General features: G+C 43.1%; 3 protein-coding genes across 3 annotated transcripts; 1 reads left to right on the forward strand and 2 right to left on the reverse strand.

Annotated features, from left to right (window-relative positions):
* Nucleotides 1-31,601: 31,601 nt before the first annotated feature.
* Nucleotides 31,602-38,711, reverse strand: BATF3 (basic leucine zipper ATF-like transcription factor 3). The gene is made up of 4 exons (XM_054397153.1): nucleotides 38,703-38,711; nucleotides 35,529-35,585; nucleotides 34,139-34,243; nucleotides 31,602-31,787 (listed from the first exon to the last, which is right to left on the reverse strand). The coding sequence occupies exons 1-4, from the start codon at nucleotides 38,709-38,711 to the stop codon at nucleotides 31,602-31,604; spliced, it is 357 nt and encodes a 118-aa protein (XP_054253128.1).
* Nucleotides 38,712-39,249: 538 nt separating this feature from the next.
* NSL1 (NSL1 component of MIS12 kinetochore complex) lies at nucleotides 39,250-51,794 on the reverse strand. Its single transcript, XM_054397164.1, has 6 exons — nucleotides 51,489-51,794; nucleotides 51,183-51,267; nucleotides 48,259-48,389; nucleotides 44,715-44,769; nucleotides 41,318-41,385; nucleotides 39,250-40,708 (listed from the first exon to the last, which is right to left on the reverse strand). Exons 1-6 carry the CDS (start codon nucleotides 51,792-51,794, stop codon nucleotides 40,433-40,435), a joined length of 921 nt encoding a protein of 306 aa, XP_054253139.1. The 3' UTR covers nucleotides 39,250-40,432.
* Nucleotides 51,793-56,767, forward strand: TATDN3 (TatD DNase domain containing 3). The gene is made up of 10 exons (XM_054397174.1): nucleotides 51,793-51,855; nucleotides 51,927-51,959; nucleotides 52,051-52,124; nucleotides 52,272-52,356; nucleotides 52,990-53,052; nucleotides 54,095-54,204; nucleotides 54,601-54,656; nucleotides 54,872-54,984; nucleotides 56,161-56,241; nucleotides 56,596-56,767. Exons 1-10 carry the CDS (start codon nucleotides 51,793-51,795, stop codon nucleotides 56,737-56,739), a joined length of 822 nt encoding a protein of 273 aa, XP_054253149.1. The 3' UTR covers nucleotides 56,740-56,767.
* The last annotated feature ends 14,579 nt before the right edge of the window (nucleotides 56,768-71,346 follow it).

The following is a 71,346-nucleotide window of genomic DNA, read 5'->3' on the forward strand; positions in this document are numbered from 1 at the left end:
TCAGCTAAGACAGAGTTAACTATCTTCCTAGTATCCAGTATAGTGTTGTGGTTTGGATGTGGTATGAGAATAATATTGATAACAAAATGATGTTTTCAGTTGTTTACCAAGTAGCTTTTATACTAAGTCAAGAACTTTTCAGCTTCTCATGCCCTTCCAGCAAGAAGGCTGGAGGAGCACAAGAAGCTGGGAGGAGTCACAGCCAGGACAGCTGACCCAAACTGGCCAAAGGTGTATTCCATACCACAGGATGTCAGGACCAGGGACTGCTGCTTGGTAACTGACTGGGCATCAGTCAGCAAGTGGTGGGCAATTGCATTGTACATCACTTGTTTTGGATATTCTAATTATTTTGATATTATTATTGCCATGTTATTAGTAGCATCATCATTTCCCCCTTCCTTTTCTCTCATATTAAACTGTCTTTATCTCAATCCATGAGTATTTGCATTTGGGTGTGGGGGGGGTTGTCTGTGGGGTTTGTTGTTGTTATTGTTATTGATGGTGGTGCTTTTGTTTCTTTGGGTTTGTTGGGTTGGGTTTGGTTTGGTTTTTTAGATTCTCTCCCCCTGGGTGGAAGGAGTGTATGAATGGCTGTGTGGTGCTTAGTTGCCAGATGAGGTTAACCCATGACAGTGTCATTAAGGAGTTGTAACATGGCTACACATCTAACTGCCAGGGTTTAATCCCTGCCATGCCATGTGACTTAAACACAGAAACCACCTAATGCCTGAATTTCTGTCAATTTCTCCTGAAAGTCCAGAGTACCAACTGATAACTGCCTTCCTAAGCATTTTGTCATGAAAGGAAAAGTATCATAATTTTTTCTCAGTCATAAAGTACAGTATTAAAATTATCCAGTGTGGGAACTCACGGATTAGCTAATGGGATGTTTAGATGGTCATCATGTCTATGTGGGAGCCTGGACTGTGACAAGAGATGTTGTATCCCGAACCGTGTGAGAAAGGATGGGAGTAAAGATAAGAAAATGCTGGATCTTTGAAGTGGATGGGAAAAGCAACTGGGGAGAAAGGCACCTGTGAAAATAAGATCAAACAGTGGGCTTAATGGGGGTAGGCTGTGGGAAAGTGGAATTGTACCATGCACAAACTCCTCAATAAATAAGCCACAGGCTCGGCAGATTGCTGCCATTTGGCCCACCCTGCGGCCATGGTCATCTCCTCACAGACTGTTCTGTCAGTTTGTATTTCAGCTCACCGTGGTGGGACTGGCTGGATAGGGACCACTATATTTTTTTGCAGTTCTCATGGAAACATCACAATTCAACATAGCCTTTTCTTGAGAGCTTATCTCAATTAAAAGTCACAACAGTGCCGTTCTTTTGTCCCAAGAAAAATAAAGTCCCATACTTTTGAAGACTGGGTCTTCGTGGATCTTTGCAAGACTTGTTCAAAACTGTGCAGTCACTAAAAAGCTACTGAACAGACAGGTATATTTTATCACCATGTGATTAACCACTTACACTCAAGTAAAATCATTCAAAACATCTGTAACTAACAGCTCTCTGCTCAAACCTAGAAATATCTTTACATTGGGGGTTTGTTGACTTTTGTTCTGTTGGTTTTTTTGTTTGTTGTTTTGGTGGCTTGTTTGTTCATTTCATTTGGGTTTTTTTGGTGTTTTTGTTTTGTTGGAGGGGGTTGTTTGTTTTACACTTTTTTTGCTTTTAACATCGATAGTGGCACCATGGGTGTCAATGATTCCAGAGTCAAATATACATTAAAAGGTAAAACATCCTCTGAAGGAAACCAAAGACAAGTTAACTTACAGTAGAGTTACAGGCTATTTTGGAATGTAAGAGTAAAAGGGCATCTGGCAAATTTACCTAACTCCAAAGAATTTATTTTATATGCATAACTACCCACATGTAGAACTAGAATAGCTCAGTTGGAGTTTTCCTGGATACCCCGAAGACACTTTCCTGTGACAAAGAAACGTGTGCATTGGATGCCTTTACCTACACTGCTACTGCAGTCAAAATTCTCAGTTCATTGACAATTGCTTAGTTAAGAGTTGACATCAGAATGAGATAAATTAGTTGAAAAAAACTGAGTATACAATAGTCAACAAAAGAAATGCAGCTACAATGAGTTGACTAAACCAAGGATCCTTTCTTGCCCAGCTTGGATAGGCATAGACCTTTGATGCTGGCATGACAAGACCTTCCTCACTTGCTTTAATCTACTACAACCATCAAAACTGAATCACACAGGGCTTGTAATTTCTGCATTTGTAGCTAATCCCTGTGGTTTTATGACGTATTCTTGAAGTTCGAGATCTAAAATACACACAATGGAGTAAGACTCTCATCATGACTGTAGAGAAAGCTTTACAGAATCACAGAGTCACAGAAACGTTCATGTTGGAAAAGACCCTTGGGATTATTAAATCCAACCGAGAACCCTACTATATGAAGTTCACCTCTAAACCATATGCCCAAGCACTACATCCAAACGACCTTTAAACACATCCAGGGTTGGTGACTCGACTGCTTCCCTGGGCAGGCCATTCCAGTGTTTGACCACTCTTCCTGTGAAAATTATTTCCTAATGTCCAGTCTAAACCTACCCTGTTGCAGCTTGAGACCATTCTCTCTTGTTCTTTTGCTAATTACCTGTGAAAAGAGACTGGCACCAAACTCTCCACAATGTCCTTTCAGGTAGTTGTAGAGAGTGATGAGGTCTCTCCTCAGCCTTCTCTTTTTCAAACTAAACTGCCCCAGTTCCTTCAGTTGCTCTTCATAAGATTTATTCTCCTTAGAAATATTATTTGTGAATTCTGAGTTCAGAAACCAAGAGAAAATAAATGTAATGCATTAGGCTGTTAACATTTCATGTTTAGAAACAAATGTTCTGGTTTGTTTGTACGTGGGGGGTCTTCTTTTACACAGGATTTTTGAATGTCTGGGTTTGGCCGTACCACATTCCCCTGCTGACAGCAAAACCATCCATGGACAGAGGAAATGGTGGGTAGGGAAACTAGATATCAGTGCTAATTCTGAAGGATTACCACTATTAGGTTCAAATAATAAAATTCTTAAATAGCAAAAGAAGAGAGAGATTAATTAAAAAATAAGTATATCTTAATTACCTGCCTTTCAAGTAATACTATGCCCCACTGTATCTAATGAAAAGCACTGAAGCCCTCTGTTTTACATTTTCCTGTTGTCACTTTTATCTCAGTTTCTTGAAAATGTTTTCAACTCTCCTACCCTCTGTGCACTGACCCTTCCCATCATTCTAGAAGTCATTATTCAAATGAACAGAATGTTACAAAGCTGGTTTATAGCACAGAGCATAATAGGTCTCTTAAAGAGAAGGGAAACTATTCCACAGGAAGCTAAAGCAAATATTAAGTTGCAGAAATATGTATTCAAAAGCAGGAAATGCCATTGTTGAGAGTGCAAGCAGAAGTTCAACTCTGCTATCGTACCCATGAATGATGAAATATCTTCTAATTGTGTGACTAAGTGTTTCCAAATAAGATGATAAATCACATTTGTTCTCTACAGTTGCAGTAACTTGCATGGTTCTGTATGTAATGCAAACAGAGTCTTTTAAGAAAGTATCTACACACAATGCAGAACAAACAGACTTGGGATTCTTATTCTCATGCACTTAAGTTCAGAGACAGTCTCATTTAGGAGCTACTTACTGATGAAAACCACTGTTGCAAACTGAAATGAATGAGTATGCACGCACCTAGGGTTCTAAAAGATTTGCAATAAGCCTGGAGGTCTGTGCAGCACAAACTGCTAATTATAAATAAATGTCTAAATTACAAAAGGTGTCGTGAATGCCTTTGGGAAAATGAATGCTTTGGCTGGTTAATGATTTCAGTCAATGTGAGGGCTAATGTTTTGTTTTGTATTGTGGGTTGTTTTTTTTTTTGTTGTTGTTGTTATTTTGTTTCTGCAAGATATATTCCAGTCCTCTTCAGCACAGGCAGGAATTCTGTACAAATGTTTGAGAGGGGATGTAATAATCCTGCCTAGGCCAGAATAGGTCAGTGGCAAAAAACACAGATGAGAAAAAGGTGACAATACACTAAACAAAGAACTGCATGTTTTTTCAAAAGAAGCAGTTCTAGCTCCTCAGGTCCTCCTGGACACTGATCACAGCAGCAAAAGCAGTTAGCACAAGTTAAGATGATGACTATTTCTGGCAGCATCTCTAAAATAAGAAAGAAAACTACTTCTGATCAATGTCAGCTCTTAACTTCAAGTATGTCTGTACAAGAGACTTTCATGTGTAGTCAGTCAGCCAATGACCCTTCCATCTTGAGGTAGGAACAGCAGATTTTTTTTTACTGTACTGAATTTGGGGTTCTGTGAGATGCAGGCACCTATTGCCAGGGTGCATGTGGAAACCAAAGGTGTTAACTTCATACAGATGAGTATCAAGCCCCAAAAAGCCCACTTGGAGGAAGAACTGATTCAAGAGACAAGTGTTTTCCAAGGCAGAGGAACAGAGGAGAGAGCATGTACAATGCTACATTTGCCTGAGGCATTGGTATACCCAGTGCCATGCCTGAGTGGCAGAAGTATCTATGCAGTGGAGACAGCATAGAGGTGATCAGCGTGATTGTAAAGGAAATGGTAAGGGGCTCATCAGGGGGATAGGTCTGAATCAATTTCTTGATTGATTTCTCCTTTTTCTGTCCTCTAGAAACTTTGGCCTAATGACTATGGCACATATGCCACATTTTTAAAAAGGGAAGCAAAGAAACCCAGGGAACTACAGACCAGTCAGCCTTACCTCTATGCCAGGAAAAATCATGGAACAGATCCCTCTGTGAGCTGCACTAAGGCACATGAAAAATAATGAGGTGATTTGTGACAACCAACATGGCTTCACTGAGGGCAAATTGTGCCTGACTAATTTAGTGGCTTTCTGTGACAGAGCTGCAGCACTGGCTGACATGGGAAAAGCAACTGACATCATTTACATGGACTTGTGAAAGGCATTTGACACTGTCCCACATGATGTCCTTGTCTCTAAGATGGAGAGATACAGTGAATAAGCAACTGGCTAGAAGGTGGCACTCAAAGGGTTGTGGTTAACAGCTCAATGTCCATGCGGACATCAGTGACAAGTGAAGTTCTTCAGGGGTCTGTTCTGGGTCCAGTGCCATTCAACATCTTTGTCAGTGATATAGACAATGGCATCAAATGCTCCCTTAGCAAGTTTGCTGACGACACCAAGCTGTGTGGTGTGGTAGACTCATTTGAGGGATGGGATGCCATCCAAAGGGACCTTGACGGGCTTGAGAAGTGGGCCAGTGCAAGCTGCATGAGGTTCAACAAGTCAAAGTGCAAGGTGCTACATCCAGATCAGGCCAATCCCAGGCACAAATATAAACTGGCTACAGAGTGGGTTGAGAGTAGCCCTGAAGAGAAGGATTTGGAGGGTGTTGATAGATGAGAAGCTCAACATGGTCTAGTTGAGAGACATCCCTGCCCATGGCAGGGAGGTTAGATTAGATGATCTCTAAGGTCTCTTCCAGCCTAAGCCATTTCGTGATTCCATGTTTTAAATTCCAGATTAACAGCAATATTTTCCATAGATAGTGATAAGAGCACCAGAGAAGGACATAGAACATGGTCAGGAGGTAATTTTCTATCTCTTCCCAAAAATATAGTGCCACCATGTAAAGGCATTTGTAGTGGGTTCCTTTTCTGTGGTTTTTTTGTTTGTTTGTTTTCTGGGGTTTGTTTTGGGTTTGTTTGGTTTTTGTGTGCGTTTTTGGGTGGGTTTTTTTCATGTCTGTTTTTTTTTTCCCAGACACTTTAAGATGCATTTAGCTGTCTCATGATCCACTTTTCTTGCACAGTGCCCTATCAGCATTCATAACTGTTGGAACAATTGTTTAGTGACAATTTTCTAAAGCAGAGGGAAGCTCATTCTTGACACTATTAGCTCAGAAACAGCAATATAATTATATTCTGTAAACTCAACTCCCTTTAAAAGATGACCTGTCACAAGCTCAAGCAGAAAAAATTAAATTCCTTCATAATCAGCCCCTTCACTCTGAATATTCATAGACACCGAATGCATTACAGGGTCCTATTCTCTTTGACAAGGGTCACGGTCCACTCAGTGGACTCATGGTGGTTCACTTGCTGTGATCTCAAAGTGCAAAAACTAAGGCAACCACTCCAGGTGGGTTTGCTTCAATCAACAGCAAAACTTTATTGTTTGCCTGTAAAAGCAGCCTGTGATAGGTAGAAAAGTGAGAGGAGAAAGGAAAAAAGTAAAGTGGAGTAAAGTAAAGAGAGAGAAAAGACAAAAAGGCTTATAGCTACCACCAATGCGAGGGTCCAAAGACATCTCTGTGGTCCCAGGTCCAGGCCTGCTGGTCCTTCCAGTCCTTTCTTGATTCTGGTTGGGAAAGCTTTTTGAAATCTCATTGCTAGGGAGACCTCTTTTATACTCAATCACACACGGCCAATCTACCTCTATCCACCTCTCTCTCTGCCTCTCTCCACCCCTCACGTGTAAGGCTTCCATGCATGCCCAGGGAGGGCTGTCTGAGATGTGGTCTGCCTTGGAGACGGGCAGCTTTCGACCAGATGTGTTTTTTATTATAATGACACTATAATGAGCAAAGTTCGCTTGTGGTTCATGATTTCCTCATCAACACCAAGTCATCAATCCTTTTTTGACATCTGTTATGATTTTTGTTCCAAGAGAATGAGCTGGGACAGTGGGACAATTTGTCACCGTGACACTCACTATGCAACAGAAGGGTTTGGTACTCTTGGTACCAAGCGGCTCCCTTCCATGGAGCTTGCACCTGTATATCCACAGAAACTGCATTCCATTGTACAGGCTCAGCAACTTAATCAGTAACTTATTACTGAAGCAGGCCACTGCAAACTGTTAAGATGTTAGCAAGAATATTACTTCAGGTTTCAGGGGTCCTGATCACTGGTGACAGTGCTGAGGCAGATAACGTTCTTCAGACTGATTCTTACAACAAGTCATTAGTCCTGCTTGTCACAAACATATAATGAGTATCCTGGGTACTGAGAGGCTATCCAGGTATGCCTCTCGTTTCAGACTGCTCCTTAAGTATTAAAATATGAGCATACTATGATATTACTCCTGTACATACAAATGAAAGAAGGATGTGGATGTTGCAGGAACCAAATACTCTGCTAGCACTGATAAAGAACCTCATGGTTTTAAAGAGATTTCAACATGCACAGCCCAGCCTCTGCCATGTGCCACCTATATAGTCGTGGTGAAAAAAAGTAATTTGAGTGTGGATTCCTTAAGCAAGTGTTCTAAACACAGACATAGTTCCCACGGCATAGATCTGTACCCCTCCCTGGAAGTGTTCAAGGCCAGGTTAGATGGGGCTTTGAGCAACTTGGGTTAGTAGATGGGGTCCCTGCTCATGGTAGAGAGGTTGGAACTATATATTCCTTACGGTCGCTTCCAACCTAGGCGATTTCATGATTCTATGAATGTGTGTGTGCTCGGAATTAATGTCACACTAGATCCTGATGGTCAGTCAGGCAAATTCCCACTTGAACCATATTGCTGTGGCTATGGGTCTGTGCAGATGATGAATCCTGATGTTTGTACATGTTCAGCTGAACAGAAATTTAGGGTTAGGCAGCAGAGAGCACTGGAATTATGGTGACCTTAATGGTGCTTAAATCCTTCAGGGGGATTAATTGAGAGAACCATTAATGTACTTTAGTTCTTGAGCTAAAATTCAAGCACTAAAGAGTATTTCTAAGTATGGATAAGCATATGCATTAGTAAGGGAACAGAAGGTAATGCCCAGTTTCCTTTAAAATCAATTCTGTGTAAAACACTCAGTTAATGTTTTTAGGTCACCCTAGCAACATGACCAACATCACCATAGTAGCATCATATATGGAAAGACAGATCACTCCAAACTCATGAAAAGGTAATTCTGCTTCTCTGACTCATGGCAATAAATCTACACTCTTGGAGTGAAATGGACAGTCACCAACCATCCTGAGCTCCCAGTTGTGTCAGGTTGGTTGTCTATTCAGTATGTGTAAATTAAAGAAAGAAAGGGGAAAAAAACACACCAGAGTAAATGTCATACTTAAATTTATAATCATCCAAAGTTCAGCATGTTCTGAGCAATTAGCACAAAATTACTGCCAGAGCTGTGATATATTATAATAAATAACACTTTAAAAAGATACAGATGTGAAATATGTGTCTGTGCCTTTGAGAGTCATGTTAAGCATTTAAAAATAACCTCCGTGATTACTGGTCTGTTTAGATTTTATAAAATCTAGAACTGGCAGAGCACTCTGTGGTTCTTGTTCTGCACTGTACCCCACATGTGATCTGGATTAAATTTCAGAAGGAGGTCTCTTTTTGACCCTTTCAGACTTTTGCTTAGAAAGAGTGTAGCAAGCTGAATTTGGAAGTAGGGTAGGCACATATATCTCCAAAAATTTTTTGGGTCAAATTTAACTGTAGCTAAATAGTGGCACACACTGTCATCCTGCTATCTAAGAGAAGCAAATTATTGGCATCAGTGGTTATTCTTCAGAGCATGTAAGATGAGAATCAACTTACAGTTTATATAAACTGTTCACAGATAGGTGCTGGGTGGAGTGAGCTGCACAAATTTAACATCTGCTGGCTTGTAAAATGAATATAGTATTATCTGCCTTAATGGCAGAAGGCAACAACATAGATGGCAGTGACAGCCTCAGTAGCAAGAATGTGATGGTGGGTCATAAGTTTTTCTCTCCAGGCTCTCAATCATATGTATCTACCCTCCTCAGAAAATAGGCTATGAATATAAACTGAAAAACAAATGCTCTGTCATCCCAACAGTGTCACAAAAACTCTTCCGGCAGAGAAAGCTGGAGGATAAGAGGGAAATAAAGTATTTCTCTTGCATTCTGTCTTTCTGCATGAATAGAACTTGGAAATGTTAAAGTGTGAGAGAAGTCACAAAACTACAGTGTTCCCTCTCTAGCTCTTTTTAAGTCCTAGCCTGATTCCAGCCTCCCTTCCTACTCTGGGCCTTCACTTCCCTATTCCAAACACAAACCACCAGTACATCCACCAACAATTCTCTTTCCTGCAGCTCCCAAGACTCCCAGCTCAATCCAGCACATAACCAGTTCCTTTAAACTCAGACACGCTTCCCAGTGCTGCTGCACTGAGTGTGCTCTTCATAACTTCTACAGAGAGGTCAAGTGCATCACGTAATGCCCAGCCTGCACTGACATGAATAACTAACAGGAGAGTTTAAGATTAAACAGTTCTCCCCAAAAATATATGTTATTTTTCCACACTTTCTCCTCTTAAGCATCTCCATTACACTTGTTTTGCATGCTGCTGAATTAGCTCAAGTAACTGCATTTTATCACACATGCCTCTCCTAGGAATAATTTACATACAATGAGAAACTTACACCATAATTTAAGTTATTGTTAAACTTTTCCCAGTATGCATTGTAATAAACACTGCTTAGAAACCACACATGAATTTGTGGCTTTCTTATGCCACCAAACAAGAGACAAATACAAAATAACAGACTATTCTTTGAAGTGCTAAAATCCTGCCTAGAAAAAGACAGGCAGGGTACAAAGAATTGTTTCAATTCCCAGTTTATGAGTGGGGACTTGGGAGGTTTGATCTCAAAGAGGTTTTCTTATTTTAAATAGATGGGAGACCCAGCCTATGAAACTTGCTGGGAGATCTATAGCATTCCAGGCATTCTCATTAAGTGGAACTTTTCATTACTAAGAGTGAAAATTGTTTTATTTTTAAATAGAAAAATAAAATCCCTTAATAATAAACAAAAAGAAGTCATGAACAAAAGAGTCTGTTTCCAACTTCTGGCACTAAAAAACTATTGCCATTGTTTTACAATACCAGTTTTAATTTTCAGTATATTCTAACCACTACAGAACTGTTCCCACCAGACACAGGCAAACAAATCTCTGTAATGTAAGGTTTTGCAAGAAGCAAGCAGCATACCGAGTTGAAAGTCAGCTTCTTAAGCCTTGGAACAGATAGAAAGCTTCCTATCATTGATTGAAAGTAAACATTCAGTTCATAAAATCTTGATTTATTTTCCATAAAAAGCTGACAGGTAGACTTTTCTTCATAAAGAGAAGTAAGGGGATTCTCTTGGCTCTGCCCTTGTGAATCTCCATTTACTTAATAGAGTAAAATGCAGAACATCAATTTACCAGAGTGAAAAGTAAGGCAAATGATGGCAAGCATCCCCTGCAAGGATGTGACAGCAATATTTACTGGATGGAATGATAAACGAAACCAAAGTTTGGGGCTGAGGTTTATATTCTATAGTCCTGATCTGGTAAAGATGAGAAATTGTGCCATAAAACTGTGAGACTATTTAAGGCAAAGGAACAGAGATAAAGAGCTACATAATGTGCAGACAAAATCAAATAGAAAAATATAAAAATAAATTGAGGATCCCCCAGAAATTAACATTCTTATGTTAAATTCTGAAAGCTGGTTTCCTTGAAATCCCTTAATTTCTGATAAATCATATATTAGCAGCCTGTGGAAGAAAACAGTTTCTTACATCTTTCTTGTCTTCTCTAAGGAAAATAGTCACCTTCCACAGGAACAAAGATAATGAAAAGGAATATGAGGGATCACGGACAACTAGGGGTGAAGAACATAATCTGGAATTGATTCTTTTCATAGGCAGTATGAATGATGAAATTTTCTTCCCTTAGTAACACAGACCTCAGTATTCATGGAAATGATGGCTGATTCCAATAGATACAATAAAAGGCAAAATTCAGTGCTTGCAGTCTAGCCTTTTTACTGGCCCTCTAGTGAGTGGCCTGGTTCTTGTACATAATTTGATCATTCAAACCTAGAAATGCCTAGCTCATGCAGAGAGCTTTTAATTCACGTAGATGCACAGCACTTCCACTGCTGCAACATGAACTGTGAGCATGCTATGAGTAGCACAACACCAAATCAGAAAGCTGTGGGGGATTTTCATTTCTAGTATGGATAGCAAGAAATAAGATAGGACCCAAACGTGGGGTTTCTATTCACCATCTCCTTCTATGAAATGTGGTATTTCCAGTACTTGTTTCTCAATCAAACCGTCCACAGATCAGCTCCTGTGAACAGCTCGAAGACAGTAACCAGATACTTGCTGGCTGGATTGTAGGCAACACTAAGCAGAAGTGAAACAAGCTTTCAAATGCACTTTACTCACAGCAGCTCCATTCTTTTTCCCCCACTGACTAAAGATACGACAGTGCATTAACACTTACTATCCACATGTAACTAACCTTTAAGTTTCCTCTCCCATCCTCCAAACAAGCATAATTTTTTGAAATGCTACGTGTTTTGCTTCTTAGATTAACTGCACTGTGTCAGCAAATTACAAGCACCGGTGCCAAAAAGATGCAGTTAGTATGCACAGCTTATGCAAGACCTTTATGTATTTCTTTCATTAAACTATGAATCTCTCTGGCAACATCTTGATGTGATTCCCATGCATTAGTTAATTTGAAACAGCATTGCATGTGTTAAATGGTACAAAGTTTGGCTCTTTAATGGTAAGCCAACATTAAGCAGATACTCAGGCTGGTCACACTAAGGCTGCTGGAATTTCTGTTGCAACGATGATTATTCTCTTATAACAGTGCTGGTTTTGGCCGCTTTCCGCAGGCTTGGCAGCATTGTCAGAGGCAGATCGTTAAAGCTCAACACGTTCCCAAAAGCCATAAACTCAATGGGGTAGGCTGGAAAGAGGTTTCTATTTTTATCTGATAATAAAAACTTATTTACTTTGGGCCAAATTCTGCACCAGATTGCCTTAGGACATGTCCAGAATGTGCCGAGCCCCCTGACCCTTAGGGGAACCCTCCGCAGCCAGGTCCGGGCAGACAGGCGTGCAGGGCTGGGGCTCAGGGCCCGGGCTCCGTCTGTGCTCTCCGCCGGGGCTTCACCAGAAAGAGGCGCTTGGGCCAGTATTGGTTCATCCATCGTCATTCCGAAACTCTAGAGTTTTACTGACAGGCTTTCACTTTCTGCTGCCCACCGGCACGGGGCGGACCAGTTGCCACCAGGGGACACTGTGGCAGCGGCTACCGCGGCTCCGTCCGAGGGCCCTCTGCGGCTGCGGCACCGAGGGAAGTGGGTAGGCGGGGTGTGCCCGTTAGGCTGCCGAGCAGCGTAGTCCGGTCCTACCGTAAGGCAGGGAGCGCGCTGTTCCTCGCCTCCGGGCCGTGATCTGTGTGGGCGAGCGCGCAGCTGCCGCCCAGCACGAAGGAGGTGTTACAAGCGTCGGGTACCGCGCCGTGCGGCTGCGGGGCAGTGTCCCCCTCAGCAGACTTCGGCCGGCCCACACACCCTTTCCCATGGAAGACGGCGGGGGTCAGGACACCTCTCTTGAAGAGATCGACCGGCCGCAGCTAAGGGGAAGGGTACTGCCCCAGACCGGGTGACAGCGCCCTCCCGCCGCGCATGGGAGAGCCGGCCCGACCCGGCAGGCCGGAGAAGCGCCTGAGGGGACCACCATGTTCGCGGGGCGGTACTGCCGGCTTGCTCCCTTCTCGGCCGTCGGGGCAGCCTCTGACTCTGCCCTTCCGAAGTCGGGCTTGGGGTTGGTACCCAAATCCTGCCCGGATGGGTCTCGTGTGAGTGGGTGGGTGTCAGTGTGGACGCGGCGAGCGTACACGACTTGCACGTCTCGGCGTGTCACTTCCAGGCATGTAGAACCCGCGCAGCCTTACGAGACGTGTGGGGACTTCCCCTCACTGCAGCGAGCCCGGATCCTGTAAATGAAAATTCTGACCCTGCAGGTTGTTTAGATGGAGAGTCCCTGAAGACAATCTATAGACGGTAGTTAATGATTAACAAAGTAAAGCCGTTGGGATTTTCTGATGGCTTCCAAGTATAGTCCATTGAGCTACCTTTATGAGAACAGAACATAAAGATGAAAGTGGTGACAAGCAGAGAAAACATATATGTCCACTGAGCCTGTTCTGCTGCACAGATAAGATACCAAAGCCATTTGTGTGATAACTAAGCATTTCAAACCATGGCTGCACAGCTATCACTGTATGCAAACACTGGACAAAAGCAGTGGACCACAGAGTTACAGACAATTATAGAATAATTTTGGTTGGAAGGGACCTTTGAGATCAGTGAGTCCAACCGTCGACCTAACACCACTATGGCCATTAAACCATGTCTGGAAGTGCCATGTCTACATGGGGTTTTTTAACACTTCCAGGGATGGTGACTCCACCACCTCCCTGAGCAGCCTTTTCCACTGTTTGACTGCTCTTTTAAGCAAAGAAATGCTTCCAATTTAAACCTCCCCTGGTGCAACTTGAGGCCATTTGCTCTCGTCCTTTTGCTAGTTACCTGGGAGAAGAGACCAACCCCCACTTCACTATATCCTCCTTTCAGGTAGTTGTAGAGAGCATTAAGGTCTCTCCTCAGCCTCCTCTTCTCCAGACAAACAAATCCCAGCTCTCTCAGCTGTTTCTCGTAAGAGTTTTCTCCAGACCCTTCCCCAGCTTTGTTGCCCTTCTCTGGACATGCTTCAGCCATTCAATGTTCTTCTTGTAGTGAGAGGCACAAAACTGAACACAGTATTCAAGGTGCAGGCTCACCAGTGCTGAGTACAGGGGCACGATCACTTCCTTACTGTTGTCAGAGAACCCTGAGACAACATCTTTAACATATGATGTCAAAACAAGCAGTTGTGGTGGTTTAAAAACTAGGCAGCCCAGAACAGAGTGTGTATAACGGATCAGGTAAGCTCTCTGCAGCTACTTCAGTACAAAGGTTTGGAGGCAGCTCAAGGAATAGTTAGGTCATCGATTGTAGACATGTAGGAATAATATGCTCTGCTGACTCTGCTATAGAACTGGTAACTACTGACAAGAAAGTGGTCACAAAGTCATCTTGACAGTATTGGCCCAACAAGCAACATTGTCTTTGAAATTATGAGCAAAGGTGTAACATCTTTTGTAAAGCAGACATAAAAAATTACGAAGGCAAGGGTTAAGCATTTCTAAAAAAACAAACAAAAAAAAAAAAAACAAAACCCAAAACCCAACAAACCCACCTCAAATCATTCTCTTTAAACTGGGAGCAGAGCATATCTTATATCAGGTGCAATTTATCTTTTAAACAGTTTAAATCTTTTAAAGTCTTTTACAGCTACTTGTCCAATCTGTAGCCTTCAGTTAACACCCCTAGAGAAGTACATCAATCCTGGACTGTACTGACCATGACTACTCAGGAAGAATAATATGCTGACCACCAGAGTCTTGTTCCCCAAGGTAGTGAGTTTGGTGTAAAGTTAGGAAGGGTTCCCTGGACGTTGCTTTTTATATGATTGTTCTAAACCCTGAATCAGTATTATGAAGAAAAGTCTTAAAAGGAATTGATGCTACCCAATTGGTTTGGGGGTTTGTTTTTGTTTGGGTTTTTTTTACATGATTGTCACTGGAAAAATCAGGAAAAACTGAAATATGGGGTATGTAAGGGAAAAATACACACAATTCAGTGAGAACACTTAATATTCTGAGTGGCCTTTTTTGGGAGCTAAACCTACCTGAGAAAGCTGTTAATGTTGTGCAGCTTCCAAGGGAGTCCTGGGGAGCACATTCCCATGTATCATAGACTCACATCTTACCTGGGAGTCCTGCCTCATTCTTTGGGAATCACTGTTCTGTACATCAGATGCTGTGTAAAACACAAATTTTCCACTACTGTACATTATGCAACTCCTGTAATAAAAACTGTATGAGGAAACTACAAGAAGCACTTAGTTCCAAATTACCTCATTCCACTTTATTGGTGATAGCAAACCTTTCTCCAGAGTGAATTAATGTATATACGAACTGCAAAACCTGCTTGATTCATGGGACTCAAATGTCTTGTGCATATTTTGCCCTCTACTACAAAGGCTAGTTTAGGATTTTGAAATGCTAAAAGCAATCATGAAGAGTGATCTCTTACTATCAAAACAGTACTGCAAGACAAAGATGAAAATGATTTAGCACTTAGTGCCTTCTCTTGAAGGAATAAATTTCTTTAAAGAAACAACCTAGAAGCAGTCCTGGCTAAGCACAGAGGTCCCAGCTAACTAGAGACTGGCAAATGTGATACCCATCTACAAGAAAGGCTGGGAGGAGAACCTAGGGAACTACAGATTTTTCAGTCTGACTACAGTACCAGAGAAGGTCATGAATCAGATCATCTTGAGTGCTGTTACACAGCATGTGCAGGGCAATCAGGCCCAGCATGGGTTCATGAGGGGCAGGTCCTGTTTGATGAACGTGATCTCCTCCTACAACAAGGTAACCTACTTAGTGGGTGAGGAAAAGGCTGTGGATAGACTTTAGTAAAGCATTTGGCATTGTTCTCCACAGCATTTTCCTGGAGAAACAGGCTCCTCATGGCTTGGATGCTTTACTGGATAAAAACTGACCGGATTGCCAGGCCCAAAGAATGTTGGTGAATAGGTTTAAATCCAGTTGGCAGCCAATCACTAGTAGTATTCCCCAGGGCTCAGTACTGAGGCCAGTTCTCTTTAATATCTTTATTAATCTTTAATATCTGGACAAGGAGATTGAGTGCACCATCATTAAATTTACAGATGGCACTAAACTGGGAGGAAGTGTTGATCTTCTTGAGGGTAGGGAGACTCTACAGAGGGACCTGGCAGGCTGGATCAATGAGCCAAGGTCAGTTGTATGAGGTGTAGCGAGGTCAAGTGCCAGGTCCTTCACTTGAGTCACAATAATCCCATGCAATGCTACAGGCTTGGGGAAGAGTGGCTGGGAAGTTGCTCAGCAGAGAAGGACCTGGGGGTGTTGATTGACAGCTGAGTGAATATTCCTGGGTATCCAAGAAGGTCATCCTGGTCTGTATCAGTAGTGTGACAGCATGAGCAGGGAAGTGATTCTTTCCCTGTACTCAGCACTGGTGAGGCCACACCTTGAGTATTGTGTTCAGTTTTGGGGCCCTCACTACAAGAAAGACATAGTTGCTGGAGCTTGTCCAGAGAAGGACGATGAAACTGATGAGGGGCCTTGAGGACAGGTCTTATGAAGAGCAGCTGAGGGAACTGGGCTTGTTTAGTTTGGAGAAAAGGAGGCTGAGGGGAGACCTCTCTGCACCTACCTGAAAGGAGGTTCTAGTGGGGCAGGGATTGGTTTCTTCTCCCTAGTGATAGAACAAGAGGAGACAGGCTCAAGTTGCTTCAGGGGACATTTAGATTGGGCATTATAAGAAACTTCTTTGTGAAGGGGTTATCAAACTCTGGAATAATCTCCCCAGATAGGTGTTCCTGGAGGTGTTTAAAAGACGTCATCCTAAGGGATGTGATTTAGCACCAGAATTGGTAGAGTTAGATAATGATTGGATTTTATGATCGTAAAGGTCTTTTCCAGCTAAAACAATTCTGTAATTCTATTCTAAAGATAGGTGTGCCATCCAAAGGTTCACACAACAGCTAAGATCACACTACCAGAAAGAATGTCTCCATACATGAAATAAAAAACTCATCATTCTAATCATGGAAAAACTTCAAAGTCAGTCGTGAATTCTTCCAATGATTTCTCTACCTTGTTTATTCCCAAAGGAAAGTGGAGAAAGAAAGGAATCTTTTCATATTATTACATCTGAATCAGTAAAGCTCCAAAGAAATTATGACCATTAAGAACATAGCCCTGAATAACCAGCTTATCCTCTTTATCTGCATGGTCAGTTCAGGGAATGAGTGATAGCATCACAACCATATATTAATGTCCAAGAGTTCAGCTATTACTAAAGCATGTTAACAAGCCAGCTGAGATAGGCATGCAGCTATCAAATGACAGATAATCTGTCCTGTTTATGTAGATAAATGTTGTATGCCAAATGAGGGTGAGGGGGTTCATGACACAAAGTGTTCAGTAGCAAGCATGACCTACCAGTTGAAGGCATTCCCCTGACTTTACTTCTGTCTTGGCAAGCTCCCTTCTTTCAGCTATGCCATTCCTGGTGTTTGTCAAGCCATTCTTTGAAGAGGATCAGCCAAATAACACTCAGAGAAAGGCTTCTTTTTTCACACAAGATTACTTTCCAACCAGCTGCATTTCACTGGCTGGGTTTGTTATTCATTGTGCTTGGCACCATGGCACAGGCAGCATTATGGAAGAAGGAGCCGCTGGGAGTGAGCAAATAAGACCTGCATTAGATGCTGTTGACACTCAAAAAACTATATGCACCTACTCTCTCAAAATATGGCATGAAATTCTAGCCCAGATGGATTTCAGAGACAATTGAAAGTCTCTTTTTCAACTGGATATCTGAAGTCTCTGCCCTTCCTCGCCCCTCACTCTGAGCAGGAGGTGAACACCTTGGTTGAAATCCTGGCAGAAAGGCAGTTTCTGATGCCAAACCCCACAAGTTTCATTCCAACAGTTCTCACAAGTTTAAACTCTAAACTTTTCACTCTGACTTCATCAGTAATAAACTACAAATAAGCAATACTGCAGTGTACCTTAAAGCATCGGTGGCCTTTCAAAGGAACCAAGGCATTTGAGTGAGAACTGAAGTAGGTTAAGCAGGGGTATGTCCCTTTCTGCCAGTTCTGGTAATCAGCAGCAGAGGAGCAGAGCAACATCCACACAGTAAAAACTGCAGCTGCTAAATTTACCATAGCCAGTTTACCAATGTTCTTACTCAGCTGGAAGGTATTCAACAAGAACATCCCCACTGAAATCAGCTTGGAAATTACATGAATGTTATCCACTCCCATTTTGAAATTCCTTTGTGTTGCCAAGATGGCATAAAGGGGGATATAAGGAAAGAAACTGCTGTGATGTTTCATTGTATTAGTTAAGTTGTTGGAACTGTGATTTTGAAACCACTAAGGCAAATGATCCAAGTGCTTGGCAACGTGTGCAGCTGTGTAAAATTTCACCATATGATTTTGAGAAAATCTAGACTGCAACGTGCAACTTCAGAACCTGAATATGGATCCATGTGCATGAGGGTCTTGTGCTTTCACTGGGAGTATCAACACACAATAAAATGAAAATATTTAATTTTACTAACCACAGCTCTGAGGCAGTAATGCAAGTCTTGGTCTGCAGTCTAAGAAGGTTTGCTTTTATGCCCAATACACATGAATTAAATTCACCTCATACAATTCCCTGAGAAGACTGAATATTGAAAAGAAATCTGCACCATTACACTTCAGAGAACAACCTCAGAGAACTAATGCTTGGTTGTTAATTGAATGACATCAGAAAGCAGCTATCAGCCATATTCTGCCAATTTCCTACACACTGGAGAGTTTTGGTAAGAGTTGCATTAAATGATCTGTCATTAACTGAACATTAATCTCCCAGTATTTTATTACTCAATCTTGAACAAGGCCTTCTGAAGGGCATGTCAATGGGAGGCAGTGATTACAAAGTGAGGTGTAGTGTAGGAAAGATGACAACTGATTTTAAACAGTGTCTGGGGACTGTTTAATATTGTGCTGGCAAACATGGCATGCCGTAAAACCATTTTAGAGAGAACAGATATAACACAAGAATCTAGATGCTAAACAACAAAAGGGAACGTTGAAGCAGAAGATTGACATTCTTTATTTCTCACATTAAAGCATAAACTTCCAGGCTACACTCCTCAAATGAAGCAGTAGATTCTGCCAATACAGACCACTGTGAGGATGTGCCAAGGTTCTTGAATGTGCTGAAGAACTTGACACTTTTTTTTTTTTTAACATGTAGCAACCACTGTGCCTGAGGTACTTGTTCCATGGTCTCTCTTTTGGATGCCATGTGGCTGATGACCATCAGTGCTGAAGGGGCTCCAAGGAAGAGCAGAATTAAGATGAGAAAATATGCACTCTACGTGTGTGTAATGCTGACATAATTCTGTTGTAGATAAGAAAATATTTCAGTAAAGTTAAACCAAAAATCACAATGAGTGGTTGCAGTTGAAATATCCCAACCTGAGCCAAGTGTGCACATCTTCTGAAGGAACAGTGAGAAAAACTAAAAGCAAAGTGTACTGGGGATAAGATGTACAGGGCAGAGCATGTATATGGCTGATTCAAAGGATAAGTGACTTTGGAAAGCATCATTGAGTTATTAGGAAGTCTCAGGCCATGAATCACAAAACCAACTATTTCAGGCCACATGATACAGCCTCATGTTCCCACAGTCATCATTACTGCATTAGAAAGCATGAGCAACAGCTGACAACTTTTGTCAATCATATCAGTGCATGGAAAGACCAGGAAAGTACTGCAGCATTTCCCTAAAATGTCTACTCAGTGCAACAAATCCTGTGCCTTGAAGAACTTCTAATCTCAGTAGATAAAATGGGCAAATGGTGCTGAAAAGAGAAACATTTTATGTGGTAAATGACCCACAGTGATGTACCTTGCCTAAATGAAGAGCAGGTGTTCATTAAACAGTGTTTTGAAAATTTATTGCATAATACAAAAAAAAAGGAATAAATCATTATTATTGTTATTATTAAGAAAGGTACAAATCAAGTAGGCAGATTATGTAATGGGAATGTTATTAAGAAAATTAACAATTTAACACCTCTCTGTTGTTCTTTGTAATAGTGTATTATTCCACTTTTTGACAGCAAATCAAGACAACAACAACTAAGAGTCTCTCCATATATATCTGTTGTCATGTATTGGAATAAAAGTAAAACTGAAAATACATCATCCTTTTTTTCTTTTGAATGTCTATAACAAGTATTTTAAAAGTAAAATAATTCCATTTCCCCCTACCATTATGAAAGCTGTATCTTGAGTTCAAAGTAATTTTCTACAATTGTATGCTGTTTCCTTAATCTGCAGTTGGAATTACAGGAACACAGATCACAGGCTCACAGGATGTTAGGGGTTGGAAGGGACCTCCGAAGATCATCAAGTCCAATCCCCCTTGCCAGAGCAGGACCATAGAATCTAGCACAGGTCACACAGGAATGCATCCAGATGGGTCTTGAAAGTCTCCAGAGAAGGAGACTCCACAATCTCCCTGGGCAGCCTGTTCCAGTGCTCCGTGACCCTCACAGTGAAGAAGTTCCTCTTCATGTTGAGGTGGAATCTCCTGTGTTGTAGTTTCTATCCATTACCCCTTGTCCTATCACAGGGTGCTACTGAGAAGAGCCTGTCTGCTCCCTCTTGACACCCAACCCTCAGATATTTATAAACATTTATCAAATCCCCCCTCAGTTTTCTCTTCTCCAGACTAAACAGCCCCAGGTCTCTCAGCCTCTCCTCACAGGGCAATGCTCCAGTCCCTTAATCATCCTGGTAGCTCTCCCTTGGACTTTCTCCAATAGATCCCTGTCCCTCTTGAACTGGATGCAATATTCCAGGTGAGGTCTCACCAGGGCAGAGTAGGGGGAGAGGAGAACCTCCCTTGATCTGCTGGACACCCTCCTCTTAATGCACCCCAGAATCCCATTGGCCTTCTTCGCCACAAGGGCACATTGCTGTCCCATGGATAACTTGTTATCCACCAGGACTCCCAGGTCCCTCTCCGTGGGGCTGCTCTCCAGCAGATCACCTCCTAACCTGTACTGGTGCAGTTTATTATTTCTTCCCAGGTGCAGGACTCTGCACTTGTGCTTGTTGAACCTCATTAGGTTCCTCTTTGCCCAGCTCCCCAGTCTGTCCAGGTCTCACTGAATGGCCCCACAGCCTCCCAGTTTGGTATCGTCACCAAAGTTGCTGAGCAGACTCTCTGTCCCCTCATCAATGTCATTGATGAAGATAGAATTCATAATCTCATAGAATTGTTAGGATTGGAAGGGACCCCAAGGATTATCCAGTTCCAGCCCCCCCTGCCATGGGCAGGGATACCTCACACTAGATCAGGTTGCTCACAGCCACATCCAGCCTGGCCTTAAAAACCTCCAGGGATGGAGTTTCTACCACCTCCCTGGGCAACCTGTTCCAGTGTCTCACCACCCTCATGGTGAAGAATTTCTTCCTAACATCCAATCTGAGTCTACCCATTTCTATTTTTGCTCCATTCCCCCCAGTCCTATCACTACCTGACACCCTAAAAAGTCCCTCCCCAGCTTTCTTGTAGGCCCCCTTCAGATACTGGAAGGCCACAATAAGGTCACCTCAGAGCCTTCTCTTGTCCAGACTGAAAAGCCCCAACTTGTGGCCCTTCTCTGGACATGTTCAAGCACCTCCAGATCCTTCTTGTAATAGGGGCTGCAGAACTGGATGCAGTACTCCAGGTGAGGTCTCACCAGAGTGGAGCAGAGGGGGAGAATCACCTCCCTCGACCTGCTGGCCACACTTCTCTTGATGCAGCCCAGGATCTGGTTGGCTTTCCAGGCTGCAAGTGCACACTGCTGGCTCCTGTTGAGCTTCTCATCCACCAGCACCCCAAGTCATTTTCCTCAGGGCTGCTCTCAAGCCAGTCCCTGCCCAGCCTATATCAGTGCTTGGGATTACCCTCACCCAGATGCAGGACCTTGCATTTGGTCTTGTTGAACCTGAGGAGGTTGGCTTGTGCCCACCTCTCCAGCCTGTCAAGGTCCCTCTGGATGGCATCCCTTCCCTGCCGTGTGTCTGCTGCACCACACAGCTTGGTGTCATCAGCAAACTTGCTGAGGGTGCACTCAATGCCACTGTCCATGTCACCAACAAAGATGTTGAACAAGACTGGACCCAGGACTGATCCCTGAGGGACTCCACTTGTCACTGGCCTCCACTGGGACATGGAGCCATTGACAGCTACTCTTTGAGTGCAGTCATCAAGCCAGTTCTTTATCCACTGAATGGTCCATCCATCAAACCCAGACTGCACCAGCTTGGAGACCAGGATGTGGTGTGGGATGGTGTTGAAGGCTTTGCTCAAGTCCAGGTAAATGATGTCAGTTGCTCGACCTTCACTTATTAATGTTGTGACCTTGTCATAGAAGGCCACCAGGTTTGTCAGGCAGGAATTGCCCTTGGTGAAGCCATGCTGATTGTACCCAATCACCTCTTTGTTATGCTTCTGACTCAGCAGTGCCTCCAGGAGGATCTGCTCCATGATCTTACCAGGCACAGAGGTGAGACTGACTGGTCTGTACTTCCCTGGGTCATCCTTCTTTCCCTGTTTGAAAATGGGAGTTATGTTTCCCCTTTTCCAGTCAGTGGGGACCTCCCCAGACTGCCATGACTTTTGGAATATACTAGAGAGTGGTTTAGCTACCTCATCTGCCAGTTCCCTCAGCACCTGTGGGTGTATCTCACCAGGTCCCATGGACTTGAACACTTTCAGATGGTCACAAATCTGTCCTTCACTCACAATGGGCAGTTCCTTCTTCCAGTTCCTGCCATTATCTTCTGTTACTTTGGGAGTGCAGCTGGAGCCCTTGGCAGTGAAGACTGAGGTGAAGAAGTCATTGAGAACCTCAGCCTTCTCCATGTCTCTTGTCACCAGCTCCCCTGTTTCCTTTCTGAAGGGGCCCACACCTTCCCTAGTCTTCTTTTTACCATTAATATACCTATAGACATTTTTACTGTTCCCCTGGATCTCCCTGGCTAGATTTAATTCTAACTGAGCTTTAGCTTTCCTAACTTGGGCAGCTTCCTTATATGCCCCCATTCTAGCTGTCCTTTCTTCCACTCCTTGTAGAGGTTTTTTTTTTTTTGTGTGACATTGTGTCCAGGAGCTCCTTGCTCATCCAGGCAGGTCTCCTAACATTCTTTCCTGCTTTCCTCTTTGTGGTTATACTTTGCTCCTGGGCATGGAGAAGGTGATCCTTGAATATTGACCAGCTGTCCTGGGCCCCTCTTCCTTCTAGGGCTTTGTCCCATGGTTCTTTGGCCAGCAGATCCCTGAAATGATCAAAGTCTGCATGCCTGAAGTCCAGGGTTGTAAGCTTGGGGTACATCCTCCTAGGTGCCCTGAGAATCTCAAATTCTATTGCTTCATGGTCACTGCAGCCAAGGTTATCCCTGAGCCTCACATTGGTTACCAGCCCTTCTCTATTGGTGAGAATAAGGTCCAGCATAGCACCTTTTCTCGTTAGTTCCTCTACCATTTGGAGGAGGAAGTTGTCATATATGCATTCCAGGAACATCCTGGAATGCTGGTACCTAGCTGTGTTGTCCCCCCAGCAGATGTCAGGGTGGTTGAAATCCCCCACAAGGACCAGGGCTTGTGAACATGAAGCCACATCTGTTTGCCTGTGGAGGGCAATTTTGCCAATTTTATTTCCAAGAGGGCTTTGACCTTCCTTGTTGCCTTCCTACGTGCCCTGACAACTACTCTGTAGTTCTCCCAAGTGATAAGTCCCATCTTCCACGAACTGTAAGTATCTTTCTTCCATGAGATTTCCTTCAGAAGCTCCTTCCTCATCCATGCAGGTCTCCTGCATGTCTACCCGATTTTTGACTCAAGGGAACACACCTATCTTGGGCTTGGAGGAAGTAGCATTTAAAAATTATCCAACTTTCTCGGGCTCCTTTATCCTCCAGAGTCTTAGCCCATGGGATTCCTGCAAGTGTATCTCTAAGGAAGTACTTGTAAAGACTTGTAAAAAAAAAAAAAAAAAAGTAGAAACAATGTAAAACCAATTACTGAAAACTGTATAAATGGTGTTTCATATGAATTAAGTGTAATATTTTGAATTTGTAAAATATCAGTCGAATTTCTATAAAAAGCTGATAGTCTAATGGTTTATGGGGTAAATGTTTTGATCACATAGTTTCTTCACTCACATAGTTCCTTAACATGATGGTAAAGATGCAGATGTGTTCACATGTGATCGTCATTTATAGATGATCATAAAACCCCTGAGTACTCATGTAACTTTATATTACTGGTCTCAGTCCCCTGTATCCATGTTTGTACTCTTCTGCTTGAATTGTATCCACAATTAGATCCAGTCCCTGCTGCAAGCTGCTCTGCATGGGCTGCCCTCACTGACTGTTCAAGACTCCCTGAGTTATCTCAAACTCTAGACAGAAGAAGTGTGGAACTACCAGCAGGACAAAGGTTCAAACCAAGGCAGGCTCCCTCAGCAATTTATTCACCTGCAATAAAAGGACTTCTGTTCTATGAACAATACATAAGTTGTTGCTATTAATTTCCTCATCTATATGATCAAAAAGTCTCTTTCAAATTTGATAGCTCTTGGCCATTAATCAAGTCCTTAAACACAGCTGATGGATCACCTACCCCTAGAAAGGCATGAGTGAGGGTGCATAACCTCTCACTGCACTGATAGAATAGGTCCTGAGTCCAGACTGGAACTTTGCAATCAAATAGGATGACCAGAATGTACAAGGGAAATTTCTAGCCTATGTGCTATTGTAATTTACAGTAAGAAAGAAGAAAAAATATTCATCTCTAGAGATTATTTACCCTTGCAACCCAGCAGTGCACTTGGAAATTACTGTACCCTAAAACAGCTCTGATAAGCAAAGATGAAACTCAAGTAGCTAAAAGGGAACTAGCAGATTTCTTGCTTAGTATCAAATCCTGTTTTAAAACCTTCTGGCCTTAAAGACATCCTGTTTATATATTTAATCAATCAATTGGATGTCAGAGAAACAAAAATTGCCTGGAATCCTCTGTAAAATGATATTTGCAAAGTTGGAGTAACTCAGCTTTTAAAGTAAACAGCTAAACAGTTTGGGAAATTCCCCAAAATCCTGCTAGATTTTGTTTCTGTTTCTCTGCAAATAGTTTTCTGATTTTTCTGGGAACATATCATGGTTCAATGGTAGGTGTTTAGAAAAAAAAAGAAAGAAAGAAAAAAGTCAAAAAATAATTTTCTTTTCTGCTCTTTCCTTACCTGGATGCTGTAAAAGATTTCAATTTTAGAAGAAACTCTGCCTGTGACAAAAGCTTATGCCTCTGTCAGCCCTCAGAAGCAAAAGAGCTTCTGGATAATGATCTGAGATTCAGGGACCTCAGGGGATTGCTTTGCTTTGTTTTGTGTGTGCTAAGATCTTCTTGCTTTTAAAGATTAATTGCAAGTCTTCTGCAAAGAGAATAAGGGTGTGGGACAGGAGGAAATATTTCGATCATCAGTATACTGAAGCAGTCTCACATCAAATAATTGAGCTTCATCCTGAATCTGAGCAGGTTGCATGCATGCCTGCCTGCCTACAAAACTGCTCATTACACCATTTCTATTGGAAGGCTATTCCTGAACGTCTTTCTTCTGACAGATAGAAACTTCTTCATATATGTAGATCAAAAATATGTACAAATTATTCCTATTTATTCTTCTACTAACTTTACATCTTATCTATAATAGCCTTTTCCATTACATGGTCTTTACTCCACTGCAATTGCATAGGCTGTGATCCTACAGGTTCGCAGACTTTATTCATCTCAAAAAGTAGATTCCTAATTCCCTTAAGCACAGAATCACAGAATCTGGCTGGTTGGAAGAGACCTGAAAGATAGTCCAGTCCCACCCTTCCTAGCAGGGTCTTCCTAGTAGTCCTTCCATGTATCTGTACTAGTTTTGGTTCACCTTTCTTTATCATGATTGAGCAGAAATATATGCTGAGTTCTACACAAGGTTTTGCCAGGCCCTTGCATAATTAGATTGATATTTATCTTTAAGAACAGAAATACACAACTAAAGAAGTCACTCAGTGTTATGCATCTCAGTTCCTATATAACTTCCTTTATGCCCCACTGCATTGATGTCTCAGCACCAGTTACTGACTAATACACCTTTGCTTGTTCATATCTTTGTCATTTCCAGTTGATGAGTCTCCTCTTTGTGACAGAAATTCTTGTTAATAGTTCTTCAAGTTTGTGACTGTATACTTTGCATCATGGCAGGCTGCTAGAAAATCTCATCCAAAAGGTTGGACCAGATGATCTTTTGAGGTCCCTTCCAACCTGGGCTGTTCTATGATTCTATAAATAATTTTCATAGCATTTCTATTCTCTTCTGCAAGGTCATGCAACTTCTTTTCAGTCTCCTTTGTATTAATGGTTCCTTTGTATCTGAAGTCCTTACCAAAGATACTAAAGAAGAGTGGTCTGCTATCAGTCCTTGAGAACCTCCACTTAAGAACCATTCTTTAGCCTGGTAGCTCCCTTTTCAAAACAAACTCTTGCCATATTCCTTCAGCTAGTTCTTTGGTCATTTTTCCTTTCTTGTGCTATTTCACATCATGGTCACCTGAAGTAATTGCATCTTCATCACATCAAATATCTGAGTCTTGTTTCTTATTCTTTATCCCCAATTACTTTACCTAAGACAGATAAAAAAATTAGTATTCTCAAAATTTACTTTACTGTGGGAAGACAAACCTTAATAGTTTGTGTATCCCACGAGAGCTTACTTATGACCCTTGCTTAGAATCTCAAGAGTTTTGAGATGTTAATAATTTAGAACAATGAAAATATGATAACAAGTTCATTATGAGACAGTTAAAGGAGAAAGTTTTTCCAGATAATGGGAGATTTCTATCCAGAACTCAGTTCTGAAAGGAATGGTCTGTGGTAGACTTAATTGGACAGTACCTAGAGAAGTGCATCAATCTATACTAACAGTCTATAAAACTTACTAAACACATACAATAAAACCTCTTCTATTACAGATTTAAAACAAACACTGTTTTCTATTTGGCCACACAAAGAAGATGCTTCAGGATGAGATAAACTGTGAAAATGAGGCACAGTAGTCATTCAGTACTAACTTCTCAAATGAATGTTTTTGTTCTATACCAAGACAGCCCTTTGTGGTTTAGCTTATCCACTTCTAAAGAGAACTATAATGACTCCCTTACAGCAGAGAGATTCCCTTACATAGCTACTAGAGAGCAGATTATTTGCAAAAGCTATTCCAGATGTTTTGACAGTTGACTAGTCAAGCCTTTGCACTTGATATGGTGGTTTAAAAATTCTACACCTGAAGAAAAAAATCTTACTCTGTTCTTATGGATTTTTTTCCATTGGAACTATGTAGGGAAAAAAAACCCAAAACCCTAATGAGTACCAGAAAAGGAGCATGCAAGACTAGGGATTATTGTTGCTATGGTTTCCTTATTAAGAATTATCCACTTCAAGTTAGCCCGTAGCTATTCTTGACTTAAATATTACCCAAGTTACTAAGCACAGTGCCATATGTCCTCTGAGGCAGCTGTAGGACTGCTTCTACTTCCAGTGAAATCAATGGAAACCCTTTGATTATGTAAAGAATCCATCCCAATTCTTTCACTCTGTTATCAGTGCATGCCCACACCACCTGCTGTATGTACATGTAGAAATGGTTCTCCAGTGGCCACAGTAACCTGTCATTTACAAACAGAAAACTCCTACCTTCCTTTAAAAAGCATAACACTACTCTTTATGACAGTAAATAACCCCACCACTTCTCCTGCTTATCAGACATGTTTCCTTCCTGTGACAGGAATTATATCACTGCACTGATGGGAAGAAGAGAAAAGGGATATTTTTTTAATAGTTGTTTTATCTGTGACTTTCACAGAGGCAGAAATTCTAGACTGATTCACAGATGGAAACCCCAAATGCCATGCAGCAAAGTATTCATCTATGGACAGGAAACTTATAGGGTTTTATAGACTACAGTAAAGGTTATGTCATGTTTAATTACATTTTAAAAGGCTTCACAGACACCTTCCTTAATATTCAACTGACAAAACTAGCCACAGATAAAAGCTTTTAATCATATACAGGGTGTACCAATGAAGTTCAATTTCTGTCATTTCCTACAGACTAGCCTTGCTCCTCTAATACTGACATTAGGTGATGTTGTCACCAAACTACACAGGAACAGAAGAAAATAGGAAGAAGGGGGAAATGTGGCATATGAAATACAATTATGAGAGAATACAGAGGCAGATGGGATCAGCAGGTGTTACAGATGGAACAGCGGACGACAGTAAGAGCTACCAGGGAAAAGAACAGAAAGTCTGTAGAATAGGCTGCTTTAAGTCTTTTTTTTTTTTTTTTTAAGTGTATTTTTCAGCAAGTTTCTGCATAAGTACATGAAGATGCTTGTAAATGTCCACCAACATCAGTGGGAAGATTCAGGACTTTCTAACCAGCTGTATTGAGGTATAATACTTGATCTCTGATCACAGTAGCAGTTTTGGGAAGCTCGACTTTATCTTTTGATTTTTCATTTACCTTTGGAGGCAAAAAATATGTTTTCAAAATATGATCAATTTAATTTTGACTCAATAACATCCACAACTGAAAGAAATGAATAAACAAATAGCTGAATTGGATCCAGTCTGCTCCAGGACTCATCTGTGAGTAAGTTTGCACTGTGCATTTTGCTTCTTCATCAGAGTCACAGAAAATACAAAAAGGAAATCTGTGCTAACCAAAGCTAGACAAACTGTAACCTTCACTGTGAACTTCAGAGGCAAAATCCAGCTTTCTTGGCAACCCTCATCTACATTACACATTCACAAACAAGACTGCAATTCACAGTACTCCTCACGTGAACCACCATCTGAACATAGAAAAGATCTTCTCCATATGCCTGCAACTGAAAATTATGTGGATATAATACAGACAGTGCTTGTAGGGAATAAGTCAAATCAACTGGAAGTTTTCTGAAGCCAGAATATGTCAAGCAGTATTTTAGCCCTATACAGGCATGAATTTTTGTTGGTTTTTTTTTCTGAGGGTTTAACTGCTGCAAAAGGAGAGGTTTGGGTTTGAAAAAGAACTTTCTGTTGCTTCCTTAACAAATAAGCCTTTTCTTTTCTGTTCTCCTTTCTGGTTCCCTATTCATGTAACAATTATCCCAAGCTCCAGAACATACTTTTAGTTTTGAAACCCTCTGTAAATCGATATTGTTATGAACAGCTACTCCAAAGAGTGCAATCAAGTCTGTATGTGTATCATTTGCTTAGGGATACATAAGCCTGTGCTTTAACAGTTCATTTTCCCTTTCGATCCATGCTTCAGCTACAACATTAGTTCTACAAATATATCAGAATCTTGTATTTATTTGGCCTGGGATACTCCTTTTGCTTACTTCCTTTACTTGAGGTCCCCAGCTGTCTTTGAACATTACTCACACAATATACTGTTTGTGAGAGATGGCTTGATTAATCTGTTAAACAGAAAAATGATGCACAAGGATCTATGGGAAGAGTGCTGGGGAAAACAGTGATGCAATAGGTGCAGGAGGAAGAAGCAGCTCAGTACCCAGAGAGTTGAAACCCTGCTTTTACTAACAGACATGATGACAGGCTGAACCTACACTCTGCAGTTATGGGAAGGAACTGGTGGTAGTGAGTGCCTCTTCCAAGGAATGGCAGCATAACCCTGGACTTGGGTTGTGCCAGTAGTCAACATTGCTGTGAATTCAGCTATCTTCCCCTGAACACTCTGCACAGATATTATACAGTTAATAAACCAACACATTCCAATGCAGAAACAGTGGTCTAAAGCTTGCATTGCAGAATGAGCAGAGTGCTTACTGATGAAAAGTGTACCATAGATCTTGGACTACTGCATGATAAGCTGAAGCCTATTTCTAGACAGGTGTCTAGATGAACAAATGTGTAAGAAGGAGGATTTTACACAGAGAACTAAACCACTTCTTTCAGAAGAAAGTACCTGTAGGAGGATTCTGCTGGGATGAAGTCTCTTGGACAAGGTGGTTGATCTTTCCTTCTAGTTCTGAGGGTCTGCAGGGCTCCGTAGGAGTGACTATGCTTTCACACCAGCCTCGACCTCAATTAGTTACTTTCCATTCCCAGCCTCAGTTCAGCTGCACATACTTAGTTAAGAGATGTGAGACATCCTCTCTCACATTCCCTCCCTCCTAAGTTATAATGGGTTTTCCTAGAGTGAATTTCCACAAAGCTGCTACTTGTCCATTACACTTCTACTCAGTCCAAATTACACAGTGGCATCCAGAGACTGGAGGAATGTGGGTGGCTGGGTGAAGCTGCTTAAGACATCTTCCTTTCTTAATTGTGACACAGAGTATCATCTCAAGGATGGCATCCAAAAAGCATAATGTCAGGTGTCTTGAAACTTTCATTTTCCTTGGCAGGGACTGAACCAGTTTTTCTTTGCAGAATGACTCAGTTCTTGCAGATCTGTAAGAAACTTTGAAGACTGTGTTTAGGCTGTAAATAGCTTCTGCAAGTGCTGAAAACTCTCTTGTGGACAACCTAATGAAAAAGGTAAATGAAGCCATTCAAGATAACACCTGTTCTCTTGAGTTTTTAGCCTAAGATAATGCCCCAAGAGAGCCCTTTAGAAGGCAGTATTGACTATATGGTTTCCCCAAATCTACCTTTGCAGTGATCAGCAATGTATTATTCTACAAAATAGAACTTTTTCTTTTCTAAAAAAGAAAGAAAAAAACTTGTAAATCTTTCCGATTATATTCTGCTGATAAATACTATGAACCTAGTGAGGGGAGAAATTAATCCTATGAACTGAAATGAAAAAAATCCAAATACTGAGGGGAGAGAGTTGGCAAAGGGGTGGAGCTTTTAATTATCCAAAGGTGACCTCTGAGTGTGAAAAACATGCTTGGCTGGATCCCAGGCTACCACATTCACATTTCTAGAGCTCAACACTACCAATAATCTTCAGAAAAAAGTAAACATACTTTCTGTGTATTTTTAAATAACATTGTAATAATTCTTCCTTTTGTTAAAAAAAAAAAAAAGAGTTAAAGAAAACATGTTTTTCTTGAAGCAGTTATCAAACAGTGTGGACATAGAACAAAACACTTAGCTAAACTTGATTTGTTCTCACCACAGACATAATTTACCAGAAGCAATATGCAAGTTGAAGGAAAATACATTTGTCCAGTTCCAGTGGATGCTTTTTAAAATAAAGAGTAGAACCAGCAGACTCTGTCTTGCTTTTCTTCCACACAGAACAGACAATCATCATTAGAAACTGGAAAAGCCACATTTTAGGATATAAAATACTTCAAGAACTAAGGTCAGCATGGCTGAGAATTTGGGCTATTAAAGAAATAAAGACTGGGTAGACTCATTTGTTACACACACTTCAAAAGAAGATCCAATGAGGAGATGACAAGCACGTAATAAAAGAACTGACAGGAAGACTAGCATTAGACATTGGATTTGACCAGTCGAGAAAAAGTAGAGCTGTATAAAGGCATTATTGAAGACTCTGAAGAACTTCACAAAAATGGGACATCACTTTTATTAACCAAAACTGCTTAGAAAAAAAAAACAACACAGCAGCCAGAGCATGGTATATATGGATGACAACTGACAGAGGATGTATGGAAGAAAGTAATCCCAGCCCAAGGTCGGTTTTTTTCCCCGTCTACATTCCATTGTGCAGTGGTGGGCTGTGATGCACTCTGACATTTCTGAATGCAAAACCATGGCTCAAATATTCTACCAAGCACAAAGTTGCAGTTTGAGTTGTCTTTTTTTCCATACTGGTGTTTTCCTGAGATTTAGAAGACTGTAACACTTCAACATGGAGAACATGGTCAAGTGTCAAGTCCAACACTCTTTGATGGAAGACCTGCACCATAAGTGGGCAGTTCTTCAAATCTTCCCTGCTAATGGCACTTGCACGCATCACATTTAAAGGCAATAGAGGAGAGGTCTCATCTTGGCAGGCAGCTGGTGAGTGCATCAGGTCTTGGTATGGTCACAAAGTTCATGGTGCAGTGCAATAGTGGACAGATCTTTTCATGATCCTTTAACACTTCACTCAAGTGCTTCATTTCATCTGTTAGCTTTCCAATTTCCCTTTTCAGGGAGGTATTTTCTTGCTCAAGACACTCATATTCCTGGAAGAAGGAAAAAACCAAACATTCGTTTCAGTGCTTCCACCTTTAGTATATTCATGCAACTGTAGAAAAGCTGTGTGGTTTCTTACTACAGCGTGCAAAATGATAAGGAAAGACAAATATAGCCTGAGTGCTGGAACAGGGCAAGTGATTTACAACCTGTGCCCTGACCACACCGTAATTCCTTTCATGACTCTGAAGACCAGGAGGTGCTGTTGGTCCTCAAGGGTCCTCAGCAGCCTAGGGCTGCAGGTATGGATGGCTGAGTCCCTGTGGTGGCCTCTTCCAGTCCTATGCTGCCTCTGCTGGGAACAGCAGGGCAGCTCTGCAATGTCAGAGCAGAGAAAATGAAAGCACCAACTGCAGAGAGGTGCTGGGAAAACCTAGTGTCTGGCATTGCCGGGAAGGAAAGGGCAGTCCCTGCCCCAGGCCACTGGAGAGAGGCCACTTAGCCTGGTGCTGGCTGAGATGCACACTTAGCACAATGCATCCAGTGCCAGCCACTCTACTCCAAGCTGGCTGGGCCTTGGAGCAACCTGCTCAGATGTTTGGACGGGGGAGAAGGAGGGGAACATTATGCCAGCTTGTTCCCAGCCCCACTTTGCCACCTGAAGGTTTGCCTTGGTTATCCCTGACCTGGGCTGCTTTTGAGCTAAGGCTTCTCTGGCAATGAATAAGCTGCTATTAATTGCAGGGGGAAATTGAGATGCTCTGCAGCATATATCTGTGATGGATGTGAGACTTGCATGTCACATTTTTTAACTTCATGCCTCCGGTATCCCTGCTGTCAAACCTTCTCATCCCAAAGAGACTAGCCCTAGAGGTTCAGAGCAAGCCCATGGAAAACCTGCAGGTGTCTGCACCTTGCTGCTGGCCTGTGCCTCAACATTCACCCACTCAATCTCACCTCCTTGGAAAAGCTTTAGAGCAAACTTGAAAGCTTGCATATACCTTAAAAGGCCTGCTTACCAGACAGAAGGGAGAACCTCTCATGCAATGCTCCTCTGGGCAGCCTGGCACTGCCTCTCTGCCCTTTATGTAGATATTTGCATCCCTTTGGCCTCTTTCTTCTGTCACCCACCACCTCTCACATACAGAGTAAAACAGGTATGGTCCTCCTAACACATTATAGTAGCTAAATCCAGAAAAGCTGTCCATCCCTGATGCTGGTTTTGCTTACCTCTGTTGCCCCAAACCCTATGATGCTGAGTTTAAGAGTAAGTTGATAATCCATTTTCAGGGATGAAACTACCAAATTGTTCTTCCTAAGAATTAATTCCTATCCAACCAGATGCGCTTGAACTTGGAAAAATTTGTGTGCCCAGTATGAAGATTCTCATCATGAGGAAGTTCAGGAGGAGCATCAGAGGATCTACAGGATGGCACAGGGCCCAGAAATGATTTCACAAAAGCCAGAGGTTACCCTTTTCCAGAAGGACCCTGCACCTGGCTTTCTCAGGCCCTGACTCAGAGGAGATGGAAAATCCAAGACCAAAACTCCCCATGCTGTCCCTCTTGGCCTCTGCTGACTGTTAGCAGATCCTTCCACACTGAGAAAGATAAGAGCCTGTCCTGAACCTCCAGAGCTGAACAACTGACTCAGCCACAATTGCAGCAGCAGAACTAACACAGCTGGGACTACAATAAAACCAATCTGTGTGAGGTAACATCCAAAATCAGAGAAAGGGGAATCCTGTCCTCCAGTGTTTGCACTGGGAACACGAGAAAACTACACCACATTGCGATATTGAGAAGTATTCAGAGTTACTGGAAGAATCAGTTACTTTTGTGGGTTTTTTGAAACACCCACTGTTATTTATCAGAGCAGACAAGTATACCAAGATCTCACGCTTTGAAGTTTTGAAGTTCCTAAGAAGCCTTTTCAACTGGGCATTTCTGTCTCACACCAGTTTTAGAATTGACTCAAGCCAGCACTGGCACAAAGCAGCATGCTCCCTTCCTCCTCCGTAAGTCTGTAAAGACTCATCCACCTCCATAGCAAAAGTGACAAGCTCAACACTAATCCAGAATAAAATGGGCTTGTTTTAACCCAGAGGAACCCTGTGGTCCAGTTTACTGGATGATCAGGGAGGGTGAGGCATGGACAGGACCATGTCTTTGTCTCCCTGGCAGTGTCACCTACAGCAGAGCTGCACTGTCCAACATGAGCATCAGTGTTCTGAAGTTCCCAACCACACACCTCACAGCATGCTTGTCTGCCACATACCCGTGGCTCTCTGAGCTGAATTAGTGTGAAGACAGGCCCATGTCTGCCTAAGAAGTCCCAGTTATTGTAAAGTCCCATGCTCAGTACCCAAGCTGTGTCTGGAAAACATCAAGTAACCATTCACCTCGTGAAGTTTATCTGCTTTCTGAGTTTGCTTCTTCCGGCTCCTCTGGGCAGCAACTCGATTTTTTTCTCTTCTTCTTACCTTCCTGTCATCTTCTTCTTGACTCTGGAAGACATAAGCCAGAAGCACTTTGCTAGACTTGAAGGTGCACAGGGAGACAGCCAAAGTCAAGTGTGTAACTGTTTTGAGAACGAGCACGCACTCCCAATGCCACAGCACCTACCCTCAGGCCACCCACCGACCGCACAGTGACTGCAAACGGCAGCGCATCCTCCGGCCCCGCCGCACAAATGGGACCCGAGGCAAAGGGCTGGAAGTTGGCCAGAATGCCCGAAGGATGCTGCAGAGCCCTGCAGACACCTGCTCCGCTGCTAACGGGGGAACCTGGGCACCCCGGCTGCATTTGACACCTGCCTGGCCCAGCGCGGACGAGAAGGCGGAGGTGCAGGCAGCTGGTAGAGCATCCCTGCTCCGCTCCCGCCGCTTCTCGGGGCTGCCTGAAGGGTGGGAAAAGCCGCTGACCGCCCCATATGCCGACAGCAGGGAACTTTCCCCTCACCGCCGACGGTTCATCTGCTCTCCCGAGAACGGAAGGGCCGATGCCCGGCGGGGGTGGGCGGACATCCTGGACACGGCGCTGCCCGGCGTGACTCAGTCCCATGTGCCCGCCCGCCTACAGCCCCGAGCCCCTCCTAACCTACCCCTACCTGCTGGCTGCCCTCTGCCGCCGCTGTCCCAGGCAGCGCGTTGTCCCCCGCCGCCGCCACCGGGACGGCGACGGACATTCCGCCGGCGGCGGAGCCACGCTCGGCGCTGCTGAGCTCCCCCAGCCCGCCGGGGGTGGCAGGGAGGTCAGGGGAGGGCGGGTACGGGTGAGGCGAGGAAGCTGGACGCACCGCCCCGGGCCGCCCCGGCACCTGGCGTCCCCTGGGCCGGGGGCGGAGTCGCCGCGTGAGCCGCACCGCCCCGCTCCGCTCCGGGACACTTCGCCGTCCGCATGGCTGTCACATGGCACCCGGCTGCATCCGCACCCGGGGAACCGGGAGCCCCGGGACCGTCTGGAATTCCCCATCTCGGCCGTCCAGGCCCTGAGCACACCGCCCGCAGGCAAGCGTGCCTGTCCCCCGGGACCGCGGGGTCTGCTCAGCTCCAGGAGCGGGAGGAACGGCCGCGTCCTCGGGACTTGGCGCTGCCGGACTGGAGCTTTCTGAAAATCCCCGGAGAGCCCCAGTCGCGGAGGCTAGCTGGGCCCTCTGTGTTTTCGCTTCCAGAAATATCCGCGCCGCCGTTTCTCTTCGCAATTCCCCCACTGTGGCATGACGGGGGAGGCCGGGCTGTCCTCGGGAACCGGCACTACCCTCCTTCCGCGGAGCCCCCCGCTACTGCTTACCCCAGGCCGCTCCTTCCCGCCCTGCGGCTGTGGCATCGGCTCTCGGGAGCGGCGTGACTTTCAGCGTAGTGACAGCAGAGACTCACGGGCTGAGGACGCGCTGGGATAAACCAGTTTTCACTTTCGCTACTCGCCCTGTTCCTTTAAATAACAAGGAAATGCCACCGGCTTCTTGTAAAGCAGACACCAGACAAGGGCTGCTGGGGACAGCTGCTGCAGACACAATACCCTCTGTGGGACCGTTCCATTAAGAGAATTCTCTTCTGACTGAACAGCTTTTCTTCACCCCTCCAAATACTTTCCTTACACTTTGGATGAACCATTCTCCTGGCCCCCTGCTCTTAAGGAAGGAGAGGTGTTTAGCACGGACAAGTACTTCAACAACACCGTTGTTCTGCATATGGATGGATTTGTTTATGGTACCTGATGTGCACTCCTGGCAAAGCTCAACTCACGGGGGCAAGCACGTGGCCATGTGAAGAGTATTAATTGCACACCAGCTGCAGGACAGTCACTCATAAAGCCCTCTGCATCTTTATAAATTGGATACTTCCCTATTTTTCTGGTTTCCACCAGAAGCTTGAGTCATCCAGCTTGGATGAAGATGAGGTTACAAAGTTTGCAAACTGAGTCAATATAGACTATCCTTTCAGGAAGATCTGGCCTGCAGTTCACGCTGCAAGAGAGAGAACTGTATGGCCCAGGAGTCCAAAAGTCAAACCAAAGTGTGTGCTCTGCCACAGGTTTCTGGGTAGGCTCTGGGACCATCAGCATTACTGAAAAACCTCAAAGCAGCTTGTGTCTCCATCTTCCAGGGTATTCACATCTTTGCTTTTGCATTTTCTCAGGGCTCCTCCGACCTGAGAAATGAGTACCTGAGTCTTCCCCACCTTAATGGCCACAGGGACCCACGACTCAGATAGGCATTCTCACCAAAGTGCTCTGACCTCACTTGCATCCCTAGATTGTGCTAGGTTTCCCAACCATCTTACAGGATGTTGCTAGCTCCTTGATTTCTTTAAAGGTAGTCTTACTTCTCCCTTCCTCTGCCATCCAATCTGCCAACATCAGGATGCCAAACCAAGGGGGTGCTCATGGTAGTGGCTGAAGGTTTGTGTTCATAGTATAACAGAATGATCTGGGTTGGAAAGGACCTCCAAAGGTCTAACCTCTAGTCCAACACCCTCTGCAGTAAGCAGGGGTATCCCCAACAAGATCAGGTTGCCCAGAGCCCAGTTCAGTGCTGTTCTCCAGCTGAGGGGATTCAAACCACTCTGTCCTGGAAGCAGCCCTAGCTGCCAGGCAGTGAGCAATGAGAGGGTGAATTGCTTTCAACTGCTCCTTTGAAACAGTCCAACCTGTCCAATTAACTGCACATCATGCAGTCAAAAAGAGCAAAAATATGGGCAGGAGCAGAGACTGAGTTGGAACAGTTGCTTAAGAAGAGAGCACTGAGCTCTGCTGCCTCTGTAGCTTTGACACAGTTGAAATAACATGGTTAGAAACTGGCATTTCCATAAGCTCAGGGAACAGGAATATTGTCTTGCAATAAAATCTATGAACTATCCAGACAAAATACCTTGAGTGACCTGCAGGGAAAAAAAGCCCCCTTTTACTGAAGGACTTTGAACTGACTCCACATGAAGCTCTTGTGCTATTCCAGGAGCAACTCTACCCTTAATAGCAACTCCACAAGCAGGCCATCCAACAGCAGTGAGTCCTGAGCAGCCTACCAAGAATGAATCAGTACTGAATAAGCATCTGCTTCATCCAGTAACTCTCAACAGCTGCAGAGTAAGGCTTCCAGGATCCTGCAAGGATGGGACAAGTCACAGTACAGTCCCCTTGACCTGAATACAGTCTTCTCTTGTTCAAAGTAGCAAGGGAAATCAAAAGTCAAAATTTGCTTATGGGAACAGTTTCTGCTTAGTATTAAAGCTATCTCTGGTACATCTGTAGAGATGCCTACACAGTAATTCCAGGTAATGCAGCAGTCAAGGCAGAGCGTTTCTATGGAGGAGAAATCAAGCCCACAAAGCAGCCCGGGGCACTGAGTTTACATTTTACAGCTGCAGGTTATCAGCCATTTTTGTCTGCATGAAGCAGCCTGCACACACATGAAGAATAATTACTGAATGTAGCTTAGCACAGTGAGGCTCTTCTGAAGAACAGCACAGATCAGAATGGGGTTTCAGAGCACCAATGTGCAAACAGACACTGCTATCTGAAGATTTCTGGAAGAGGAGCTTCTCTGCATGACATTTGTAATTCTCCCTGTTCAGAAACTACACACAACAAAAGCGTGCGTAGATACTGCTCCAAGTTGCAAGCTTTTCTTGGGCAGAGATGGCCCACCCTTATGAGCAATAACCACATTACTGACAGTACATGCTAAAAACCAGCAAGATGTTCCACCTCACCCCAAAGACAAGAAATTAAAACCTCAAGCATCCACCACCATTGAGCTGTCTTACAAAATTCAGAGGCTATATAAAGAAAAACTACCAGACATTTCTTGATGCAATACTGATCGCCCCAAGTTAAAAATAGCAAGTTTGGATGTTGAGACATTTCAGAAGCCTGATTAGACACTTGTCTTACACAACACTGCTGATTTCTATGAAAAGTTAACTGAAGGACAGAAAGCTACTAGAATGAGAAAAAAAAGTGAAGTATTTTATATATTTCTGCCAGGGGGAAGAACAGACCCCAGATATGGTTGACTGCAGGTATCACTTGCTGCATAAATTTTTGATAATAATTTGAAAAACAGCTGAGCATTCCAGTATTGAGTTTAGCTCATCACAGAACTTGCACTTAAAGGGAGGTCTTCTGACACCTGCCCTTGCCACTTGGCCAAAAGTAGCCATCAGAGGCTTGCGAATTCATGGTTTATATGCTGCATTTGGAATCTTGATTGTTTTCTTTATCCTTCTTTACAGCATCTGGCCAGCAATTCCAGATGTTTCTTTTTCCACCCAGCTGTGGTTGAAACAAGGTCCACAGAACAAGGTCCAGCTGCCCTAGGGCATCTGTCCTCACTTCCTTCAACTCCTGAGCAGACCAACCATCCCACAATCTCTTAACACTGACTCACACTGTAGGGTGAGTTAATTCACTTAAGTCTTAATCCACAATGCTCTTCCTGTTTCTTAAGGCATTTGTCCTACCTACCATGGCCATTTTTGATGGAACCTCTTCAAAGAGATGTGCCTATTCCTAGCTGTTTTCTGTGCTTGCCTATAATCATTCACAGAAAATAGCAGGGAACCTTCCTGTTAAGGTAGGTAATGTTGAAACACCATGATGGTAGTAATACAAAATCTTGCTAGGCTCATTTTAATCTTGGAGCACTCAGAGTTAAGAGTATCTGTGGATTTTGGTGAAGACAGACATGGTGGGGATTTACAGCACAGAGCACATATGCTCCAAGTAGCTAGAACAGCAAGATGCTGTGTGAAAAACTGCCCCAGCCACATGTTCCACAGCTTCCAGCTCCTCTCACATCCTGTCTTCTAAGACATCTTGTAGCCCTGACACAATAGTTGTGAGTTCAAAGGCAGTAAAGGGAACTCTTTTGGTTACTCCAGCCAAAATTTAAACACGTGTATCTTCCAAAGTACACTCAGGTCACCATCTCTTCCAGGATTAGAACTGGCAACAGTATCTGCAGCTTTGATATTTTAAAATTTATTTAATTTACTTTGTATAAAACCCAGTATTTGCATATACAAGAGCAACAGGAAGTAAATATTTACATATGCTTAAATATATAGATTCTTAGTAGAGATGTTCACCTTTATAAAATAGTGCTAAAAATCTATCACACATTTTCTTGGAAGTTTTAAGTCTCTCACACATTATGTTGGACCAACAGGTCCAATTTCTTACCACGGGAATTTCATTAATAAACCTTCTAAAGCTCCATTTACTGTGTGAGAAATATACTACTTATTAGACACGAGTATTTACTGCAAGTACACGCAATCCTAAACCAAAAAAAGTTATGAATGGTTAAGGCACAATGCTCAACTTAGTCCTACTCTGCAATGGTGTAAGTGCTAATGTGTAAAAAAACCCCAAAAGTATGCTATCTCAACTTAATACCATTTACTGATGGCCTATTCTGATTTTTAAAATTTAGTCAAACACCACAAATGCGTATGTGACCCAGGTCAATATCCTGTAACGTGTAGAAATACTGTCCATGAACGCTTCAGACTGCAGAATTGGATTCTATCCAGTTTCTCAATATCAGATGGTAAAGTGTAGAGGGTCAAACGCTTGCTCAGAAGAGCATGTTGCAAAATAAATACATACGATTACTAAAAATCCAAGTTCAAACAAACATGACTATAAACAAACACAACTGACCTAACTTCAGGAAAGGTGGAAGAGCAGGGACTGACGTCACATCTGTGTGTGGATTTTCTAAACACTGTAACATATCCCCACCTGGTGTTCTCAATATGCTCCAATGTAACTTTCTTTTAAAACTGATTTATTAAAAAAATGGCCACCCTACTGAGTACTAGGAGAACCAGACATTCTCCAGTCTCTTCAGACATGTAAATAAGCACTTAGTGGTTTTACTAAAAAACTGCTCACACACATCACGGGTGTGCACTGAGAAGCATGAGGACTCAAGCTAAATGCTGTAATAAAAGACCATAAAATGAGTTAATTGGCAAATATACTTGCTGGGTATCAGATGCTACTGGTATGCATATTGCTTTCATACATCAGTACGACATAAAACCCACAAATATTTAGAAGGATCAATGACTAAATAATTAAAGAAGCTCCCATGTGTAGCACGGTATTAGAGAGGAGACACAGTTTTAAGAAGAAACACTGAGCACAGTGGAAGCGAGATTCCAATCGGAAAATGCTACATGAGAAATTCATGTCATGAGAGCAATCTTCCCCCCCAGTGGATAGCGTCTCCGTTGTGGTGAACTTGCTGTCTTTTTTGTTTTTAGCAATACATAACGATTTTTCCTGATAGCAGCATCTGTTGCTGTGACTTCTCCTGGTGATATATCATTTTGGACATTATTTTCCTGCTTTGCCTTGCAAACAGAAAAGACTTCTTGCCGCAGCCTGCAGAGTTCCAAGGTTGGTTGCCAAGTTAACACTTGGGAAAAACCTTCTGCTCTTTCTATTAGTGCTGGGAGAGACTGCAAAAACAAACCCAAGAATCCCAAGTTACATGAGAAAAGTAATAGCTGCAATGACTGAAATGTATTAATTGGATTCTGACAAGCACAAAAACTTCTGTGTCTGCAGAGATGAACCTTAGGATGGCATGTGAAGGTTGAGGACGTAGATTTACTAGCCTAACAGTGACTAGGGTTGGCAGGCCATGCAAAGAGTATGCCGAGTTTAAATGCTCCTTCATTACATCTCTGTGCTGGGTAAGTACCACAGGAACATCACAGTTCATGTCTCAGCTGGCACCAAGGTAATAAATGCCATGTGTTATATGAAGTTGTACATGTCTTCAAGAGATGTTGCGTTTTTTGGAAGTTGCAGGTTCTAAAAATCTGTTAAAAATACTTCCTGTAGACACAGGGCTAAATCTTCCTCGGTGCTGTGTTGGGGGTGGGGGCAATGCTTTACACACAAAACTTCAACAGTCCAAACCTAAAGATGCACTTCCCTCAAAACAACACACACAGACTTTTCTGAATAAATGACCCAGAGGAGCTAGAACTCCTGTTTTGTGACTTGTTATCATATCAAGAAAATAAAAATTACTTCCTTCTTGGAGAACACAGGGACCTCACCTTCATTGCTCCACCGATCTCTTTGAATACCATTTCTGCCATCTGCTTCAAATCTGCGATGTAAGCATCTACAGGATAAAGCCCAGATAAATTTCTGAAACATAATTCACTCCTCTCAATACTTGCTATTTTCTTCTTAGAAAACAGACAGAAAAGCAGTAGAGCCCTCCTATAAAACTTAAACCTTCAACACTTGCATTATAGCATTGGGGCTGACAGCTTTTGTATTTTATCTTACTATTTTATTCTTTATCACTCAAAAAGTAGCAGTGCCTAGCAGTTTCAACTATAGCAAGCCATGAAGTTCTTCACTAGAAAACCTACAGCTTATAGAAAACATGAAGCAGAAAGACTGTATTTGACATACAGAGAATTCTAAAGGGAAAAAAATGTAATTAAAATCTTACAGCTCCAACAATTCAACTTTTACACTAAAGGTCACATTTTTTTGCTGGCTTAATTTACTAAGCATTAACACCAAGAATAAAAGAAACCTAGTGTAAGCAACCTGAACTTCATTCATTCTGCTGGGTTCATGAGAAAGAAAAAGACGCTTTCAGTAACACTGATGCAGCCAACAGGTGCAGGATACTAGGGAAAATGGCATATTTTTGATTGCAGTAGGATTATAAGATCACTAACACAATACATGGCTTTGGTGATTAATTTACAAGCAATATGCTTTATTCAGCAGTTAAAACTTTTTAAGTTACGGTAAAACTGTTTTGCATGTTCTCTGCCATTAATACGTCTGCAATACTATGTCATTAACAAAATCTTAAAAATCAGCAGATAAGCAAGCAAGCTCCTGAGAACCAAAGTCTCACCTCCTCTCCTATTATTTTTCTGCAGGGTTTCACCATTGCCTGCAGTAGGATACAATGTCAGATGGTGCACACACCCCTACATTTCTGTCAGGGTTTAACACAGCATTCTGATTTGCAGTCAATCTCATTAGTGCTACTGAAGATAATTTGAGTCAATCGCTGTCTTCTAGTGCAGGCTGATAGTGATCCCTTGCTGAAAGCTAGCAAGCAGCAGTACACAGGGTTTTGTTACACTGTCTGTCCTCAGGCCCAATGTGACAATCAGGCATGGTTTGGGAACACAAAATTCATGTGTAAACGTGGATGTGGAAAAGCACCATCTTTCAGAATTTTGAAGGGAAACAAGTCCAACAGCAGCCACTTTAAACACCCCACAGATGCCTATGTATGGACATTCTCTAAAAGAAGTATATGTCTATAATGAAGCAGAGCACTGAGAAAAGTAAAACCAATTACTTGGATTTTTCCAGTTAAACAGAAAGACTGACACACAGTTAAATGAAATTTGCTTGCAGTTCAGCTTGACGTGGACAGCATTACATTCTTCAGTGTTAAAGGCTTTCCAAAACATAGGGAAATGAAAAAAGGAAATGAAAGGTATTGAGTAATCTAAACATTTTTTTGTTTCTGGCCACTGTACTTGCTAAACTGAGATACATAAACTTCCCAAAGACTACATAATACTACAATTCAGCACAAATTCTGGGCTATAGTAGCTAAGACTTTGCTACTACCAAACCTAAAAAAAACAGTAACAAAGCGTCAACTGTTACTAACTTACAAGCAGTAGTTAATTCACATGAGACTAAAGATCTGGACACTGAAAACTGAAAGAAACCCAGACATGAAGCAATGCTCTTTACTGCCCGTTAGCTGCTTTACTGCACAGGCTGGCATTTCTGGAAGCAATGGCTCCTGTTTACAAAGAGGAAATGATGCCCAGAGTAAAGGCATGTCAGCAGGATAAGAACTGGAAGGTAAAGTTCAAGTTCTCAAACTTTAACACCAATGCTTCATAGAATGGCTTAGGTTGGAAGGCACCTTAGATATCACCTACTCCAACCTCCCTGCCATGGGCAGGGATGCCTCTCAACTAGACTTGACTGCTCAAAGCCTCATCCAACCTGGCCTTGAACACCCCCAGGGAGGAGGCATCCACAACCTCCCTGCGCAACCTATTCGAGAGTCTCACCATCCTTGTACTGAAGAACCTCTTCCTAAGATCCAGTCTAACCCTGCTCTCCCGCAGCTTAAAACCATTCCCCCTTGTCCTATTGCCAGACACCCGTATGAAAAGTCCCTCTCCAGCCTCCTTTAGGATCCTTTCAGGTGTTGAAAGACAGCTGTAAGGTCCCCCTGGAGTCTTCTCTAGGCTAAACAACCCCAGCTCCTTCAGCCTATCCTTACAGTAGAGGTGTTCCAGCCCTTGCATCATGTTCGTGGCCCTTTGGACTTGCTCCAAGAGCTCTTCTTATGATGGGGACACCAGAACTGGACACAGTATTCAAAGTGGAGTCACACAAGAGCAGAGTAAAGGGGAAGAATCACCTCTCTTGCCCTACTGGCCACACTCCTCTTGATACAGCCTAGTATCTGATTTGCCTTCTGGACTGCAAGAATGCACTGCCAGCTCATGGTAAGCCTCTCATCAATCAATACACCCAAGTCTCTTTCTTCACAGCTACTCTGAAGCCACTCTGTACCCAGTTAGTATTTGTGCCTGGGATTGGCCTGACACAGATGCAGGACCTTGCACTTTGACTTGTTGAACCTCATGCTTATTGCACCACCTTTACATCATGTACAGTAATCCATGGTGAGGGTTCTGTGACCATGTCTTTCAACTCAGAACAGCACTGGTAAATTCTGTCGTTTTCAGTCATTCTGCCATTAAGAAAAGGGAAGGTAAAACTTCGAATTTTTTAAAGTCAGCCTCAAAACAGCACATCTAATCACCTACTGCACCCTATTCTGAGGAGGTTGCATAAGAAATCTTTCAAAAGCATGTAGCAAATTTATGAGGTTATTAGCAGTTTTGTTCCTTATCAATCCTTACAAATGACAGGATAAATGCTAAGATAAAATGTGGTGCCTGCTTAGCAAATTAGGAGAGCCAGTGCTGCCATCAGTGAGTACTACACAACTGCTTTCAATTCCCTGAAGAAACTGACTGGTAGGAAGAGAGATTGAAGCATTTCTAGTATTCATGTAAAAGGAAGACAAGTGTGGTCTAGTTCCCCATCCAGCTCTACCAATGGTAAAGGAAAGAAGAAAACCTCCAAACCTCCTGAGGGTAGTAGGTCTGTGACAATTTCTACCTGACACCCACACAGCAGCCAGCTTTTACTTCTAAGTACAATGCCTAACAGAAGCCAGGACTTGGAAAAGAAATGGGTACAGCAACTCATGCAGGCATACATTCAGTTATTACAAACTTCTAGCTATTTAAATTATTTAAACAATGAGTAATTTAAAACAAATTTAAATAAAACTTCTTAAACATGTACAGGTAGCCAGAAAGGTAAACAAGTGTTTCCTCAGTACAGCTGCCCTCCCCATGAAATCTTTACCTTGAGAAAGCTGTGATCTTATCTCTTCTGGTGCTACAAAAGGCTGGTAGAGCTTCTGCATATTCAAAGAAAAGGAGAAAAATTATTCTTGGTTTAATAGACATTTAATACACACATTGCAGTCAGAACAATGGAAAAGGGCATTAACAAGGAAATGGTGGTGGAGTTATGTAAAAAAACTGTAGCAGATACTCAGTTACTGGAAACAGCATTCTCATGAACACAGTTAAGCTCATTGCAACCATGTGTCCAAAATCTGGTTTAGTTTACAGAATTCTCATTATTAAAACATGAGAATGAAACTGAAATCCAAACATTCTGGAAGAAGCATTGCCACCTACTGCACAACTGAGGAAAAAGATGCTTTGACTTCTAAGGAGCCATTCACTAAACCAGCATCCTTTCACAGAGCAGCAAACTTGAACAAAGGGTACAGTAAAACAAAAAGGAAACTATTTAAATGACTACATTCTAGCCCTGCATTTATGCATGAATAAGAACACCCTCCTTTACAGACCAGGCTCTCTGGGTCTTTGGTCTTATTGTGAGTCTTGTGACTTGACATCAGTTAACTGTGACAGGAAGTTTACTAATGAATACAACTAATGGTTATATTAAAGGTGGAATTGAAAGTGACCACCAGGGAAGAAGGAAACAAGATAAAGACATGGGAACATGAGTTACAACATCAGTAAGTCAGTACTCTTCTCTGCTTCAGGAGCTGTCCCTCAACCTTCTTCAACCAAAAACAAGTAAGGAGAAAGTTAGTTATTCCTCCTTGTGGTTTTACCAGAGCAAATTTTTCACAGTTCACACATCATCTTAGCAAGATTACAGCAACAACTCCAAGCAGAAGAACAAACATTGCTTGCATTCTCCTCAAACAATGTATTGACTGCAAGCCTACAAGATCATTTCTTGCTTTGGCAATTACAGGGAGATGACAATACTTCTCTCTAGATGAATTGCAGTTAATTACTGCATCTTCATAGCTCCTCTTTATGTCCTAAAAAACACAGATCACAGGATTTGCTAGGGTCAAAAAAGAACATAAAAATTTCTCAACCAGAAGCAGAGAAACCACTAGTACCTTCACAGAATTAGCTGAGAAGAAAAAGGCACTTCATTTACAGAGATAAATTAAAAACTTCCTATAGTCTGCAGATGCTTTAAAATAAAACAATCATCTTGTGGAGGTGTAAAATCTGAAGAAATTAGCAACAGAAAAAAGGTAGTGTGAGAGGTATTCTAAATAAAATCTGAAGAAATTAGCAACAGAAAAAAGGTAGTGTGAGAGGTATTCTAAATAACTAATACGCTTTGGGACTCAGGTAGAACCTATGTTTTCCTTTTGCAGAAATATTGAAAGGTCTTGCTAAATCTTGGCGTTATGCAGTAGCATATTTTACTGTAGTTGATTTTGTGTGCTTGTTTTGCACACTTGATATATTGACAAAACAGACAAGAGGCAATATACATTAGGAAAATATCTCAGATTCAAGACACATACATATCCATGCCCTTGCGCTTACTGTAAGTAAGCCTGCTAACCTAAACAGTTACTGTCTTGTCAATTTTAGTGCCCAGAAATGCAATTTAGGCTCTTCAACAACTTTCAAAACTGATCAAGGAAGGGAGGAAGGAAGGAAAGGAAGGAAGGAAAGGAAGGAAAGGAAGGAAGGGAAGGAAGGAAGGAAGGGAAGGAAGGGAAGGGAGGGAAGGCAGGGAAGGGAGGGAAGGGAGGAAGGGAGGAAGGGAGGAAGGGAGGAAGGGAGGAAGGGAGGAAGGGAGGAAGGGAGGAAGGGAGGAAGGGAGGAAGGGAGGAAGGGAGGAAGGGAGGAAGGGAGGACGGAAGGAAGGAAGGAAGGAAGGAAGGAAGGAAGGAAGGAAGGAAGGAAGGAAGGAAGGAAGGAAGGAAGGAAGGGAGGAAGGAAGGAAGGGAGGAAGGAAGGAAGGGAGGAAGGAAGGAAGGGAGGAAGGAAGGAAGGAAGGAAGGAAGGGAGGAAGGAAGGAAGGGAGGAAGGAAGGAAGGGAGGAAGGAAGGGAGGGAGGAAGGAAGGGAGGAAGGAAGGGAGGGAGGAAGGAAGGGAGGGAGGAAGGAAGGGAGGGAGGAAGGAAGGGAGGGAGGAAGGAAGGGAGGGAGGAAGGTAGGGAGGGAGGAAGGTAGGGAGGGAGGAAGGTAGGGAGGAAGGAAGGGAGGAAGGAAGGGAGGAAGGAAGGGAGGAAGGAAGGGAGGAAGGAAGGGAGGAAGGAAGGGAGGAAGGAAGGGAGGAAGGAAGGGAGGAAGGAAGGGAGGAAGGAAGGGAGGAAGGAAGGGAGGAAGGAAGGGAGGAAGGAAGGGAGGAAGGAAGGGAGGAAGGAAGGGAGGAAGGAAGGGAGGAAGGAAGGGAGGAAGGAAGGGAGGAAGGAAGGGAGGAAGGAAGGGAGGAAGGAAGGGAGGAAGGAAGGGAGGAAGGAAGGGAGGAAGGAAGGGAGGAAGGAAGGGAGGAAGGAAGGGAGGAAGGAAGGGAGGAAGGAAGGGAGGAAGGAAGGGAGGAAGGAAGGGAGGAAGGAAGGGAGGAAGGAAGGGAGGAAGGAAGGGAGGAAGGAAGGGAGGAAGGAAGAAAGAAAGAAAATTACTGTCATCTTTAATACAGAATCAAAGAAGAACTGAGGCTGGAAAGGGACTCTTAAATATGGTCTAGTCCAACCCTCTACTGATAGCAGGGCCAGCTAGAGCAGATTGATCAGGGCCTCATCCAGTCAGGTTTTGTTTATCTCTAAGGATGGAGACTCCAGAGTCTTGCTGGACAGCTTGTGCCAGCATTTTACTATCTTCACTGTTCTTCTTTTATTTTTAAATGGTTACATGAAATTTTCTGAATTTTCATTTGTGCCTAATCGCTTTTTCTCTCCCTCTCCCCCTTTTTTTTCATAGACTCATAATTGATCAGCAGGTAAGCAAAAAGATAGGCCTAATATAATTGAGGGAAAGAAATTTAGCAACCAAGGACATGATTGGGTTGCTTAATGACAGAAATTAGTTTACACTTGGTGTCAAAACCCAGAAATTACTGCACCTATTCATTAATCTACCTTTTTTTAACCCCCCTTAATTTACTGGAAGTACTTACTCAATGTAATCATTAGCCCAACCAAAGTGCTCAGAAAACACAGACATCTTTTTGAAAGTCACATACTGCATGTGGTAATATCTGTATGTACCATAACAATTAGCCTTCAGCTAATGATTTCAGAACCCCAGGTTTGAGAAGGTAAGTAGGTGTAAAGCAGCTTGTAAATCACAAGTTGTGTTGAAGCAATCTGCTTAAGTAACTTGATGAACTGTGCCACAGGCCCATGTCACACAGTCACATCACATGGCAGTAACCTTCATTTTACTGAAGAACAAATTAATACAAAGAAACAATTTCATTACATGACAAAGAATCAAAAGCAACCGTGGGAAGGAACTTAGTAGTCAGCATTTGCTGAATTATTTCTTCAGCGTGTGGCGAGCAGCTACTATGTGTGAAGGTTTTTCTGAAAATCTTAGATTACTCACCAACATCTCTTGCTCTGCTTTGTATGTCTGGACAGCATGCTTCAGTATCTTTTTAGGCCACTGCTTACGTTTTTTTGTTGTCTCCACTATTAGTTCCTCAATTTGATCATCAAGGGTTTTCATGTCGGAACCTGAAAATTACAAACATATGAAGATATTATAGGAATTCTTCTACGTTAAAAAGAAAGGAAAATGAGACAAAGTTAGAAGGAAAAGGACAGTTTTAGATCTAAAATAAGAAATCACGTGTGATTATCAATGAAGATAAGAGATCTGTCTTGGATCTCCTTGGAAGGTGATACAGCAATTGGAGCACAACTTGATGTTGACCAGGTGCTTTTGAGATAAAGGAGCCAGTGAGAATGGGGGAGGTGGGGTCCACTCCAAACCCAACAATGTGTTTTTCTCTATGCACTCTGAATCTACAAAGAAAATATCACAAAGAAGTGGTTATCCTTTAAGATAATTTCTTTTTAAACTAAAGAAAATGCAAAATGAAGCAAGAAAAAAGTTTTATCTATGTAATTTACGCAAATATTAAACAAGCGTCAACTGTCTGAATAGCAATTTGAAGACTGATTTTGTATCATACAAAGCACAGACAGGCACTTTAATTTCAAAATCCATCTGTACGTTTTTGACAACATACAATGCTACTTAATGAAACCCAGATCCCTGAAATACTACATCCTGAGGACACCTGTAATTACCTAGTCACATGAAGTTCACAAAAAAAACAAAGCATGACTGCTTTCAACATCTGAGACCTGAGATAGCATCTTGGTAGGAGCTAACTTTCATCACTTGCTGCTTCATGACTAAAATGTTTAGGCTACTACTACCTTAATACAGGCACTCAGTTCTACAAGACTGCAATTAAGCTTCACAATTAAAATACAATCTTATGCTTTTAAAAAGATAGTTTCATAATTTGGTCAATGCCTGCACAGTCCTGACATCACAGCCATCATTACAAATTATAAAAATTAAGAGTTAAGGAAGAAAACAGCATTAACCACTCAATCTTATACCTTAAACGTGACTGAAGGGTAGTGCATATTTCTATATTCTTATATCTGTACACTCCTATAATGTTTCTCCCCTTGAGGAGATTAGAATGCTGACAACAACAGTCTTGCTGGGCTTTTTTTATTATTATTTAATTTTGAAAACTCCTTAGCATTTAAATTCACCATCCCCATTAATGTCCTGAGCACAACTTGCAAGCCATGCAACGCCTTTAATCTAGTTGGTAAAGAATGGATCTTGAACACCCTTCTCTTGGTCAATCTGTGCAGAATCAGGTGATTATAAACCTCAGAAAGGCAAAATCAAGGCTTTAAGGATTTGTGGGTTTGTTTTGTTTGTTTGTTTTATGATCACCATGAAATCATTTAAATATAGAGAGCAAAGACTTGAGTCACTGGTCATCATAAACACTAAAGGCACAAAACGCCAGACACTTGGTGATTCACACCGAATCAGAGTAAATTTATGTCAGATTTAAAAAGCACAATACAGTCCTCACACCTACTTTATACCAGCTGTAGGAAGATGACAGTATCTCAGCTGGCTTAAAGTCAAACAAAGGCTAACACTGAAAATAACATCAAACCGGACAAAGTTTTCCTGTTAAGAAAATCCTCTTATGAATTCTTGAAGAAACTGGAATTAGTTAAGTGACACAGTGTTTCTCCAGTCTGTTTATGTTCCCCTGAATGAGCCTGCCTTTGAGCATATTCTCTGCATCCCACCCTGGCTGATGTCAGCTGCAAATTGGGTGAAGGCACCTTCCACCTCCTCTACCAGGCCACATATAAAGACATTAAATAGACTGTGTCCCAGAAGACACCTGAGGAACTCTGCTTGTAATCAGCCCTGAAGTAAAAGTATAAATCATGAAACACTAATCTCTGAGCTCAATGTTCCAGCCAAGATTCTCACCCACCTAGACCACAACATTCTATCTTGGATGCTCTGGGAGACTGTGTGATTGAGTACTGGAGCAACTCCAATGGAAGAACATCAACAGGTCAGGTATCCAGGGCACATGACGTATAAGAAGGAGTTGATGGAGACGGGTTTGTTCAGCCTGGTGTAGAGAAGCTAGAGGGTAATTTAACTGCTACCCTCAGCTACCTACAGTGTGGTTCTAAAGAGGTGGTTCTTCTCAGAGGTGTACAGCAGCTGTACAGGTATGTTACAGCAAAGGAAACTCCAATAAGCCACAGGAAAGAAAATTTTCATCACTAGGCCAGTCAAACACTGAAACTGACTGCCTAGAGAAGATGAGAAGCATCTGGACTTGGATCCCATTGCTGTGTTCTAGCCTTAAAAATAGATCACCTTTATTCTGCTAGGTAAAGCTGATGAAATAGAACACACTCTTTCCTAGCTTCCCAAATAAAGAAATCTTGCTTTGAAATACTGACTTTCTAAGAGCTTGCTATAGTAAGGCAGCTGCCATTAAACTTGGTTAAAGCTTTATTTTTCCACGTTGATATCAGGTATTTTACGAGCTATTTTTCTCTAGCAATCAAGAGCAGATTTAAGTTAGGTAGTCACCATACTATTGACAGCTGGAACTTGTGCCTCGAGATTTACAAGAATCTCAACAGAAGTGTCAAACGTGCAACAGTCCTTCAGATAAAGCACTTTTCCCCTCCCCTTTTCTCTTGATCACAGGTCTCTACACATCTTGCTTCCTTTTGTTTATGAATACTGCCCTGAGAGAATCGTGCTCCTGCAGTGCAGAATTTCAGATCTTTACATGGGCACGTCTGAGCCAGAGTTTGACTTTACCTGCACCCTGAGCATCCTTACTGTCACGGAATGCGAGGGGGAAAACTGCTCAATGAAAAATACCACATGCAGAAGCCAAACCAAAACCATCTAGCTCGAAATCAACGAAAACCAATGCATACCGCTGTACAGATCGGAATCACCCGAAGTCTCCTCCCAGGGCTGCCCATTAATGGTAATGTTCTCCCGCATCGCTGTTTCGAAGTTCTGCAAGAGACGGGAGACCCTGAGAAGCAATCCTTCGGGCACAGCTACGCATCATCCGCAGCTAGAAAGGCCCCTTCTGCCTGGGTGGGCCACCTCCGGCTACAGCTACATAAACCCGCCAAACTGGGGCGCCCCAGCTCCCTGTCGGGTGCCGGGCAGGATCAGACCCAAGCGCTCAGAGAGGAGACCCAGAATCGCCCAGCCTTCCCCCTCAGCCTCACCCAGAGCGCGTCTCCCGCGGCGGCGGACTCGCCCGGCTGCCCCTGCGCCAGGGCACGCATAAAGGGCGTACAGAGCGCCATCACCTCGCCCAGGCCGCGCCGCGAGCAGCACCGCACCCGCGCGTCCTGCGGGACTGCGGCGGCCGGGCTGAGCGGCGGCCCAGCGCCCTTTTCCCCCGGCGACGGCAACAATAACGGCGGGGCTGGACCAGCCGCCATTTCCCGCCTCGGACGCAGGGAAAATGCCGGCCCGGAAGCAGAAGCGGTGGCGGCTCCGCCTCTTCCCCTCAGCGGGGTGCGCGGCATGGCGGCGGTGAGGGGGGCGGTGGACTGTCACTGCCACCTCGCAGCGCCCTGCTTCCGAACGGTGAGGCGCGGAGCGGGCTCGCGGCCAAGGTGGTGCGGCCTCGGCGCTAAGTTGGTGCGTCTCTCTTGCAGGACGTGGCGACTGTAGTGAGGGCGGCGGAGCAGGTGAGGCTGCTGGCGGGACCCTCCTGCCGCTTCTCCCCGACCCCTCCGCCCGCCCCGGCCTCAGTGGGGTGGGGGTTTCTCTCTGCCACAGGCGGCGGTGTCGGCGCTGCTGGTGGTGTCGGAGCAGGCGGGGGAGTTCCAGAGCGTCGTGGCGCTGTCGGAGAGGTGTGAAGCCGGCGGGAGCGACCGGTGGCGCGGGAGCTGATGGGGGGCACGGCGCCCTATTCCTTGATCAGGCTAACTATTTATTTTTTACTTACATTTGGGGTGTTTGGTGGTCTCTCACGGTACTGATACCTGTACCTCGTCTAGGTTCCCAGGGTTTGTTTTGCCGTGCCTGGGAGTTCACCCGGTTCAAGAGGTTTTGCCAGGGGAGCAGCGCAGTGTTACTTTGAAGGTAAAACACAAATTAAATTAGTGCAGCTGTAAAGGAACTGTTCAGGGAAGACGGCACAATGTTCCGGTCTGCTTAATTTAACTAAAGATCTGCCCAGGGATTTCTTTTTTCTGCATGTCTGTAACAGGAGACCTAGCAGACCCCGTAGATCAAATCCCAGGATCTCTTAGTACGTCCACGTGTAAACCTAAAGCAGAATTGTTCACTGGAGTCATCTGGCCGTATTGCTGCAGTGAAACGATTTTAATATCCCGAGTGAGTGCTTTGTTTACAGCGAAGGGCACGCATGTGTCTTTGCAGATGTCCCTTTGTTAGCTTGGGAAGTGCCCGCAGCCTGATAAAGCTGGAAGGCTGTCTGCAGTCGTTTAACGTTACCAGACTTTTTATGGGCCTTCTTTTAATTATCTCTTCTGCTCCTGTTGAAAGGTAGCTTGAAATGAAGGGTCAGGAACTAAAGAGGGGAAATCCTGCAGGTTTCTCTAATCTGACTGCACAGCTTGCAGTGATAGAAAGTTTTCAAGGTACGAAATTTAAGTACAATGAAGGAAAATCCAATTTAATCATAATGGTGATTCCCTACTCCTTGCATCATGTAAGGGCAGTAAAGATTGCATCTTTAATTTGTTCTTGCAGGATCTGGATGCTGCATTGCCACTTATAGAGCTTTACAAAGACAAATTGGTGGGGATTGGAGAAGTAAGTAGAGTTCCATAAGTTATTTAAATGTCTGTGACTTCAGCAGCTTCTGTCACCAGAGTTACAAAGACTTACTGAATACTTGTGTTTGCATGTGTAATAAGTATTGCTGTCAGTCTGAACAAGTGCTAGGTCTGATTTATGATTCTCTTAATCTGCTTTCCTTCATAGATTTGTCTGAGTCTCGTTCTTCCTTCATTCGCATTATTAGGAAATAGATGGCATTTATGCTGGTGGATTTAGTAGGAAGTTACATAATTATGCTATGTCCTCTTATGTAATGCAGCAGACTGAACAGACCAAAGCCCAGGGTCTCAGCACATGCATTTTTGACATGTTGCCTTTTGACCTATTTTCTGGCACAGTGGAGTGTTGAGTCATGTTGTTATCCTCATTCCAAGCCTTCCTACCTGTTCCTTGCAAAGTTAGGCTAAGCTATGATTTCAGTACACTCACTAACTTGTACAGTTCTTTTTTCTGCCTGTATCCATGTGTTGTCTCCTGTCTTACATTTGTTTATAAGCTAATCGAGGCTTGAAAGCCTTAGGGTAAAATCTGCCTTAGGGTAAAATTTGTATGTGTTGTACCAGAGGGACTTAAAACTGGTTCTATGGTGGCTCCAGAAAGAGCTGCTGTGGGCAAAGTTTTGTAGCTAAACTTGCCATGTTGTAATTGTACTGTATATCAAGGATTTTGGTTGACACAACTGTGAGTGGTACTGCTCTGACAAACTTTAAATTTTGCCTGAATGTTTAAATTTGAAAACTACGATTAATGGATAATCTTTTGATTGAGATAGGGCTAAAGCTACAGGTTCAGGTCAGAAATTTTAGTTGTACTAAAGATCCAGATTTGAGGTTTAGCCCAGAAGACAAGTTACAGATTAAAATGTTAAGCAAGTTGGTTAGTAACTGGGGTATAGTGTATATATATTTTGAAATACCTGGCAGTTTTGAAGTATTTTTGACCTTTCTCTATGGTATTGTGGTTTAGTCAAGCATGAAGTCTGTAAGATCTTCTCGCTTCTCTTTTTGTGCTGTAGGTTGGACTAGATTTCACTCCCAGATTTGCCAGCACAGATGAAGAGAAGGAAGGACAAAGACAGGTTTTGATCAAGCAGATTGAACTAGCAAGAAGGCTGGATTTACCTTTGTAGGTTTTGTTTGTACTAGTAGGAGAATTTGCCACATCTCAGTAACGTGTGAAATATTTGCCAGGATTTATAGTTACTAAGACCCCACAGAACTTTTCTTACATGCCATTAGTATCTTGTGAGTCTCCAGTTTGAGACTTAATTACAGATTTTTCCATATGTTTGCATTTTAATACAGTGGTCTTCTATGTCCTGTCCTTGCTATGTTGTTGCTGTATCTTTACTGTAGCTAAAATGATCCATATATATGTCATTAGATTTTTGCTTGATAAAAGGTGTAGTGCAGATTAATTATTATCTTCTCAAGTTGCTGTTAGTTCCTTTCTGTTTGGAAAAAAAAAAAAAGTATTTTACAGAATTTCCTAATGCTGGGCTTTTTTTTTTTTCCTGTGCAGAAATGTTCATTCCCGCTCAGCAGGACGACCAACCATTAATCTCTTAAAGGAGCAAGGTATATTTTTAATGCACTTTCTATGTCATGGCTTTTGTCAAGAGAGTTCTTTCAGTTATGCCATGTCTTGACATAAGTTTGTATACATGAAACTTGGGAGGAGTAGTGCAGAGATTCTTTATTTGTTCTTTGTGGGACCAAGGTCCCAATGGAAGCTAACATTGCAGACCTACTATAAACACTGGTAGTGATTGGATTTGCTTCTTTTCTTTGAGGTGCTACAAGGGTGTTGCTCCATGCATTTGATGGGAAGCCATCTGTAGCAATGGAGGGGGTGAAAGCTGGATATTTCTTCTCCATTCCTCCTTCCATTATAAGGAGTGAACAGGTATTACATGAATGGCTTTCCTTCTTCTTGGTGCTTGGGGATTGCAGGCAGCTTGGGGACTTGTTGACAGCTTATGATGGCAAACTTGACTATTTTCACAGTGCAGCTCTAGAACAGGCTCATTAAGTCTGTAGAGTTTGAAGTGGGACTAGTAGTACTTGTGTACGGTTGCTGTCACCTGATACTTCGCAATAGACGTTTCAGTTGCTTCTAGGATTGCACATTTTCACTTTGGCTGAATTTTTGTCTGGGGCTTTGCCTTAGCTAGACTTCCAGGTGGAAATATAGGCTAAAACAGTTCACCTGTTCCTGAGAAACACGGGTTAAGAAAATAGGCATTTTTTTTCTCATTTCTGGTGAACTCTTCTTTGCAAGTTTCTGTCACAGTACTGTTTTAGAGTAGTGACGTGACATGGAAAAAGACTAGTTTCTATATCAGTGCTTTGGCACTTTCTGTTCAAAAAGAAGTCTCTTCATGATTATCTGAGTTACAGACCTTTGAAAATGTGTGATTATCACAGGGTGCACCCAGCAATGAAGCAGCTAAATTGTTTAAAGATGTTATTGGTCAGTTTCAGCCTTTGATTTGGGAAGACTGCTCTTTTAATTTCTGGGTTGCTGCAAGCTATGCTAACTTCTTTTTTTTTTTTTTTTTTTTTGTCGGAGTCTATTTCCATCTTGCACCATCAATACTTTCTGTGATAAGCCCAGGAAATACAAGAAAGAGAAAAAAAAAAAGCATGATTCAGGTGGAGGGGGGAGTCAGGGTATTTGGAACTTGGAGAAAGGAAAGCAAAGTGGACTTGAGGGGTGAAAAAAACAGATATTGGAAAAATGTACACAAATATTTTATATATATATATATATACACACAGGAAAATAGTTAAAATTGCATTGGCAGCTCTAAAGATAGGGTATTTTGTACAATATAACAACGGATTCAGTGTTTATATAATAGTGTGTTTAGATATTTAGAAAACAGGATCACCCTAATTTGAAGGGACTTCTCAAGCAACTCATGGTATTCTTGCTTCCATTCTGAAATTGTTGATAAAATGCAGGGCATCGAAGTCTTTTGATGTTGCTCTTAATTGCAGATGATATCCTCCCTTCATCCATTTTTTCCCACACGTCTAAGTGCATAAAGCATTTAATAGCTGCCTTATTTTCTTCAAGAAACAGAAGCTTGTGAAACTGTTACCTCTGGAAAGTATGTGCTTGGAAACTGACTCTCCTGCTCTGGGGCCTGAAAAACAGGTATGTGATGAGAGGAAGGACTTCTCTGTATGTACATCCAAAACCACAGCTCATGCAGGTCACTTTTTGGCACTGGAGAGTTAAGTAGTGTGAGCATGGGTACAAGGGATGAAAAAAGGTGGCAAATGAAAAATTTTAGATGAACAAGTTAGTGTCCCTGAGGCTGGGAAAGGAGAGTAATTTCCAGGAATGGGCAAAAGAGGAAAATAATCCAAAAAGAATGGAAACGTAATTTCTGTGGCATTCATGCCACAGAGTGACTGAACTTGTGTCAGGAGGCACTGACTCTGAAACACCTGTTACCTGTAGGCATCTGTAATTTGGTCTGGCTTATTTTTGTTAATTTGTTTTCAGGTGAGAAATGAACCAAAAAATATTTACATTGCTGCGGAATGTATTGCCAAAATTAAAGGAATTCCAATTGAAGAAGTTATAGAAACAACTACACAGAATGCACTAAAAGTGTTCCCCAAACTTCGGAACTTTCTTCGGATATAGATTCAGAAACTGAAATACATGACGCTATGAAAACTTATTTATGGTGTAATTAATAAAATCAATGTGAATCTTGTCTTAAAGTGTTTTGCTGTTCAAGAAGTGAGCAGAGTGCTGTTGTGATTAGGAGTATGGTTATTAATTTTTGAATTATGAAAATTATTAATAACCGATTAATCACTTATATATTGATTCTAATGCACGGTTGTGAGAGCATATTCCATAACTGGTTTAGTATATTCAATTTGACCTAGTTAGAATATTTACAGAATTTATTTCTAATTCAGGGAATGAAGGGTGCAGTTCTGCCACTTGTCCACCAGATGGCGACTTGACAAGACGCTTGGCGGCTGCAACTATGTACAGAGACATTTCCAATGTTCTCAAGAGGCAAGTCAATCTGGAATATCACGCAGCTAGGCGCAGGTGCTTTGAACTGACTGTGACTGAGTGTTGCACACGTGAAGAGATACACTGTGTCTTTGTAGCGAAGCAAGTTGCTGCGTTACATTGGCTGCTCGCTGTCTGTCTGCCCGGGGCTGGTCCATCCCTGTGGTGACTTTCTTTCTCCTCCCGCCTCTGTGGGTGGGGCAAGGCTTTTTTTCTCCTCCTGTGGCCGCAGGAGGGGTGACTTTCTGCCGATCGGCGGCTTCCCTTGGCAGGGGTGGTGCCACGGCGCAACTGTGGCAACCAGGGGCTGGCAGGATCAGTGTGGCTCTCTGAACAGAGTCAGCCCGGCAGGGCCGGCCCGGGGAAGTGGTCTTGCGCGGTGGGGCCTGGTCCTCCAGGGTTGGCCCTCACGGTCAGGGTGACAGTTCCCGGTGGGCGGGGTCGGCCATCTCCAATCCTGGAGACAGGCTTCAGGGAAGGGGCGTGGTTATGCGGCGATTCCCCCTTGCTTGGCTTGACGTGAGCTGACTATGGCAATCTCGGTGACTGCTTCCCATTTAAGGTGACAATGCAGTCCTTGGCTTGATCTCAAAGGAGTGGATGTCTCTCTCCCTCAGGAAATCCCAGGTTACTTTACCCTGAGGGCACAGGGCTGCAGAGTGGCGGCAGTGGGCGGCTCCTTTATCTCCTGCGAACAGTGGGGGTCATGCAAGATGGGTAGCTGCTTGGTCAGCTGGAGCAGATGTGCTGGACTGCCAGGCTTAGGCTAGTCCCTCCCCTTCTGGGCTAAAGCTTACCCTCGGGGTTCCAGTCCTCTCAAAGACATGACTGGGCTTATGACGCTGGCTTTCATAGCTTCAGTGAAGGGATCTCCTATGCTGGTTCCTCGAGCAGCTCTGGTTGCTGGCTTCTTTCCGTGTTGCAGGAGGCCTCTAGTATGCTTGCATGTGGGAGTGATAAGACTTCAGGGCTGCGAGCTTCCGTAGCTCGAGCAAAGCGAGAGAAAGCAAAAGGAGAGAGCAAAAAATTGGTAAACAAGGAGGGTAATACTTATAGATTTCTCGAGGCTGGATCTGGCCAATGGGCACACTTGTCAACAACCTGCTTTAACCTATAGAAAGGGTGAAGCTATAATTATGCCCTTAGATGGAAAGAGCATGAGCATGCCATGTGATGGATGCATGTGGTTGTTTACCCCTTAAGGAGACAGGTTGGTGCCTGGGCCTTTGTCCCCCATTCCAGAAAGGAGAGTGGAAGGGGGGACTTGCCAAAACATGTTGGGACAAGTTTGCTGGTATTTGGGGACATAATTCTGGGCATAGGGTGCCTTCACCACAAGTGCTATGTAGATGCATAGGATGAATATAGGGAGTTTCTCAAAGACCTTCGGTATGCACCATTGTCAGCTCTTGAATGTGATAAAGGCAGGTTGTTAATTTGTATTTCTCATGTCTCTGAACAAGTACTTTGTGAAGAAGAGCACCATAAAGTTGTCAATTCAGTTTCTCAGACTCCTTGCTCAGCTCCTCCTAGTCTGGGCGGTGGCTAATGTGCAGTGCTTAATGTCCCACTCATTCCTTAATTTCCAGAGCTTTAGGCTTTGGGTATTTGTCTTCTGTCTCAGGTGCCTATGTGACTTTTCAGATTAGACTCCTTCCTGTTTTCCTGGTTACCCTGATTGCCCCTTTGTAAAATGACCTGTAATTACTTACTGTGAAATCGTCTCACATCTGCCTTCATGGGTGTAGGGCAGTAAGGCAAGGATTTGGGTTTTTCCTGTTTCGAGGAACATGCAGTTGGAGAAGGTATCAGCTCCCAGATAGGGTGGGGATGGGGAAGGAGGAAGAAGAAAGAGCTTGTAGTTAATACCCATTTTAAACTTTTGATTTTTCTCTACATTTTCATCCTCAGTTTCCTAAAACCAGATTGTCAGGAGGGTTTTTGTTGCCTTTAGCAGAACAAGTGTGTTTTTCTGCTTTTTGCCTAGCATTAATTTACAAAGTGTAAGCCTATGTTCCTAAAGAGTTTTTGTCCTGCAGCAAACAACCAAACTTGAATAATTTGTCTCTATTACAGCATATATTCAGAGCAGCAGACACCTGAATTTTTGCTGAATGTACGTAGGGCCATCTGTTACCCTGTATCTACAGGCACCATGTCCACTGAAGTGGGTGAAGAACAGAGTTTGCCTCCAGATGGTGCTAGGGAACAGGTATCATAATATTACTGTGATCAACATTAATGATTAATAATTGTGTTGTCATTGGAGATGCTAAGGAGGCGATACCAGGCAGCCCTACACATGCTTGCTGCTGGTGTGACAGGAAGGCTACTGGTATTGCATGGGAATGCAATTATGTATGGAGATGTTCCCAGTAAAAAAAGTCAGTCTTTACCTTCAAGGGGAATTTAACAAGGAGTTTGCATTTTTGTCTGTAGTCCCTGGCTAACATCTAGCCTTGAAGGGTCTTGGGAAAGCAGGACATCTCATAGGTAAGCTGTGTATATGCCTGCCATGACACCCTCCATCCCCACAAAGGCTCGCTTTAGCAATATCCATGTGTGTGCTGAACCCTGTTGCAGCCTCTCAGGTTGTCTGGACAAGCCATGTTCCCTCATGTGTAGAGCACTGGAGTGGCCAGGCACATAGCGGGGGAAGGACCTGGAGCAAATTTAGCTGGATGCTATGTTTAGCCATTGGGAAACCTGAGGGGAAATGGGAGAAAAAGCCCAGAGTTAGAGACATGAGTTATCAGTCATGACATTAATTTTAGGAGACACTTAACAGCCCAGGTGACTTCTGTATCACGGAGATAGAATGGCACAGATGGTCTGCAGCATTGTGGAAAGCAGCAGATCCCAGGCTTCATCTGATACCTTTAGCCATCGCCTTTTCCTAGGATGCTACAAACAGGAGATGTGATTGCACTTTGTATGACTCCTCATGTCTTTTATCTTGCAGGATGTGCATAAAGTGATAGAAAAATCAAGAAAGGTTTGTGATAATTAGTGGCATAATTAGTGCCTGCAGACTGCCTCTTTCATTAGTCCATACTCTGTAACTGATGTATGTCTGGCTGGTACAGCTCCTGCCAGAAAACAAAAGTCTCACAGCACTTGGTTCTTTCCAGGCTTAAAGTGATGCATGCAGATGCACTTTGTGCGCTCAGGGCTCCTACATGTGCAATGTCTTAGAGTGAGTGCATGGCTTAACACCAGGCAGTAATAATGACAGGGATGCAGTAATAACGTGATGGTACTTTCTACAGGCTGCAATGTGGAGCCTGTAGATCTAGAGAGCTTCTAAATTGGATTTGTCTATTGGTGGAGACACAATAGTGAACCAGTGCATGCTATTAATGGCTACCAAACCACACAGGGGTAGAGTACTTTGCACCTTCCTTGTTCTACAAGCAGCTTGAATCAGAAGCAGGGACTAGAAGGCTGCTGAAATTATAGTTCAATGGCAGGCTGATGTTGCCGTTTTGCCACCTGTTGCCAAGACATTGGCAGGATTTGTGTAAGACTGAAATTATTTTTGTCTGAAGGGCAAATGGTGCACCAGAATGGAGTGCGTAAAGTAAAACTAAAAGGTTACTGTAAGTCGCTTGAACTCCTCAGATCCTGGAAATCCCCTTCAAGTTCAGGACTGACAGCCAAGAGTCTAAGGGCTCTATGCTTACTCAAACAGTTTTTTGGAGGGACCTTCTGAAACTTGCTTTTAGTCATAATAAATTCTGAATCTGTTGAACTCTGGGATAAACTGTGAGGGTGATGAGAGTGTTTCCAGATTTCAACATGGGAACAAGTGAGGAGATGATGATGAAGCCAAGGGGATGATACAATGTTTAATTCTGCTGTTTATTGTGATTAGAGTTTAAACAAATTGACCAATGACTTTTACTGGAGATGCTTCCAACAGTCTCCTATGCAATCCATAGAAAGGCTCTTTAGAGACAAAAGCAAATAACTAAGTGGCTGGAAATGCAACTTTCATCACTAATGAACTTCTGCTTTTGTTTGTTTTTTCATTAATGCAGGCTAGGGTTTGAACCTCTGTTCCCATTACAGAGCAGGAAAATGAATTTGAAAGAGTCACTGGCTTAGCAGAAAGGTTTGTTGTTCTTCTCTTTGCTTTTCTATATGCAGTACAAAAGTACAGCTAAGATCAAAGGAAGGTTACGAATTGCCGTAGTACCTAGTTGTCTCAGCATTTTCCTCTTCAGCAGGTGGTTATCCATCCATTCACTTCCCCTGCTGGAGCTGGATTTCCTTTTGGTGTGAACTGGTTTGGGCATGTGCATGGTAACCTTCACTGCACTGTGTGGTGGCCAGATCATGCAGTGAATGCAAGGTACTTCTTCCTGGGTCTGACAAATTTCTGTTCCACTCTGAGTTGCTGTGAATGACAAAACTGAGAAATCATAGTGAGGATGTTGACTGATGAAACCATACCTGGGGCAGGAACTGATACTCATCTCAAATGCTCAGTGCTGTTCCAGCGAAATGCTGTCAACCAGGTGCTTAATGCAAACACAGAAGGTCAGTGCCACTACTGTACCTGGATCTGCTGATGAAAATGATGGCGTGGTTCACCTGAAAAAGCAGAAACAAAAGAGCACTGGGACAAGGAGTCTGTAGGAGCAAGGTATAGCCCCTCTCTTCCCTAGAGTACAGCGTAACAAGCAGTGCTGGTTTTGCCTGGATGCCACAGAGGGCTTTGCTGCACAGAGCCACTGCCATGTGGAGCACTTGTCATGTGATGAGTGCACAGGTGGCACCAAGAAACTTAAGGCAAAGCTGGAAAAAAGTGTAGAGAAGTGGCACATGCACAGTATAGGAAGATCTGGCCTGTTTTCAGAGGGCTGTGATTTGAAGAGCAAACTACTGTGACAGTGCTTAGTGACACGCCTGATGTCCTACCAAAGCATCAACATCAAAATACATGGATTTTGTCTCCCAGGCATTGGAAAAGCGAATGGGCATGTTGTCTGGGTGGGGTAACACATGTATTGTACATGCCTTCAAGGGCAGGTGAGGTAGCTGTGTGGCACCTGCTGTTGGTGGCTGCACATACACGAGTCAGGCCTGCTGCAGCATGGATGAGCAGATCTTCAGTTTCCTGCATGAGAGCCAGTACAGCTGCCTGAAACAGCACAAAGCAGCGCTGACGTTGGGGGAAGTAGGGCCACATCTGCCCTGGTTTGGAAGTGGAAGGGGTGAGATATGGAAAAGTCCCATCAATAGTGATCGAATCCATGATGCCCTGGAAGTATCACCTGGCAGACTGTGTCTGCTGATGGCCTGTCTGTAGGGGTTGGAGAGCTGTTTGTGCTCCTCACCTTGCTTAGTCCCTTACAGATGAAGCCTGTGGTGCTAAACAGCAGCTGTGCCCAGTGACACCATAATGGGAGTCCTCTCCAACTGCTGCAAGGTCCCTGTATTAAGGAATTGCTCTGTCACTAAAGAGTGCAAACAGGTGCTTGCTCCTTGTCAATGCCCAGCTACAGTATAGATAAAGTAGTTGTGTCCCCCACTGATAGAAGACAAGTTATCTTGCAAGCAGCACAACCAGTCAAGATTTTTTTTTTTTTCCCCAGGGGTTTGCTACCTTTTCACCATTGCAATCCTAGTCTCCTACCCATGTACTGTGATGCTCCCATTATGACCCAGCACTCTCAGTTCTGTGTTTCCAGTTCCTGGTATTTCTCCTTGATCTCTGCTCTGCTACCACCAGCTCCTCTGCATACCCTCTGGAGTCTGCCTGCCACAGTACCTGGGCTTTCTTCTGTGTCCCTACATCCTCCCTATAAGTCCCTCAGCTCTCTTCCATGTTGCCTTTCTGTGCTTGTTGGATTGCCATTTTGGCAAGAAATAGTGCACACTGAGATTAATCCAGAGCTGCATTGGTCATACTTGGATAGCTGCCAGCATTAGACACAGCAGCTCAGTATTTAACTTTTCTTAGTATCCCTGAGGTGAAACAGAGAGGGTTGATCTCATCTACATAGCCAACAACTCTCACAAACCTAGGAACTTTGCATCTTCAAGAGCTTTGTCTGTGCTGAATTTGATTGACTGTTGTAAAAAATGGTGAGCTGTGGATGGGGACTAGGAGACAGTGTAACCATGTGAACTGATTTTACTGGGAATGAGTGTATGTTGAATGCTGCAGCTTGTGGGTAGAATTAGACCTGCTGCTTGGGACTTCCTAGGTCTGCTCAGCACATGACCATTGGTGAACCCATGAAATGGAAAGGACCTTGGATTATCTATCGGGAAGATCTGTCCTTGTGAAGTGCACTGCCTGGTGAGGGCAGCTTTGAAGTCTTGATTGGCACTGGCTTATTGTTACAAATATATAGAGAGAACATTTTTGTGCTCAGAACATTTCTGGACACACAACAAAGGAGGAGGAAGTGAACAAATGGAGCAAGCTCTGCGGAAGAAGTTAAATGGAGCACTGTGTGGGGAGCTCCAATCTAAGCATGACTAGATAACTTCCTGTCTCTTTAGGAGTCATTATTCATGCCTGGGAAAAACAGGGTGGAAACTCAGTTCTGTGCTACATGGACGTCCATACTGAGTTGAGGCAAAGGCAAGTGCACATGCTGCAGTTTAATGTAGTAGTATAATATGCTTGAGCAGATGCCAGGACTCTCAGGTATCATCCCTTCTGCTCTTCCAGTGCATGGACAATTGACATGGACTCCATTGACAATCTCTGTGTCTGTGTGGGACCGTTTATCAAAAACATTCGTTTCATAGCCAGCTTGTGGAGGCTGCTGTGGTATCAAGATGCTCAGAGCTTCTTCTCAGAGTCCTTAGGTTGCCTCTTTGCTTTGGAGAGTTGCAGCTACATGCAATGGTCTTCTTTCACCCCTGCTATCTTAGTGGATGCAGATTGTGGCAGGACAAGATGAACACTGGGGCATTGCTCAAGGAAGCTAAGTGCTGACCCTGTTGCCAACAGTGACAGAGTTGAAGTTCAGCTGGAGCCCTCCTGGTAGAAGCTGTGTTGCTCCCATCTCTAGGGATGGAGAGAAGTCTCTTTACTGCTTACCCTGTGTCCCATACGCCACTGGATGGGGGTCGCAGTGCAGGAAGCCTACAGTGAAGTTCACAGAATCACAGGCTCACAGGATGTTAGGGGTTGGAAGGGACCTCTGAAGATCATCGAGTCCAATCCCCCTTGCTAGAGCAGGACCGTAGAATCTAGCACAGCTTTCACAGGAACACATCCAGATGGGTCTTGAACGTCTCCAGAGAAGGAGACTCCACAATCTGCCCTGGGCAGCCTGTTCCAGTGCTCCATGACCCTCACAGTGAAGAAGTTCCTCCTCATGTTGAGGTGGAATCTCCTGTGTTGTAGTTTCTATCCATTACCCCTTGTCCTATCACAGGGTGCTACTGAGAAGAGCCTGTCTGCTCCCTCTTGACACCCAACCCTCAGCTATTTATGAACATTTATTAAATCCCCTCTCAGTTTTCTCTTCTCCAGACTAAAAAGCCCCAAGTCACTCAGCCCCTCCTCATAGGGCACATACTCCAGCCCCTCAATCATCCTTGTATCCTTCTGTTGGACTCTCTTGAGTAGGTCTCTGTCCCTCTTGAATTGTGGAACCCAAAACTGGGTGCAATATTTCAAGTGTGACCTCACCAGGGCAGAGTAGAGGGGGAGAAGAACCTCTCTTGGTTTGCTGGACACACTCCTCTTAATGCACCTCAGGATCCCATTGGCCTTCTTGGCCTCAAGGGCACATTGCTGACCATTGTTTTACCAGAGCTGAGGACAGGCAACATGGGATGTCATTGTGTTCATACGCCGTTTGCACATGCAACTCCTGAACAGGGTCCTGTGCTCCTGAATAGCTCAGAGTGATGAAGGGCTTGGATGAAAAGGCAGTGATTTGTGGGACTGGTCTGGTGGATTGGTTTGACAAGACCTGTTCCCTGGTGCTGACAACTACCTTTTCTCTGGGAAGGACACCACACAGGACCAGGCTGCCAGAGACCTATTAAGTTACCAAGATACCTTTCTCAGGTTTCCCAGCTTTTAGATGAGGCTCAATTCAGCCAGATTAGGAAGAATGGAGCCTTTCTTCATCTGCTCACTGAGTTACCTGAACTAGAACCCCTCCAACCCTGTCTGAATCTATATTTTAATTTTCATCTTAAAGGACTGAGTAATTAGGTTAATGAGAAGCTGTTAGTTATAGAGGAGACTGATCTTCTCTGTCCCAAAATGTAGTTTTCATGATTTCCATTTCAAGATGCACTATAATATGGTTGCATGTGAGTTTTTTTACCATGGCTTGGCTTAGCACCCAGCAGTCTTGACAAAGCAACAGGAGCTGGTTTATCACATGACCTGAAATCTGTCTTCCTGCTCTTTGAGAAATACAAATACAAGCTGGTGGCCCCTAGCAAGGTAATAGCTCTGGTTTCTACACAAACAGAATTTGCCCAGTTTGATTACATGCAAACAGTCTTGTAGTGCATGTAACTCATAATCTCTGGCTACTTACATTCCTCTGCACGGACAGATATGAAATGAGTTGGTGTTAAACCCCAAAATTCATTTTCCTGGGTAAACATCGTTGCAGGACTAAAACAAAAATTGCAAAATCTCACAAGGAGGACATATTTGTAGATATTTGAACTGCTGGTTACCTGCAATGAAAGCATTGGAGGGAAGCTAGAAAAGCTACTTCAGGTCTTTACAGGAGTATTCTCATAGCTGTTGTCACATTTAAAAAAATTTTTATTATTCATGTGTTGCTTTATTTCCAGATGGATTGCACTTTAGAGGATGTTTTCTGCTTCATTTCATCCTTGCTAAAAGCTTCCACCACTGTTCTGTGAAAATTAAGATAGGGCATTAAAATTCTCAGAGTTTGAATTCCACCACATTTTGTGAAGTCTTAACTATCTCTTTGTGAGTGGTGAGTAGGACATCACTCCATGACTTGTGTCCACGTCTCAGCAATGCAAGGAGCAGCAGGTAGTCCTTCTGTAGCTGGCCACAACAAAACCCCTGGACTTGCTCATGTGAGCCAGAAAACTTTCACATAGTGTCTTCTTCCCACATCAGACTTTAACTAGGCTCCACACCTGTTTCCTGCATTACAGCTCCACAGGCATCCTTTAAAGAACACTAGGGGTTGTTTTGAAGTTTGATTTTATCCAAGTGTTCAATGACTTGAGATGAAAAAAAAAAAAACAATACTTGTGAGGACTTACATTTAGGAGCATGGCATCTTTGCCAAATGCAAACTAGAGAAAAGTTCCTTTCCAGCTGTGCTTCTTCTAAGGATGTGGGAGACTTCCTAGTCTTGCTCCCAAAGGAAAGTTCTTTTTATGGTTCTTCACTTTCTTCTATTAGTACCCACACCATCCTTTCAGGGATAACTGAGTTATACTTCCCTAAAAATGACAACTCAGGATTTAGACTTGCACTAATTTGTCTCCAGGCTTCATTTTCTCTCCCATGCTCCCTGAGGTGGCAGAGAAAAGGTTCTCATTGAAACAAGGAAAGAAAAATGGAAGAGGGTCTGCTTTCACCTCCAGAGATCTTGGCTAGTGATTTGTCAGTGATGCCCAGGAGCAGATATGCCTCCTGTCCAGTTACTCTTAAAAAATCCTTCATGACTCAAGTTCAGGTTTCAGCTGTTGATAGATGTAACTTGCAATGGAGGAAGGGGGATGAGACAAAGAACCTTATATTCTTATTAATATAAATAAGCATGCAGTTATATACATGAGGAAGGATCATAGTTGTCCTGTGCAAAACCCGCTGTAAAGGGAAACTTGAAACTACTTTTGTATGTGATTTCTGAGCTCCAACATGTCTTTTGCTGCTAAATGATGGCAATTGTTTTTCTTTTCCTCCAGCCATTACAAGGCATGATCAGGACAGTCCTTGCAGAGTTCATGGAATTCATTTCAGCAGGATTATAATTGGATTTCATGAGCCTTGGCCTTTTGTCTTCTCTTCCAGTTGTAATTTTCCAGGACCTGAATGCAGAAGGAAAAGTGATACTAAGAAGGGTTGTGATACTAAGAGTTGGCTGTGCTTGGGAGGTGATGTCCACACAATGAAAAATGGCAGTGCCCCTATAAACTTATTTTCTTTTGAAATGAAAATGAGACACTGGGATTTTTTAACTGCCAAAAACATAAGAAAGAGACCTCATGGAGCAGTTTCAAGTTGAACCTCCCACAGGCTTTTGTTTTCAAACAAAATTACCACCTTTGAAATGAAAGGCTGATTCCTCCCCATCCCCCCCCTCCCCAGTATTTCCCAGATAAAACCAAACATTTCAACAGTTATTAACTGAAAGCTCAGTATGAAATTCACTGTGAGAAATTATTTATAAATGAAAAAATGTTTATAAATGAAAAAATATATATAAATGAAAAAATGTTTATAAATGAAAAAAATATGTAAGTAGCTTTACTTGCCAAACACTTGTCAGCATGCAGTCAGAGCTTCACCTTTACTATCATCTATCTAAACACTGCCCAGTTCTGCTCTTTATCCAGCCTCTGCTGCTCCATCACCTCCCTCTGGCCTGATAAATGCAGAAAGTCTTTTGCTTCCAGCACTCACACATTTACCCTGGGAAGAGTTGAGGTGACAGGAGAGTCACCAGGACTGCCAGATCTAAGCCGGAGACAATAGTGAGCTCTCCCTATCCATTCATTCAGGCTAGGAAGAGGGATGCCGCAATGTTTCTGAGCATCGTGCTCCTGAGCTGGCAGCAGGCTGTGTTTTTCTTTCACCATTCTGTTAAACTGACTCATGTATTTTCAGCAGCTTTGTGAGTTTTCTTTCTGGCATCTAACATCCCTTTTGTCCTGTGTGTGTCTCTTAGGAACCCAAGGTGGTTGTGCAGTCAGTGGAGAGAAGTAAGCATCCAAAGCAGAGTTATTCTCACAACCCAAGACGTGTTCTCTTCATTCCCCTCATAAGGTTTCTAAAAGCTATAAGCTACTGGTACTGTCTGGGGTCTTAAGGGACATAAATACTCTCTTCAGCCTGTGTTTGCAGATCATTGGAAATACAGGATTATCTCAAAGGCTTACACAGTCTGAATGCCATTCTGTCAGAGCTGGTACTTATTTTGCATGTTGCTATATTGCTTGCTATAGTGAGACTGACCTTCTCATGGGCTGTTTTGTTTATTTTCCTGGATGCACCAGTGAAAGAAATTAATCAAACAGAGAACATTTGCTTGGAGACTGATTCCTCTTTCCTTGCTCCACACAAAGAGATACAGTCAAAGCCATGTAGACTAGTCCCTACGTTTATGCTCCTTTAAAAGCCCTCACAGAATGTTAAGAGTTGAAGGGACCTTGAAAGATCTAGTCCAATGCCTCTGCCAGAGCAGGATCACCTAGAGCAGGTCACACAGGAATGCATCCAGGTAGGTTTTGAACATTTCCAGAGAAGGAGACTACACAACCTCTCTGGGCAGCCTGTTTCAGCATTTTGTCACTGTGATGGTTTAGCACAAGAGCTAAAACCGCGTGCTGCCCCAACACAAAAGTGAGTAGAAGAGTGACACACAAAACTCAGGGCTGAGATAAAGAGATAAGAATTTAATGTAACATATCATAAGCACAATGCGTAATTATGTTAGCTAATATCCAATTAATCTAATAATGCAATACATGATTACCTTAGTGTGTTTGCAGAAGCAGCACAGTGAAATACAGGGGAAAAAAAAAAAAACAGCATAAACCAGAAAGCCAGAACCAGCAGCGACCCAACTCCCACTCTTTTCACTGCCATGTCTGCAGAAAAGAGCCAACACCCAAGAACCCAGAACCCAGAAGCAGCAACTGGAACAGGAAGCCTCCTTGTGTTGCAATCTAAACTTCAAGCCCCATAGTGCTTTACAGCAGTTAGCACTTTTGTTTTTGAAGCTGGCATGACTGCAGCATGGTATGAATAACAGCAGCAGGTTCAACTTAATCCATGGGAGTCACCCTCACAATGAAAAAGTTTTTCCTTATGTTCATGTGGAACCTCCTATGCTCCAGCTTGCACCCATTGCCCCTTGTCCGATCATTGGACATCACTGTGAAGAGTCTGCCCTCTGTCCTCCCAACACTCAACCTTCATATACTTATGGACATTAATGAGGTCACCCCTCAGTCTCCTCCAAGCTAAAGAGACCCAGCTCCTTCAGCCTTTCCTCACAAGGGAGATATTCCACTCCCTTAATCATCTTTGTAGCTCTGCACTGGACTCTTTGAAGCAGTTCCCTGTCCTTGAACTGAGGGGCCCAGAACTGGGCACAATATTCCATATGTGGCTTCACCAAGGCAGAGTAGAGGGGAAGGAGAACCTCTCCTGACCTACTAACCACACCCCTTCTAATACATCCCAGGATGCCATTGGCCTTCTTGGCCACAAGGGCACATTGCTGGCTCATGGTTATCCTGTTGTCAACCAGGACCCCTAGGTCCCTTTGCCCTACACTGCTCTCCGACAGGTCAGTCCCCAACCTATGGGGTTGAAGTTCATGCACTTTAAGATCCTTAGTGTTATGTTTGTATTTTTTGGGTTTTTACTGGCTTGATCTTATTATTTTAGAAAACCCTGAATATATGTATATATAAGTGAGTGCCATGGGTGTCCATCTCTTTTCCCAAGTAAAAAGTGATAGGACAAGAGGAAAGGGCCTTGAGTTGTGCCAAGTCTAAGTTGGATATTAGGAAGAATTTCTTCACTGAAAGAGTTATCAGGCATTGGAACGGCTTACCCAGGGAGGTGGTGGGTTCCCCATCCCTGGAGGTATTTAACAGTTGTGTACGTGTAGTGCTTAGTGATATGGTGTAGTCAAGGACTTGTCAATGTTAGGGTAATGATTTGACTTGGTGACCTTAAAGGTCTTTTCCAGTCTAGGTGATTCTGTGATTCTGTGAAATGGCCTTAAGTTGAGCCAAAGGGAGGTTTTACATTGAATATTAGGAAAAATTTCTTCACTAAAAGATTATCAAGCATTGTAACAGGCTGCCATGGATCACCATCCCTGGATATATTTAAAAGACATGTAGATGTGGTGCTTAGGGACATGAGTTAGTGGTGGACCTGACAGTGCTAGGTTTATGTTGGACTCATTGATCTTAAAGGTCTTTTCTAATCTAAATAATTCTATATATGTAAGAGCCATGGGGATCTCACAAGATAAACAATTTGTAAGTCAACACTCTATCGAGGAGCTGCTCAATGACCAGCAACTGTGTAAGTAACAGCATGGCTGATAGGGGGACTAGGTTTTAATTCCTTGATGATAAATGAGAGAGCATTTTCTGTGAGAAATTCTGGGATTGCAGATGATCTGAAGTAGTTTACATCTTGCTAAGTATGCTGCTAAAGACGACTGTTCAAAAAGGTCTTTGGAGAACACTGGGAGTTCCTTCCCAACAAAGAAGCTTCAATAAGGAAAGTCCCTCTTGGTGTTTGTCTGAATTCTTGTTAAAATAATAAATGCTGCTGGAACATTAATGCATTTTCCATACTGCACTGTCACATCCAGGATCTTGGGCAGGCATTATTTATTGTTATTCAGTCTAAACAAAAACATTCCTCCTGATTTTTAGTTAAGATGAGGTAAGCTATCACCTTCCCCATTGAATGGATCTAGACTTAAAGAACATGGCTTTCTTCCTGCTGTTAACCTCTTCAGAGAGAAACTGGGAACTTCAAGCTGTTACTAAATATTTAGTTTTCCTCAACAGTAAAAGTAGCAACATTTCTCAAGCTCAAGTGCCTCTGAAATACAAGCACATTTCTGTACTAGGCCTTTAATAGCTCCAAATTCACATGTTCCTACCATTTAGTTTTCAAACAGTGTGTGCATGGACCAGGCAAGTCAGTTGCAGTGAATCAAGTAGTGAGAGTTGGAAAATTTAAGTTTCATTATGGTGGTATTTTTTTCACAGGTTCCCAGAATGACCTCAAAGGTCACCTTGTCCAACCCCCTGCAGTAGCAGGAGCACCTCCAACTGGGTCAGGCTGCCTGGAGTTATATGACTATAGTGCTTTAAATTGTTGTAACTCTTAAGTTACCTAGCACCTTCTAGAAGTAGAGAGGACACCTTATCCTTGTTGCTCCACATGGTGGTTTCACTAGCTTAATTGCTCCAACATTGCTGCGATTCCTATGTAGATGGGGCAGGGAGTGGACATTTTGCATCCACTGAAGG

Source organism: Indicator indicator, chromosome 2 (assembly GCF_027791375.1).
Source record: "Indicator indicator isolate 239-I01 chromosome 2, UM_Iind_1.1, whole genome shotgun sequence".
Classification (NCBI taxonomy): Eukaryota; Metazoa; Chordata; class Aves; order Piciformes; family Indicatoridae; genus Indicator; species Indicator indicator.

Coding starts and splice junctions, on each gene's coding strand:
- BATF3 (XM_054397153.1), bottom strand. Junction 34,244..35,528: donor GCGGGAAGGAGCGGCCTGGG/GTAAGCAGTAGC, acceptor TATGTCTTCCAG/AGTCAAGAAGAAGATGACAG. Junction 31,788..34,138: donor AAGCAGATAAACTTCACGAG/GTGAATGGTTAC, acceptor TCCTTCTTCCAG/GAATATGAGTGTCTTGAGCA.
- TATDN3 (XM_054397174.1), top strand. CDS start 51,793: ATGGCGGCGGTGAGGGGGGCGGTGGACTGTCACTGCCACCTCGCAGCG. Junction 51,856..51,926: donor CAGCGCCCTGCTTCCGAACG/GTGAGGCGCGGA, acceptor TCTCTCTTGCAG/GACGTGGCGACTGTAGTGAG. Junction 56,242..56,595: donor CTCTGGGGCCTGAAAAACAG/GTATGTGATGAG, acceptor ATTTGTTTTCAG/GTGAGAAATGAACCAAAAAA.
- NSL1 (XM_054397164.1), bottom strand. CDS start 51,794: ATGCCGCGCACCCCGCTGAGGGGAAGAGGCGGAGCCGCCACCGCTTCT. Junction 51,268..51,488: donor CCGCGGGAGACGCGCTCTGG/GTGAGGCTGAGG, acceptor CGTCTCTTGCAG/AACTTCGAAACAGCGATGCG. Junction 41,386..44,714: donor AAGATCACAGCTTTCTCAAG/GTAAAGATTTCA, acceptor TTTATCCTGTAG/ATGCTTACATCGCAGATTTG.